Source organism: Tenebrio molitor, chromosome 5 (assembly GCF_963966145.1).
Source record: "Tenebrio molitor chromosome 5, icTenMoli1.1, whole genome shotgun sequence".
Lineage (NCBI taxonomy): Eukaryota > Metazoa > Arthropoda > Insecta > Coleoptera > Tenebrionidae > Tenebrio > Tenebrio molitor.
In genome coordinates this window covers 9,884,653-9,956,741 of record NC_091050.1, presented here as the reverse complement: position 1 = coordinate 9,956,741, position 72,089 = coordinate 9,884,653, and the positions used below count along the sequence as shown (strand labels likewise).

At 36.8% G+C, this 72,089-nt stretch overlaps 3 protein-coding genes and 1 long non-coding RNA gene across 14 annotated transcripts in view; 2 read left to right on the top strand and 2 right to left on the bottom strand.

Moving 5' to 3' along the window:
- The window catches only part of Ca-beta (Ca2+-channel-protein-beta-subunit), a 109,191-nt gene extending 106,380 nt beyond the window's left edge, over positions 1 to 2,811 (bottom strand). For 5 of the 6 annotated variants that reach the window (XM_069048045.1, XM_069048047.1, XM_069048046.1 and 2 more), the window contains exon 1: positions 2,592 to 2,811. In XM_069048045.1, the coding sequence (XP_068904146.1) occupies positions 2,592 to 2,660 (69 nt within the window). In that variant the 5' untranslated portion in view covers positions 2,661 to 2,811. The remainder of the gene's footprint in view (positions 1 to 2,591) is intronic. The other variant, XM_069048055.1, reaches the window with a different exon arrangement.
- Positions 1,492 to 3,145, top strand: LOC138131192 (uncharacterized). Its single transcript, XR_011159727.1, has 3 exons — positions 1,492 to 2,713; positions 2,778 to 2,959; positions 3,007 to 3,145. It is a non-coding gene; the product is annotated as an uncharacterized lncRNA (long non-coding RNA).
- A 12,862-nt stretch (positions 3,146 to 16,007) lies between these two features.
- LOC138131188 (protein abrupt-like) lies at positions 16,008 to 55,197 on the top strand. 6 transcript variants are annotated; one of them, XM_069048043.1, is made up of 9 exons: positions 20,577 to 21,011; positions 26,494 to 27,011; positions 29,146 to 29,296; positions 34,277 to 34,486; positions 35,262 to 35,478; positions 39,445 to 39,501; positions 47,258 to 47,534; positions 50,971 to 51,156; positions 51,226 to 55,197. In XM_069048043.1, the coding sequence occupies exons 2-9, from the start codon at positions 26,743 to 26,745 to the stop codon at positions 51,701 to 51,703; spliced, it is 1,845 nt and encodes a 614-aa protein (XP_068904144.1). In that variant the 5' UTR covers positions 20,577 to 21,011; positions 26,494 to 26,742; the 3' UTR covers positions 51,704 to 55,197. The 6 variants fall into 6 exon arrangements, with proteins under 6 accessions (XP_068904142.1, XP_068904144.1, XP_068904139.1 ...); XM_069048039.1 differs by having other exon boundaries at positions 20,580 to 20,737; positions 20,857 to 21,011; positions 50,971 to 55,197; XM_069048041.1 differs by lacking the exon at positions 20,577 to 21,011 and adding an exon at positions 16,008 to 16,026 and having other exon boundaries at positions 50,971 to 55,197.
- A 3,518-nt stretch (positions 55,198 to 58,715) lies between these two features.
- Positions 58,716 to 59,416, bottom strand: LOC138131191 (cuticle protein CP14.6-like). The gene is made up of 2 exons (XM_069048058.1): positions 59,260 to 59,416; positions 58,716 to 59,207 (listed from the first exon to the last, which is right to left on the bottom strand). The coding sequence occupies exons 1-2, from the start codon at positions 59,269 to 59,271 to the stop codon at positions 58,809 to 58,811; spliced, it is 411 nt and encodes a 136-aa protein (XP_068904159.1). The 5' UTR covers positions 59,272 to 59,416; the 3' UTR covers positions 58,716 to 58,808.
- Between the last annotated feature and the right edge of the window lie 12,673 nt (positions 59,417 to 72,089).

Sequence of the window (72,089 nt, the reverse complement as noted above, 5' to 3'; positions counted from 1 at the left end):
GGAAGAGGAAGCGTAGCACCAACGGATGCACTCTGTCCGTATAGAGGTCATCCAAAGACAGGATATTCGGAGCAGCTTGTTGTGTAGATGCTCGATTGCAAATTATTTTTATTATAATGGAATAAGGTTTTGCACATTTTCTTAATGTTCTTCTTTATTTAATTGTTAAATTTTGAAATGCACTGTATATTAAAATATGTATTACAAAAGTAATTTAATCGCTTCACACGATGACATGTAATATAAATGTCAAACATTACAAAAACAATAATTCTCCTCTGCAATATTTTTTAAACAAATGTTAAATACGAACAGGTGGCGGAGTAACAATAAAAACTAAATTGGTATGTTAGATAATATTACATAATGTAAAATAAAGGCTTGCCTATTTTATTTATATTTTTATCTCTACTCTGTATTTTTTGGTACGGTAGCGGGTGTTGCATATTACACCATCGTAAAACGTATTACTAATTCCTACCAGTGGAGTACTAATGCCATAAAAATTTGTTATTTTTCTACAGACTGGAATATTATCTACAACCTGAAATGTTTTGTTGATAAAATACATCTAACTGTGCCACCCACATTTGACATTTCTCAACGTTCTGTATAATATAAATATCAAAAGAATTATTTCAAAATTTCAATAATAATTCTCCCTTCGCGTATTTTGAAATATGTAATTGTTAAATTCAAACGCAAATGGAAGAACAATAATTAAAAAATGTTATGACATATTAATTAAGGTAAGATAAAAGCTTTTGTTTTTTATTTATTTCCTGTGAACATAGCTGATCGGTGCTTTGGACATGACAGGTCGTGTGGGATGAAGGATAAAATTTTAACAACAATAATTCCGCTTGACAACAAACGCCATTACAGTTTGTTATTGCAAAAAAACTCTTCATATGTACAGTCTGAATTGTTTTAATAACAAAATGTATCCATTGACAGCTGATACCTACATAACCTAAAAAGTATGTACATATCGGGTGTTTAAATTTCCCCTCAAAGTTGACACTGAGAGTCTATTGTGAACGCACCACGGATTACAGATCACGAATCAGCTATCCAAATCTAACCTCACTTTATGCATTGTTTGTGTTTTTACCCTGCAGACTGACGATACAATCTACTAAATAGTCTTGTGTAAGTTTAAAGAAGCTACTGGTAGAATAAAAAAAAAATTGAAAACATTATCGAATCATTGTTGTAAGTTAATCAAATTGTACATGTCACAAGGTCGATACAAATGTCAAGTCGAAATAATAATTTTCCTGTTTTACTTTTTAAACAATCTCAATATAAACACAGCTGGAAGAATAACAATAAATAAATATTAATTAAAATTCTGTTTATTGTTTTCATTTGTTGGCATCACCGTCAGTGTTTTTGACATGGAATATCACACTGTTCTTCGAAAACAATCAAATCATAGATATGTATTGGGTGTTGTTGATAAAAAGTGCCACTGTACAGAAACAAACCATTAAAAGTTGCTTCAAAAATTGAGAAAATAAAACATTTCTGCAGCCAATATTGATTTGAATTGCGGAAACCTGACGGTTGAATGGTTTTCATTGTACACAATTTAAATTGTTTTGTTAATAAAGTTTGTTTATCTAGGCCTGTTGATTGATAACGTCAAAAAATTGACACCTGATAAAGAAATGAAACCGTAAACGGTGGCTCGAATTTATTGAATTGCTTCGTTTAGTTACATTTCAAACAAATCTAGTACTACTAGAACAAAACACTTTCATCATCGGGTTATTGTCGCAACACGTGACAATACCGCGTGAGTTGGTAAAGTCAAATATTGCTTCGAGATAATGTTGGTTCATATTTAATATCGGGTGTTTATTTCAATTTATCCTCAAAGTTGGCGTGGAAAAATCGATTGTGAACGAACCACGGATCACGGATCAGCTGTTTAAATCTAACCTCACTTTTTGTGTTGTTTGTGTTTTTATTCTGCAGGCTGACAAGTGGTGCGTTCACAATCGACTCTTCAACGCCCAAAAAATCTCTTGTTATGGCATATTAATTAAGGCGAGATAAAAGCTTTTGTACTTTTTTTGTGTTTGTGTGTTGGCATCAGTGATCAGAGCTTTGATACGGGACGTTGCAAGAGGAGGTCCAGCTTGTCGAAAACAATTAAATTACGGATAATTTGTAGTGTGTGGTTGTGTAAAATAACAAGCGTTATTACAAATTGTTGTAGAAAGTGGTAATAAAAAATTGTGAAAACAAAGTGACGTCTGCATTAATATCAATTATGGAAGATTGGCTGGAGGCTCTTCATTATATTCAATTCGAATTGTTTTGTTAAACGTTGGGAGGCCATAATTACGTCGAAAATGGTAATCCCTGGTATGGTATTTTACTTAGCGATTATACCTACATGTTGTGATACCTGGAATAAATGGTTTATTTACAAAGCAATGAAGGAGTGGCAGTGAGCAATCAAGTGAAGTCGTTGCAATCGAATTAAGTTGGACATGTAGGCGAAGCCATAAACCATTTCACTCTCGGAGCTGTTAATCTATCTATCATTAAATGTTTAATCTCGATTGTGATTGACTCACCTGTGCAGCAAGGTGAGGGGTGATTGTCCCCTGGCTGTCTACAATGGTAGAAGGTTGGCGAGATGTCATGGCCCTCTTAGACCATGTTGTTCCTGGTTGGTGTCTACACGATCATCATAAAGGTTATGTTCACATCAATCGAATCGAAAACACAAACTATTTTAACGTCTTTATTGCTCACGACAGGTGAACGACATCGTTTTACTGCATATCGGGTCCTCACCAAGGACGTCCGTGAACTTTCCCAAATATTTTCATAGAAATCGCCAGGACTGACCTATATTCCTTCCGACCGGCCGGAACAGGACAAAACTGACAACCAATGGGCTACTCACTCAGGACTCGTCCCTCTGTCTATTTCGCATCAGGTGTGTAATTTACTAGTGTTATCAGGAAAAGATCAGATAATATCTAGGTGTATCGTGGCCCGGCCACGACCAAAAACGACGACTCCTCCGCGTACCCCCACAAGCACCAACCCGGACGAACTCTCCTCTCGTCGGTCCCCACGTTTTGCACAAATGTCGCCGTATTTTTTGTAAATATCGCAAATAACTTGCACAGCACCCCGCATGAAGAAATGTCAATCAGTACACCACCTGCGACATCGTGGAATTTCGCGAATTTCCGGAGGGCGCCGTGTCTTTGAACGACGCTTACGTCAGCAGCGTCTGTTTATCGATTGACGGGATTGTGCCAGGGTAGCCCCGTTCTCCCATACATGTGAAAAAAGGACCGCCAAATGGGGGCGAATCGAGCCGGAAAAAGACAACACCACGATGACCTTGTTTAAGGGTATGTTTTTTCGGCCTATATCTCGGAGATAAGTCAGTTTATTTTTGCGGGGAATGAGATATGGCCGTATTCAGGCGCCACATGAACTGGGGAATGGGGAAGGATTTTTTAAAGATGCTGCGACGCTCCGTACCCCGACTCTAATTTTTTGATGGCTTTATTGCCAGGATGAAGAGGCGGAATGACTTCCATAATTTTCGGGGGTTTACGATGATGGCGATTTAACCAAGGATTGACTTCGGATGTGGCAAAATCGCCGCTTTTATTGCACCAACACTTACACCTCACTTTATTGTTAACACATTCTTCAAAGAAATTGTTGAACTGGATGTTCGCATAAATCTTGTCATTTCGGGGTGGCGGTGGCAATTTCCGCCGCCGCAAATTAGGATATACACTGCGAATTAACACTTACTTTTCAAATAAAATCTAAGTAAAATCGCCAAATAGCATTGACATTTACCGGTATTAAAAACAACAAATTAACTGTTTAGCATTCTCTTAAAATTTTATTCATTTCAAGACCTATCCTAATTAGGAATAGCCAATAAAAAGTTATCCCTAATTTACATGAAACTAAGGTGACTTCTTAAGTCACTCCCGTGAAATTTTCAAAATTTTTACGACCGTTGCAAACACAAATTCTCAATTTTCGTCGATGCTCCGACTGCACTGTTGTAGTAAAATGTCAATGGTGAAGAAACTACAATCCCGTCGAGTGGGTCTTAATTAAAAAAATCAATGAACCGAATCGTTCGAGTGTCTAGTTTTTGCCTTTGCTTCATTTTGCTCAACAATAATTTGATTTGAGATATGTTTATTTACTATTCACTTCCATACCACCTGAGGACTTTTTATGAAAAAGGTAAGTAGGTATATTGTAAAGGTAATATTGAATAACAGCCGTGAGTTATTTAGAATGTCAATTTAAACTCTATGTGAAGAGATGTGAAGTGTTTATTCCTAACGTGAGAACCCACTGTAGAGATTTCCATGAATGGCATTACGTTACTGTGATTTTTTTTATTTCGTAGTTGTAAAAAATAGAAATAGCAACGATAAAAAACTGTGCAAATAGTGTATCATTAATCATTATCGATACATTGTAGTAGAAATTGAATAAATAAAACAAACATAAGATTAAAAATGCAAAAATTGCAGCATGGCATTGTTCTCGTGAAAATAATTTTTATTAGCCACAAAACTCTTTTTACATTTTGTTTTCTTACTGTTCTGGTTTTTAGACAACAATTCCAGTTTCTAACGTGAGATTTATCATGCAGTACATCTGGAATTTCAAATATTTTTCCATTTTTGTCCAGTGAGGAAAATATTTAGATTTTTTAACTGACAATTAATTCATATTTTTGGCCAAAAACAATTTGAAATATTTTTTGAATAAATAACTCTTTTACGGCGCACGTAAAATATATGAAGATATTTTTTATTTTATCTTCACCGATCTTTAGTATAATCTATTTAAACGTTAATCTTTTTATTACCTTTTTATTAAGTTTATTTATTTCAGATTATATCTGGAATTTTATTTTTAATTTTAACGTCCGCAACCAGTTTTGGAGGAAAAACCGAGTGATTATTTCTAAAAACAAGTTTGATATAAAGAAGATATCAATAATTTCGTGCTTCAAATAATTGAAATGTTTTTCAAGCAATAAAGGAGGCTGATTTATCAATTCCCTCACTTTCATTGTATGGTTATTTCTTTTACGTAAAAGGTAAAGCTTCGAAATTTTTCTTTCCCTCTGCCCATATAAAGAACATTTTTAATACACACGTTTTTCAAAAAAAATTAAAACACTTTAAAAATCTGAAAATATAGTAGAAATTGGTTCGTCTAATTGTTTTTCATTTAAAAATATCTCGTCTGCAAGAAACATCCTATAGAAAACTTGCATTTGGTATGATTGTCATGGCAGCAACAAAAATTTCTAGCAATTTTTACTATTTCAAAAAATTCATAATTGGTTTTTTTCCTGCAAGCCATTGGCCAAAACATTTTTCTAATGATCATGAATTAGTATTCGTTAATTTTTCCTCGTTTTCTCTGAGTTCGTCTGCGACTCGTGCTTGTTTTAACAACAGCTACAGTAGATAAATCTACTCAAAATTCAATAAAAATGAAATTGTTACACCATTATAAATCTTACTTTCATTTCGCCCAATGCGTTCTAGAACCATCAATAATCAGAATACAACAGTTTAAGAACCTTGAAGTTTAATGAACTAATGAAATAAAATTATGAAATATTTCTGGAATATTTTGGTGAATTTAGTTTCATACAAATAGCAAAGTTAACAAAATAAATAATTTCAGTGACCAAAGGATGTGACAAAAATGAGGTCTTTTTATCATATTGTTTGACTTTTTAATTTTTTTTTTCAAATTTTCTGATTCAAATTTTGGTCTGTCTAAATTTTATCAATTATAAAGAAAAAACTTACAGAAAGGTTGGAATAAAATTGCTTGAATTGAAAGTCGTGAAAGAAGTTTTCAAAAAACATATTCTTCATTAAAAAAAAAACGAAGAAAAGAACTGTTTTTTATTACTTTAACTTCGGTAGGCGGATGTGTTTGGGGAATAGGAGAGAGAAAGTGGGGAGGCGATTTCAGAAGGAGAATGATGATGTTCGAGACCATGATAGAGAGTGTATTGATGTAGGGGACAGAGATCTGGGGATGAAAGGAACAAGAATAGGTAGAGAAAGTGGAAGAAAAATATTTGAAAGGGGTGAACAGAGAAAAGCCAGATTACATAGTGAGGAAGAGTGCAAGAGGAATAGGCTGACAGTGAAAGCGGGAAAGAAAAGTTTGAGGACAAAATGGATAGAAGGGAAGAGTGCAAGATACTCAAGGAGTACTGGAGAGAAAAAAACAGAACAAGTAGAAGAAGAAGAGAGAGAAGTACTACCAGAGGAACAGGTATGCCAATGAAGAGGTGGAAAGATGGAGAGCAAAAGGAAGATGGATGAATGTAGAGCTGAGTGAAAGGGACAAAGATACAGATAAGCAAGAATGAAGGGAAAGAATCAAAGAATCCAGATACAGGAAGTAAAACAGGTATTGAGTGGAAGGAGAGGAAAGAGAGAGATAATTAAGCACATGTGGAATGGATGTAGTGGAATGAGAGAGACGGAGAGAAAGGAACGGGAAGAAATACAGAATGAAGACGGAAGGAAGATAAGATGGATGCAAGAGAAGGGAAAGGATAGAGAAGGACAGGAATGGGGGAAAGGAAAATATTTTTGGAATTGTTATTTTTATTTTGTAATCAGGAATCCTAAAGCTCGGAGGGCTTTGCAGAGATTGTAACAGGTCTTGAAAACAATCATTGTTACGATTTGATGCATTCCGTCTAAATGTATGCGACCCTTTTGTTGTTTACTTGTAGCGATGAAATAGTTTAAATAAATTTACCGCGTGTTGACCTGTAATATGCAGTTTATGTGTTTGTTGTCTGGTGTTGACTAAATATAACCAACCGTGCATAATCTCCAGTCTCTCTTCCAGTTATTTCAGGTTCAAAGTATCATCGACCACCATTGACTCAAAATTTGAATGTTATTGCGTAGAAAAATAAATATAGAAAATACGGAGTCGGAACGCGCCAAAATATACGTCTTATGTATTATTAATTTAAGTCGTTGAAGTTTGTCGAGCGAGTTTCTCCAAAGTTTATGTATCAGTCAAGTGCAAAAATGTTAAAACGGCCACATTCTCGCCCCCCCATATGAATTATAATCCCGATCAAAATAGAATTTTCGAAAGTTGGAGAGAGCATTATGTATGCTTTAAAGGGTTGAATGTTGCTTTTATGATAATAGAGATGTCGGGCTAAGCTCAGTAATGCCGAAGCAGTAAACAAAACGTGCCAAATTTGTAACAGTTTATCGCTCTCAAGTTGCCGGCACTAAACAGATATTTGCGATAGCAATTTGTAAATTTATCGCCCAAATTATTGTGTTTTCCATGTTTATCCAGTTTTCATGTGTGACAATAAATCTTGCCAACGAAAAAACGGGAGAGGAAGCCGAACAACACCGAAAATCTCCAACACTCACACTTAATTTGTTTAATTTACGACGAGTCCAGATTTTGTCAGGATTTTACTTATTTTTCCGTTTCCATTTAAATTAAATTTTAAATCGCGTTTAATGAGAATATGCGCACTAGAAAATTGTTCTGTTTATAAATTATGCAGTGTTATTTTATCCGAAATGTGGAATAATGTGGTCGGTGCAAAATGGCACGCAGCAAAATTTACACGAAACTCTACAGGACCGTCTTTTAACCCACGCAGCGTGGCCTCTGGCATTTTATGCAAAGGTTTCGCGTTGCTTGTTTCCCTGCTTCATGTGAAATCACGATAAAAACCATTTCAGAAACTTATTGCAAAAATAAGACATTTTTCGCAGAAAATTAAACGAATCAATTTCCGCAACATTTTAAATGACCGCTTTATGAAAGGAAATCGGATTTAGCAAAATTATTACCTCCACTTCGGATCTAATTTTTTCTGCTCAAACATTTCCATTTATGTAATATTTTAAAAGCGGAAAACACTTATTATTTGCACTATCTACAACAATTTGTGTTCTAACTGCCGCGAGGTTCAATAAAAATTTATTTTGCATAGAGAAGACATTTTTTATAACAAATTATCAGCCTTGGTAACAAAAGTTTAATGTTTGCTAGGAGCAATAAACATTTGCAAATAATCTGATTTGACTATTACATTATTAAAATAATCTGGTTGCCAATTTCATTGTATTCTTTCTTTACATTCTCGTTTCTTCATTTTTAATCGTAGAAAAATGTCTTTTGCAGCTCACACCTGGAGAAAGTAACCGGTTTTTTTCACTTTTCCTTTCTTATTACTACATAAAGTAATGGATTTGAAGGACAACTTAAAATAATAATGAAAAACGTGTCAGATCCTGTTGGTCCATTGCATTTATGATTATGTCATTCAGGTCAGGTTTGATCAGTTCCCACAAAAAATTTAATAAATGTATCGGCATATTATAACAATGACAATCGATAGTGGATCATTAGATAAGTTCACGTAAAAATTTAATTAGTATCATTAAATTATTATCGAAAGAAGAGGAAAATAAATAAAAATACAATCAATGTTGTCTTTATTGTCATATTCTGTTATGAAAAATGAGCAAAAGAATATCCTGTCTATGAATAGACGAAAACAAAATTTCCCAAATAAAATCACACAAAGTTTGTTACGAAAGGAAACACCATTTGGAAAAAAGGAATACTGAGAGGTTAAAGACAACGGAATTAGCAGAAGAATATGTTCTTCAAAAAATTGCAAAACTGCAAATTTTGCACGAACCAAGAAGAATAAATTGACATTTCTTTGGAAAGCTTATTTAGAGTGGAATCTAAAGTACTGCATCACATTTTTATCTCTGTAATTCTTTATCATTATGTTGTTTCCAAAATTACATTCTTTCTTTATTTCTTTTGTATTTCACGTTCCTTCCTCGTCAAATCATTATCTACGAGTCATGCATGCTGTTGGATATAGTACAGTAAGAGTGAGGAAGGCTAGGCTTTCGTTCACAATTCGCGTGAACGAAAGTGCCCTAACTCTCGAGTGCTGTATTTGGTTTTCTTCGATACCTCCTTCGAAATTCAGTCTGTAACGTTGTATTCAAAATTTTAAATAAAAATAAGTCACATTTTTGGACGGATCTGTTGGAAAAATGTTCCTGATGTCCTGGAAGAGCCAAGTGCCGCGAGGTACCAAGTGTTGCCTAAAAAATCAAAATTACGTTATCAGAAAGAACTGGAAAAATTTACGGGTGAACGAAAACCAGTGAGCGAAAGATAATAACTGAAAAACGATGAGCGAAAGTGAAGTGAACGAAATAGAAACCTTCCCCCATTGGTAGCAATGGATACAGATTCACTTTCTACTGTGAAAACTTAAACATTGAGTTTTGAAATTTAAAGTAATAAATAATAAATAAATCTACATCTGCTCCCTTACTTATTGCTGCAGGCGTGTCATTTTCTTTTAGAATGGTGCATAAGAATTGGTTTCCGTAAGTTTTTCCTCACTGTCCACTCATGCTTTCCTTTTTAATCATCCAAAGCACTTCACATCGATCGTAAAGAGTCACAAATATGACCATTTGTCGTCTTCATATCGTCACAAAAAACCTTGTTGTTATTTTTTTTCGTGTCGGTACTTTAATAAATCTATATTTTGTTTGAGGGGTTCGCCTTCCGCCCCCAACATCAATACGTCGATGTGCAATAGTGCTTGCAAATAAACCTAGCGAAGAAAAATGTGTGGCACTTCTCCCATTCCCGAACAACCCCCGGTCATATTTTAGTTATCGTCATTTTTCCGAGTTCGCAGCGAACATCTCTCTCCGAAACAAAGTCGTAACGCGTGGGTTTTTTTGTGGCAAGGACCAGATAACCTGCAACCCCTAAAAACGGTCCTGAGCGCGAGTTATAATAAATATCAACAATGCGGCTATTTACATTGCACTGGTTCATAAATACATTATGTAACATAAACACAATCCAGAGAAGGGCAACTTACGGGGCATAAATATTGAAGAGTTTCTTTGAAAATGTAAACAATTCATTGAAAGATCGCAACGGTGGTGCTTTCACGCATACGGTCGATGTATATTTAGGTGAGAGCTGGCGTAATATCGTAACCGTTGAACAAAACACCCACCTTAGCTTTTGTAGGTTTTCAGGGCTATAAGGATAAGCGAGGAGAGAATTTATTTGGCCTTTGCCCTGTAATAATCGGATAAGGGATTTCATTTATTAAGCAATCGATTACCTATAATCCATACAGAGTTATTGGGGCGTTAATTATTGACATTTGACCGTTCTGCGGGGCTCAACTACCAACTTACTTTGAGTAAATATTTGATGTATTATTATGAAAAGAAGCAACCCCACCGGCGGCCCAAATAGAAATACGAAACGCTAGATTAAACTGAATCATTCTGTTATCCGCAGAACTCCGTAAGCCTATTAAAGCTCAGGCTGCAACCTCCAATTATCTGAAAAACTCAAGAATAGATTAAGCCAATGCTGAAAAACCGTCGGATATAGGGCCGAAGAGGAATTTCAGCCGGATAATTGACATTGTCTGCATTCCGGATCAAGTGTCTGTGTGTTTGTGTTTTTCGCGATTACGACAAACATCCTAAAAACCAGGATCATGATCGAACTTTATTACTCGGGATTGATTCAAATTGTGCCGAATCAAATTAGGCAAAGATAAAAAAGAGACTTAGGTATCGATAAAACACGCCAATAAATTTCTTTGGCTCCCCGGGATTATTTTTTGCTTCATATAATATCAACATAAATCAAAGTAAATTTTGTTTTTCCAATTTTATTACCAATTCAAATCAAGTAACTAGATCATAATTCATGTAGTTTGCTCGGAATTCAAAGGGGCTTTCGCAGTGAGGCTCTTATCGATTATTTGGAGGAATTTTAAAGCAGTTTGGCGGTTTCACCGAGACTCGAGGGCACTCGTTAATTTATTTATAATCTGTTTCGGATTCGTCAGTTCAATTGAAACATAAATTCTAACGTGATTAAGACCACCTACGTAATGATAACAATAAGAAGATGAGGCCGGATTTCGCTTCCCTTAACCGAATCTATAAAACTGGCACCGAGCCGAAACTAATTAATTCAAAACACGGTTTCATATGCAGATATCTGCCATTCTGATTTCTGCCTCTTGCTACAACGAATCGTAAAATTAATTTCCACCGACTACGATTGCTCCAATCGCACCTCGCATGACCGATACCAATTTATTTGGCAAAATTCGCATCGCCTTATCAAATCGAATCCTTTCGCTCCCTCAACATTTGACTTGAGCCAGTCTGCGACTTTACCAGACGCTCTGATTAATAATTATATCATCCAAACAAATGGGTGTTATTATATTTCATAAACGCAAACAAAACGCGATTTATCTCGCTGTGAGTCACGTCGTGGGTGGATGAAGGTACCATCGTTTTAAGCCTCGGGACGAGTGTATCCATCTCCTCCGGCGTACTTAGAAATTCCTGCTGCTAACGCGGAGTTATTTGACGTTTGGTTAAAAATCGGGTTATCACGCGACAAATTCTCGTTTTGAGCCGTGGTAAACAAGCTCGATTTATCGTCAATCAATTCTAATTAAGAACGAGAGGTCACTTTAATAAAATAATATAATGTATGGTGCAAGAATTCAATCTGCGAACTAGTCGAAATCGAATTAGCCCTTTAATGGAACGAGGCGTCATCGCCAAACTGGTTCAGTGGTATTGTCTTAATCGGGGCTTTTTCGTGCATGTGTCAATTAGTTTGTGATATTTTGACATTTCAGTAGTTGACTGTATAATTAATTTTGTTATTCCGTTAGGAGTGATGGGAGGATTGTCATTTGCTTTTAAATTAGTTTGCCGTTATTGTCGGTCGCTTTCCTTTCATTCACGACTCGCGTTCCTTCCTTACGACTTTGTAAAAATTTGTGAGATGATACCGTGACAAAGATGTTTGTATCGATGCATCAAAAAACAGATTTTGTAAATACGTGTTTGCGTACGTTTTTCTTTTTTCTTCGATAGAGTGATTTTTATCGGTTTTGGCAAACTGAAACGCCCAATTTATGTGCATACTTGTAAACAGGTCACATAATTAGAAGCAAATGAGATAATACAATTTTAAACGTTTTAAATTTCAATAAAAAATATGTAATATAACTACTTTAAAGTTTTTCAAAAAAAACGAACCAAACAACATATACAGGGTGATTCATATATTATCATACAAACTTTAACCGGTGGTAGATTCCAACCCCTAGACGCTCTTACAAAAATGTCTAGGTTCTAAGGTTAAAATTGTTGAAGATAAAGCATGTTGAAGAGTGTACTACCACCTTTTAAGAACTGCAGATAAATGAAAATATTTTACTTCGAAACAAACTGTCAGGCATTGTTGTCAAAATGAAACTAAAGCGAACTTTATAATACCAATATTTTCTCTATGACATTCATGGCATTTGTTATATATTGGATGTAAAGTGGAATAATTTAACGAAGAATGGCATTTACTAATATGTAGTGAAAAAACCGATATGGTAATTTTTGCCAATTTTTTATGTATGACTCAAAATTTTATTGTCAAGAGCCTTTGAGACCGGAATCTGCCACTGGTTAAAATATTTATGAAACTATATGAATCACCCTGTATATACATAAAACATAAAGATATTTGGCTAAATTTTACTTGTTCGTTTTATAATAATTACAAGTTTATGGTTGCATAAAAAATGTTGTGTACACCTTGGCTGCGAAATCCTTTAACATCCTAGAAAACGGCCTGTCTCGGCCGCATGCGGCCTTGGCGATAGTTTTTCTCTCGGTGCGTTAAAGAATGATTTCGCGGCCTTAATATACAAATACCTATTGTAGCGAAATCATTAAATTGGGGTATATTTCGCTTTGATTATTCTTAACAATATACATATTTTATGGCATCCGAAGATTAATAATTTTTAGGTAAAATATTTTTTAACACTTTTAATTCCTCAAACAATTCTATACCGTCAATATCTTCTTCTAATTTTTGCAGTCTTTTAAAATCTGTTTCATTCAATTTTTTTTTTAATGTTTGTTATTACGGTGCCGATTATTTTCAATAAATAATTTATACGGAAAATAACTCCGTCATATTCAAAAAATTTGCTATTCTATCATTGACAAAAAATTTGAATTTCAGGTTCTCTATCTAATTCTTGTGCCCCTCTTTAGCTTTTTTACGGCATTAGACAATCCTGAATTTTTATATTTTTCAGAAAAAAGTATCTACAATTTCTTTTAAACCCCTACCGCTATTTATTTTTCCAGAAACTTGCAAGTATTTAACATGCAACTACATGATATTCTTGGAAAAATGACATCGGTCCTTTTGTTCACCGATGTCGGCGATTTCTCATAATTATGCTATATTAATATAATAAAAGAAAACCGACAATAGGCGCTCATAGTATTTCTTTCTTTTGTTTAATTCTCTTGGAATTATTAGTGCGGAGACCTCAAAGGCGCGGGGCCCTTATGTGCAACCACTGAATGTCATTAAAATTGATTCCAGGAAAATTTTAACTAAAGTACGACGAATTTATATTTTCGACAAAAAAATCGCTATTTTTTTAAGCATTTTTCCATCCTTGATTTTATTACATTTCATACTTCCTTCAAGATTTTCTTGTAAGAAATTTAATTATGCTGCTTTAGTCTTTTCAAGGACATATTTTTCTAAGGGTCGCAACCGGAATCCATTCTTCAAAAAACGTAAAACAACGTCACAACTAATGCGGGTAAAATAAACTGTTCACAAAACAAAACCTTGGTAACGGGAAATGTGCTTACTCTGGCTCTGATTTTGAGAAAACTTAACAGAAAGCTTAATGTAAATTTTAAGGCATTATTTAAAAAAAATAGAAAAGGGGTAGTAGAAAATTGATAGAATTATGTCTAATGATAAAGTAAAATCTAGCCTGGATGCCGTGCCTATTTTTATAATTATCCTTTGATTTCTACATTTTTAAACATTTTTTAGGTCCATTATCTTCAATTCTTCATACTTTCGACTCAACATGAATAAAAAATATCTCCTTGTTTTTTTTCCGATACTTCTTCGTCAATCCAAATGTTTTTTCCGTCACTTTTTACAAGAATTCTCTCAAAATTTTATCTTCTGTTTCTTCTTTATAACCCATCCGTGTTCTTTCCTTTAACTCCGTCTCCATCATTTTCATTACGATTACATATATTGATTTTTATTTTTATTTCCATTTCACCACAGAAAGAAATAAATATACAATAATCAATTAAATCCGTCAAATAAATTAGGCAAAAACAATACTTATTTGTTAGCTGTGTAGAATTGTATCGGATGTTGTATCAAAGTTGGCGTTGAAGAGTCGATTGTGAACGTACCACGGATTACAGATCATGGATCAGCTGTTTAAATCTAACCTCACTTTTTGCGTTGTTTGTGTTTTTACGGTTTTTACTATGCAGAGTGACGAGTGGTGCGTTCACAATCGACAACGCCAACTTTGACGATAAATTTAAATGAATACCCGATGTTTTTCTTTCACACATTTTTCTTTATCCTCATATTTTTTCTACTCTTTTAACGTTCACACTATCTCCGTTATTTTGTCTCTTTTCTTTTCGTCTACAAGTTACATTTTTTTAAAAACGCCACAAAATGTACCGCAAATAAAAAATGTCTTTTGCAACTTTTTTTTTTGGTCGTGTCTGAAACTCTTGACGCTAATTCACTTCTCCTACTTTCATTTTGCAACTTTATTGAAATTTATTTGTTCTTTTTGTGAGTATTTACCCTCGTCCCGAACAAACACTTCCCTCGTGACGCCAATTTATTATTCGACCCCGTTCCAAAAATTTCTTAATCCATCCCTGACCGAGCGGACCGCTTGCATTCCGCAGTGGCGCTCTCTGTCGTTGTCGTCGCACATCTGCAGCAATTGCATCGCAATTGAAGTTCGTGGAGAAGAGGGTGGCGACGACCCCTACCCTTTCGGCGGAAACGCGAACCGCCGGCGGAGTCAATTTTGAAGGCATAAATGAAATTAGGGCGGCGATAAATATGTGTCCGGAATGGGGTGAAGAAGAGAGTCTGCAGAGGAATGACCAGCCGGATTAGCCGGGATGAAATTGTGTCATTTTATTATGATTGAAGCGAAGACAAACGAACAATTTAGGAGAGGAACGGAGGGTGTAAATGTAAACATTTGATATTTTGTGTTAGAAGGGGATATGAGCGTTTTATTGGTTATAAAAATTGTTTTCCTGCACCTGGTAAGACCATTTTCAACACACGGCGAATTCGCTATTATAAAAAATAAAAGAGGGATTATTTACGTAAGCAGCAGTTCGAGCAAAAGAACCCTTAAACCCTACTGCGATAAAGGTAAAGCCTGCGCCGTAACGTAAGCCCTAATACACTTTTAACTCGACATTACAATAAAAAGTACCCGCGTATTGATTGCACCTAGATGAGATTTTTATACTTTATGGGGCCATAAAAAGTCATTTCAAAATGGCGTCCATCTTATTTTTATTACTCGCCAGTTTCCCTTTTCCTTCACCTTGGAAGCGGCAAGCAATATGTAAGGGACATACATCAGCAATTTCATTTCGGCGCTACGTTTGTTTACTCGGCTGGAGTCGGCTGGGGGGTTGCAACGAGGACGTAGGTCGGGGATGGAGCCAGAAGGCCGTATATACCCTAGCAACTACTGCAAGTATATATTAGGTACGCTCTCCCAAAATCGATATGGTTTGTTTTGCGCGGGGGCAGGAGGGGCAAGTAAGGGCGGAAGAGAAATACGCGCAAAGACGGGGTGCGGGGCGAATGCGTATGGTACGCCATGTTACGAATTGAACGGCACAAAAAACATTTTACTACACATGAACATTGCAGCAGTGTTTAGTCAATACGGCATGGGCGTCGTGGGGTGCTCCCGCCGCTGTCCGCAACCATGAAAACGTGCCGTCGTATACGAACAAGTGCCACTCGTCCACCCCACAAGTGAGTAATCAAGACAGCCACAATTAATTGCTTTTAAATTAAATTTTAAAATAACCGACGCCGGGCGAACGGATTAACCCCGCCGGCGCACGCACCCCCAAAACAACAACAACAACAAAAAACGCGCACGCGAAAAATTCGACAACAAAATGCAGACGTGGATGCTGAACTAATTACGAAATTTGGAGCTGACACACTTGGCAAATTCTCGCCAGGATTTGCGTACCCCGTTGTGACAAATGGGGAGGGATGTGGGGATGTCGTGGCGAGGGGAAGAGGAAGAGATGCACACGGAAATATGCGAACTACCATTCGCACATTTACACGCACCGGAAATAAATTTTTCAATTTGAATAAAGGTAGAGTCCGCATACGTTAAGGACGATTTTTGAATTTAGATATAACACACGCATGCATAAAGCAAGAAACACACGCGCATCGCAAATATCACCTTACGCAAAAGACGCGCCCGGAAAACCAAAATAATTATTAAAACGTACAAAAATATTTCGCTTCGGGACTCGAAAAAAGCTCGCGGCCGGAAAGCTTGACTCGCTCCTAAATGTCAAACGTTTTACTCACACCGATCAATTAATTATTATTAATCGCAATCGGTTGCTCAAAACTAGAGTGAAGTGATCGACTCTTTGATTAATTAATTTTTTTTGATGTGTGTTACGCCTCCAAGCAAATCCGAATCCTCCATTTCGCGAAATGAACTTTTTACGAAAGACAGTGACCTCCAATTAACTAATTATCGCATCGACTGGATTAAAAATTCCACGTCTCGTTGGGTCTCAAAAAGTACCAAATTTCCTCCAGGACTAAATTTTAATCTCTGTCTTAATCTTATCACCAGCATTGTAAATCCGTTGTCATGAAATTTATTCGCACGCGTTACTCACGTCCTCCTAGATGATGTGTCAAAATAGAGGAAGAGTATCTGAAAGAGAGAGATAATTAGAGAAAAGTGCAAATTACCTTGTGCATATTTAACTCGAGCGAATGGCGTTGTAAAGGGGCCGTACTCGGAAAGATTACGACTCATGTCCTCAAGTCGCACATTTAAATGCGGTGTCTAGACTAGAACGCCGAGATAAGTCGTGTTTCACTACTTAAGCGGTGTGCTGAGTACACCATTGTCACGGGTCTGCCCATTTTACTGGACCCAGCAGAGTCAAATACGGCGGGCAGGTATTAAAAAAATCATTTGTTCAACAGCTGGAAGTACAGTTGGAAGAAACATAAAAAATTTACATATGAATAGAGTTTATGAAGAAAGTAAATTTTGTACTTTACAACACGGCGCAACAAAAGAAACGTGGCGTTTTGTGCAAGTAGGATTGGTCAATTTTTTGTGGTGACCACCAATGTGGGGCGCATCTGGAAGAAGGACCCTCTCGAGGTGACCTAGAAAGAAATCTGCAAAGCATTTGAGCTATTGGCGAGTGTTCGAAATGTGGAAAATTAAAAAAGAGAAAATTAAAATATGATAATTTGGTACATCGGTTTTTATTGGGACTTAAATTTGAGAAATATTCACAAATAACTGGTGTGCTGTATGATATGTGTGTTATCCTACAGCTTTTCCACCTTTGCCACGCCGTTCGCACACATTTTATCTTCGTTAACGATCACCATATTAATAAAGAAATAAAATAATTTGCCAAAATGACAAGTAGGTCCTGGTCATTATGGTCCTGTTATCTCTTCAACATTTTTTATAGATCTGGAAGTATCATAATCGTGAAATTATTTCTGTTGTCTGGCTTTATTACTTCGCCTAATTTATTCTGAAAAATTCGAAATTTTAATACACTACAAAAATGTGGACAATAATTCGTCGGCGCGGTCATTACTATTATTTCTTGTGACATTGATTACGCAATTCGTTTTTGATTGGATATTTCTAATTCTGGGAAACAAGGTAATAAAGTCAAATTTTTATTCAAGGTACTGTTGCTGGAGCATCAACTATTAGAATACAGAATACGTGAACGGTTTATCGGAAAAAACACGAGCATTTTTCCACCTTTCTGCGATAATTGCTCAATGAATAATTTCAAATTACGGCAAGTGTTAATAATGTTCGGGTATTCTACAATTTCAAGGTTTTTTGGTCGGATTGCTAATTAGAAACACGTAATTGCAAATTTCTAATTTTAAAACCAACATCAAATGGGAAAACACAATCAATGAAATAATACAGCAGGTAACAAAATATTTGTTCCGAGCCAAACTTATTTGACATTTATAAATTATGTTTGAAAAGCAACAATCTGGAAAATAATTCATAATTTTATAATTCGTGTCTGTTATAACAAATAATAAATAATAATATCAATAAATGCAGTGTAGCGTAATATAAACTGCAATTTAGAAGAGGAATTAAGAAGACTAAACAATGTTCACGTTGTTCTGGCATAATGGGAGGCCATGTTTTTTTTAACGTTGGACACACTGTTTGATTTCCGTCACTAAAGTGTCTGGATCTGTCAAAAAGGAACATAACATGTTGCTGAATTTCCCGCGATGTCTTCGATTGCAAACTAGTAAAACTGACAACAATGCACTAGACATTGACGCTATTTATAACCTCAAACTTAGAAAAACATATCAGACAGCTTTACTACCAAATTAAATGCAACATTTCCATGGCCTCCCATTATGCCAAAACAACGTGAATGCATTTTATTTTACATTTTGTGATGCATGTATAAAATAAAAAATACTTATATGTATTTTCTTGTAAATTTTTAAGGTCAAATTAACCTTTAGACGAATTTTTTCATTTAATTTTTTTTTCCTGAATGAAATAAGAATTGTTTAAAAGATGATTGTATTTAATATTTAATTTAAAATGCTATCAAAAAAATCTTACGAGAGGAAGATGCCTCTGAGTAGGTGAAATGAAGAACTTTGATGCTAGAAAAATCATTTTACATGAAAAAATATTTTCTGGATACTTTAACAACGTCGCCTTTAAAAATAAGGATTAGGTACATTTTTGCATTGGTAAAAGTGGCAAAAACGTATTTTTTTCACCTTGTAAGACGGCCACCCACTTGGGGTGGTAACCATTCGATACCATCCCTAGCTACCTGCGTTAAATACCACATACTTATATAAAATTTCTAGTAAAAACCTTGTGTAAGGCAAATGAAGCAAAATTAAATTCAAAACCAATTGATTTTTTGATCCTTCGAACAAATTAAACCAACAGTATTATTTGGCACGATGAAAACAAAAATGTTGACAAGAATTTGATTTTTTTTTTTGTACATTGATGCAATAAAAAGACACTAAGAATCGAAATCACCTGTCATATCCAATTTGTTGTATTAGTAACTAATAAATAAAAACAACGTAAAATATTCAACAAGCGAATTAGCTACCTACCTAATGTTGTTTGTCGCTGATTTCGTTTTATATTTTTATATTACCAAGGAAAGACGAAATGCAAAAAGATTTTTCCGGGGCGGCAAAAAAATTCAAACCCGGTTCTGTTTGTGTTTATTTACTTTTATTATAACCACCGAAGAATATTTCAAAGTTTAAATTTCAGTAAACCGGTAATATGTACTGAGAATAAATTTAAAATTCGTAGAAAGCAACTGAACACCTTAATAAACAGAAGATATTTTTTAACAGATTTTTTTTTAGGAGAAGAAAAACAATTCTTTATATTTTTAATTCGGAAGCTCACTCAGATAACAATATAAAAATAAATGAGAGGAAATTTAACCTATCGATTTTATTTTATTAGTAAATTATTACGACAAATTCAAATTGTTTCTTAAGTATTCTCCTTTACTATATTTTTTATCCCACAGTTTTTCTACTTTTCTACTGTTCACTTTAACTGCTATTTTTATTTTAGCTTATTAAAATCAACACACAATTAAATTTTTACTTGGAAAAACAAATCTTGTTGTTTCATTTTAAGTATTTGGATTTTTTTTTTAATTTCTTCAATTTTATTTTCACGTTAAAGTTTTTTACTAAAACTTAAAAATAACATCGTTAAAACAAAATTCAACGTCTTTCTAATTATCTGATTTTTCGTCGTAATTATATCCTCGAGAGTTGCGCCTTAACAGTCTTATTATCAGTTAACTTATTTAAGTATTAAATTATGATAATAATTTTTTTAGGGCGACATTGAAAGAAAAAAGAGCGAAAAAAGAAGTAATAATCCAGGAGGTAGTAACGTCGTTTGAACAATAACAACAACTGTGTTATTTGTTATTTTATCAAAGCAAGAACATTTCCAAGTTTCCGATAAAAAAATACTTTAAGCGCGCGTACGAGCGCATTCCAAATGTAAATAATAAAAATTCGTCTTTGTCATAGTTGAGCAATTTGTAAAAAAAATCATCGGTCAATTCCCCACCGGAGTGTCGACTCCGTAAAATCCAGACGGCATCGCGAATCCGGGGGCGCTGCGCCCTAATTAACGTCGGTTAAACCGCAAAAATCGCACCGAAAACGGACCATCCGGAGGGAGGGCGGGCTAGGTGCGAATGCGAACAGAAGAGAAGAATGCAATGTTGCAGTGTAAGTCGGGCGGACGTACGGACATGGCCGGTTTTTCTGATCTGAGTGTAGCAGCCATGATGGCAGGCTAAGTGCCACCGAGAGCAAGTACTGCTCAAATCGTGGTAGGCGGTAAACGCGGCAGGTCGACGCGCAAGTGTTCTGCACGCACTAAGTAAGCAGGCGGCTGTGGACCGATCGCGATTGTTTCAACAATTGCAACCGCTGCCTAGATTGCACTACATTGTTGGCTGTTGTTGTGCATTGTTGTTGCAATTTTGAATTTTTTTCCAGTGCAGTGTGTCGCGATTTTTTTCCTCATCGTCATTTTTCTCCCCATCGAATTCGGAAATGTGGATCGTCCTACAGTAGTGCAGTGTTCTGATTTTTCGCCGATCGTTTTAGAAGAGCAGACAGTAGCCGCTAAAATTTGAAACGCCACCGAAACCGTGAGTCTTAAACCAATCAATTTAAATTTTCAAACCGCGCCAATTTGCACAAATTGTCGCAAGTGTGGAGGGATTTTTGGCGAATCGGGCCGAGCCGAGGGGTTCGTTTGTTTATTTATTTCGTTTTTAGTTTTTTTTATGGAAGTGTGTGTTGCGGACCCGGGGGTGGAATACATAGTTGGTTTTGATAGTGAGGGAGGCGGTGTGTGCGCCACTGTAGGGCTAAATTAGTGAGGGTGCCGGCGAAAACGCTAAAAAATCGTAAGTAGATGCATGTAAAGGAGATTGACAGGACAGGAGAGGGGTGGGGGTGGGAGCCCCCGTATCGTGGACGCTTTTAGAATTCCGTTTCGCTCCAAGAGTAATTCGTCAATGTTTGATCAATTAAATTGCATTAAACTGCGTATTGATTTTGCAATTATTGGGAACCAATCAGAAATGGACTTTTTTCTTGTACTTCTGTGTTGCGCACGAACGTAGTTTTTAACTCGCCGGTTTTTCTATTTTTGCGCATATCCCGAATTTTTTGCCATTGCGCCATTGTCCACTTACTAATTTTTAGTGCTGTATTGATTTTATTTATTTTAACGCTTCCGCTATGAGCGCCGAGCTTTCGCGCTTTCCTCTCGTCTTCTTCACCTTCCTGCCCCCACACGTCTATGCACGCACGCCGCACTATTTTCCTCTAATTGTTCCACTGAATAATTAGCGTTAATTGACCATTTCGAATTTTTTTCTAATTAGACGGACCTTGGCCGTTTAATTGCGTCAAGTCATAAACGACCGCCCGATCTTTCGGAAACTTACACGCTCTCCATATTAAACCTCCATTTCCATTCTCGCTTTTACAAAACGACTCGTTTATCGAAAACAATTAACATCCAACTAAATTCCCTCCCGGTGGGCGGCGAAATAATTGTCGTCGGTGCTCATCTCGCGCCGCTTTCTATTTTTAAACGTTATTTCACATCATAATTTATTATTGCAATTCGCACATGTACCTGAATTCGGATGTCTGAAACCCGCTCCCGTCGCCGCCGCCTAACCAGATTTGACAAATCACCGGCCCTAATCGGCCCAATTGTTGAAATACATCCGGCTCAAATTAATTAAACAATTAATCCGGCCCCCGACAATGTTGAAACAATTCATTAGCCGAAGATAATTTCGTGGCGCCATCTACATAACTTCTTGAGGAGTTCGTCCCAGTGCACCGCAGCTTTCTTCTTCCGGCTAAAAATAGGCTCGAGAGCGCCCATTTGCGGTGCCCAAACGACCTTGGCGAGCTTTCGCTCGCCCAAAAAGCCCTACTACACCTTTTGACCTTTTCTACTTCATTTATTAATTACGCTGAGCTTACGGCAAAAAAGCACCTAACCTCGAACTTTGCCTGACGATAAAATCAATGGCAAAAATGACCGGCAAAAAACGCAGCTGTCCCAAATTCGACTAGAAATATAAATTCGAAGAGCTGGAGCTACACCTGGCCAATAACGACGAATAATAACACAGCTCGCTCTTGGTGACCTGAAGAATCTTAGATTCTAACGCCGGTACAAAAATACTCGTGCGACGTTGTTTTTTCAGGCAATTATTACGCACGATTCATGTTGGTACCAGTTGTTGTGACATTATTACACGCATTAACTATGTGAAATATTTTTAAATATCTTGGCATGAGTGCCGCTCGAAACTGTATTATTAATACACGTGCATTTATTTGTAATCGAAAGTCGAGCTTTCGGCCAAGCTTTACGTAAACTACCGTCAATTAATCGCAAACATTTTTTTCGCTCGCTTATTTCTCAATTCGGCCTCTCGACATCTTTATCGCGATAGAAATGCAGATTTTCTCTGATCCAAAGTTTAATGACCACGTGTTATGAGAGCAGCAGCTCGATTTTCTACAAGTTTTCATTCCGCACATAAATTATTTTTTAGATTTTTCGGATTGCCAATAAATAAGTGGCCGAAACTTGTGACTTTTATTAAAGCTGCAAATCAAGTTTTTTCGTCGCAATTCGGTTGCCCTAATGATCGCCCGATATCCGACATTTTTATGCTGATTTTATCAAATTCTCCTGCCGGTTTTGTGCGAATATCATCATCTACATTTTAAGCGCTTGTAATGGTTTTATTGCACGAGCACCCAGATTTCGACTTAAAATATCGTAGGCCAAGCTATGTCAAAATCTCGGACCTGAAGAATCCCAAGCGCGTTGGATCTGTTTTGTCAAAAGCGGTAGCTGTAGAATTCGAATGGAATTTAAATGGATTTCAAAATCTGTTCTCATATTTTGGGCGAATTTTCACCGAAAACGCGAACCAACGTGTCGATGACAGGTGCCGAATCTATTAACTTCTGTTCTTCACCTCCATCAATAACCGTGTCAATCTGATGGACTAGAACTGTCAATAGCAACAATTTCAAAACGCCAAATCTCGTTACATAAATTTACAAGGAAATAATAATTTGGTGTAAAAAAAGAATGCCGCTCCACATTTTTCTATACTTATTACCACGATTACGGGATCATGATCAGAAACTGTTGAATCAGCGCCCCCTGATGCTGGAAGCGCTTACAAGAGACTTTAAGCAAATTGACGTGTCCCCGAAGAATCCCTAATGCGCACTTCGGTATCTCCAGAACATCGAATTCTTTCCGATTTTCGTCCAAAATGATAATTCTTAATTGCTGTTTCACAATCGCGTCGGGAAATAAAGAGTGCGTTGCCATTTCGGATCTAAAATTGGTACTGGTAGGAGTGATGCGGTCCCATCAGACCCAGCTCCATCCTGCACGATTTCTCACAATTTCAAAACTGATTACGGCGCCACAAAAATTTCAAGCCGCCTCGATTTGATATGTACTTCGATGCGAGTAAAACCGCATGTGCGTGCGGTTTTGCACTTGCGGACTTGTTTCCGTTGTAACAAAAGCCCTTGGCAGATTTGGGAAGAAAGCGAAAGTCCAGCCTTGCAGGGTGGGCTTTGTCCCTCAGTACGAGGGGATTAAAAGGAGAACAAATCTCCAAAGAAAGGATGTTCAAGTTTTGGAAAAAAAAATTCTTCAGTGTTTCTTCACATGAAATATGGAAATTGTTTGTGTTTTTTACGATCGCCGTGCACGTGATCTATCACCTGTGAAATATGAGTCCGATCAATGCCACCTTTCGTCAGAATCATAATTTGTTTGGCCTCCAGGTATTGTGAATTTTAACAATTTATAATTATAAAATGTGACTCGATCTTGCCACTGTCACGTGTATTTTTATTTTGAACCCATCTGTCAAAATAATTTGTTTTATTTTTCTCGTACAAATCTCAGATGTGATCTTGATGAAGAAAAATGGGGACCACTTTAAATCATAATTATCTCTAACAAACCATTCATACCAGAATTCGACCTATCACAGCTGGTCCGTGCAAAACATGGTATCATTACTGCGGTTTTTGTATTTTATTTTCGAATCAGCGGATATGGTTTCACAAAATCACAACATTTTCGTCGATATTACCGTATCGCGACTGTTTTAGTTTTAACGAGCGCATTATTAGTTTTACTTGTTCATTTTTTAATTAGCTTTTTGTGGGTAGCAACATTAAAATGCAGTCGTTTTCTGGAGGTGTATTGTTAGTTTTTACGAGTTATTATCCAGCAATTAAGTGCCTAAACTGTAATGAACACAATGGTAATTAAAATATTTGTTTTGTGGCGCGTAAAAGTAAATTAAAATATTACTTCGGTAATAATCATAATGATATTTCCACACGATAAATTCGTAATTATATTCAATGCGTAATTGTTTAAAATAATTTAATAAGCTCCGAAACGTGTCCTGTTGCCAAATTACGGAAAAATGTGCATTACTAAACAATGTAAAAATGTTGCCATTATCCCTAATTGCGGACCGTAATTAAGAATAATTAGAGTAATAATCAAAATATATTACATATAATTGCGCTGCCACTTCCATTCGAAATGTTTAATGCCTTTCGCTGGAAAATTGGCGAATTCTGAAAGAGCGAGTGGGTTGAGTTAGGTCATTGCGATTAAAAGAAAAAACCAGACGTCATTTTTTTGGCGATTTGTGAATAGGTGTGGCGTAAACTAAATGCTTCAATAATTAAATGTCAATGTCAAGAACATAAAGCAACGGAGCAGAACATCGACTCCAAAAATTCGTCTACTCGAATTAATCCCGAGTAATTATTAGTGGAGTTATCTCCGAATTTGCATAAAAGTGAGCAGACTTCCTTTACATGCACAAGGACCACGTTTCAGGTGTCGGTAACGAAAGGAAATTGTGCGATTTCAGGTACACACTTACCTAGATCTAAAAAATCGTTTGCGATCAATTAAACTAATTAAGAGACGTTGGCGCAACTCCTCACATTTTTGTTTTTTATTTTGTGAAACCAATTTGAAAGGATACCGTCATGGGTCCAATTAAATCGCAATAAAAATGTCTTGTCAATTGCGGCACTTTCCGTTCTATTTGATTATTCCTAGTGAAGAAGTGTCTATTAGGCTTCTAGTAAAAATGTCCTGAAGTCGCGATGTTTTCAGGTCGGACGTTTCTTCAGGCGTCTGCCCGTTTTCAGCTCAAACATTTACTTTGCAGAAAATATAAACAAATCCGAACTAAATTAAATTTGTCGTGGAGTATTTACATTTAGAGACGTATTTACTATTTAGGAGAAAACAGTTTTACGGGCGTTGCGTCACGATAAAAAGTGATCGATTTTAATTGAGGTCCTCGAGATTTTGTCTCATTAAAATTGCGATTTGTAAATTAAAATTCTTTATTTGTTGCTAATTAAAAAAGAATTTATTTAAATCATTCCATTTAATAGCAAATTGTTATGTAAATAGGTGTGTCTTTTACGTAGTTGCTTGGAATTATCGGCGAGTCCTCTCGGGCAAATAACATCAGTGGCGCTCTTCTCGCAACTCCTTCCGGGGAAGCGGAAAAATTAATTTTCGATGACAATGCCGCCAATTCTGGAAATCTCTTCGTTAATAAACAACAATGGGCGCGGGACGTATATGTTTACGGCAAAATAATTCGATGCAGTTCTGGTTTCTTGGAAAAAATGGTACTAAAACATAATGATTTTAGGAATGCTCCGAATCTTTAAAAGCGGCCCGACTTTGCTTTATTTCGATTCTAATGGCTCATATTTCTTTGTTTGCGCGGTTCGCTTTGTGATTTGTTGTTGTGCGTCGAACCCCGCCACTGGTGCCAGCGGAAAAAATCTTTCTTTACAAAAATCGGTACAACTTTCTTCTCCCAGCCGATTATGTAAATTTATTAATTAGTTTCGAATCGGAAGTGTCACTTTTGCGGTCCAAGGTGACGATTATCAGTTCCGACATAAAAAAAAATGTCGCCGGAATCTACCTGAAATAATAGTTGCTTAACAAACACACCGTCTCTCGTGCGACTCTTGCGTAATAATGTTTTTTTCGAATTTCAGTAAATAGAATTAAGAAAGCGAAACGATGAAGACGCGATAGATAAACCAATAAATCTCAGCGTATAACGTCTCAACGATCTCACTATTGTAAGAATAACTGGTGTGACGCCAAGCAACCTTCAATCTCAGTCAATGTTCCTGGAGAGATAGCAAGAAAGCTCAGGACCGTCGGTCAGCGCGGCGACTATCCAGTGGCGTAGTTAAAACGGCTTAATCATTGGCGTAGAGATTGCACCTTCCCTTTGCCCGATGGGGGGCGACACCTCCCCCGAGCAGCAGTACTCGCTGCGTTGGAATGACTTCCACTCGTCGATCCTGTCGTCGTTTCGACACTTGAGGGATGAGGAAGACTTCGTCGACGTGACGCTGGCCTGTGATGGATGTTCGTTCACGGCGCACAAAGTTGTGCTGTCGGCGTGTAGTCCCTACTTTAGGAGGTTGCTCAAAGCGAATCCCTGCCAGCATCCCATCGTCATCCTCAGGGACGTACAGCAGAAAGACATGGAAAGTCTGTTAAGGTAAGGACGGCGACCGGACCGGTGCTAGGGATCAAACTCGGGGAAACTTAATGGTTCTGTTATTGTCGTTTCTATTTTTAAATATTGGCATTTTCACGAAAACTTCTGAATCGCCGGCGATACGTTATATTTATAAGCTGGAGGGGCGGGGTATGTACGCACTCATAAGCTACAGGAATAAATATCATCATCTATACAGGGTGACTCATTTTTACCTATTTATCCCATCACGACTTCAATTATTGTTCATCGATTGAGCATTTTTGTTCATTGTTTTGTACGACGAACTATTTTGATGTTTAGTTTGAAAGGAACAAAAAAATCTTCTGTCAATGACCTACATAATGACTACGATAGATCTGCGAAGCAAAATATAGAAACAAAAAATATATCAGTGTATTTTAAAGCTCCAAGGATAGATCGGATTATTTAAGAAACGAGAAATTCACAAAAAGTAACGATCGTTCGAAAAAATTTGTAGTCAAGCGGTCGTGGTTTTCTCTCTTGTGAACACAGGTTGTCTTTTTACTTCGGATACTTTGACAGATTCCGTAAACTCACTTTACCACCCATGTTAGAACTATAATGTGGCACTGGAAAACTCTCGTTGGTTAATTCTAAAAAGAACTCTGTGCAAAAGGACTAATTCATATCACTGCTTGTCCACTGAATAAATGACGTTTGACATCTATGCTGTGATAGCTAATGAAGCTACGCCATAAGTTAATGGAAACTGTAGCAAAAACCAGGCCACTTGACCACAATTTTTTGAACGCTCTCTACTTACGTCTCCTGTGTCATTTAAAGAGAATGCAAGAAAAATCTTGATTTGCTAGCTGGGGCGATGACTTTCAAACCATTCCAATCTTGTTTTTAATGATTCTGGACACAATATTGAATCGTCAATATTTTTAACACTTTTAGAAATACATTTATTGTGATTTCTACTTTTGAAATCATGTGACAAATTTTGAAAAAAACATTATTAATAGATCAGAATATTCAACCAAGGACTTAAATTCATAACAAAGTTGATTACGAGAACTTGTTAATTAATATTAAAAAAATCACGTTTCAGAAAAAAAGTTCTATTTTTAGTAAAAACAAGTAAACGTTCGATATGTAATGTAATGGTTTGTCATGTGTGTTTTTTTTATCTTCAAAAGTAGGCGTTGAAGTGTGTATTCTGAACGCACCACGGGTCGCAGATCAGCTGTTTAATGTTAATGTTAATCTAACCTCACTTTTTGCGTTGTTTGGGTTTTTACTCTGCAGACTGACGCGTGGTGCGTTCACAATCGACTCTTCAAGGCCAGCTTTGACGATAGATTTAAATGAACACCCGATACTATGCCAGATATCAGATATGTAACGGTTTGTCATATTGATGAAAATTTTTATTTAGACACCCGATATGTGTACCTTGTTGATCGCTTTAAATCGTTCATTAATGAACCAAAAAAATGTAATTTCAGTAGGTCAAATATTATTTCCGTGTTTGTTTTGTACCAAAATGTAAATATGTACATAATTAAAAAGTCAGTTTTTTTTAACCAAAATGAAAAGCTGCATTCATAAAAAAATAATCACTGTTCAAAAAAGATGATATGTATGGCTGCTGTCACAGTGAACACCTGCACGGAAATGTTATTAATCTCTGTTTTTATACCCTATTCATATTATAAGATCTGTCGGTATGTTTTGTGATCATTTCAACCCCAAATAGTTGAAAAAATGACAGAAGGCAAAAATTCTTGTTTTTCTTAAATCGTTGCAATCTCGACTGAAACTTTAACACAATAAGCTAGGTTGATTATCAAAGTAATTGTACGGTTTACATTGATTGTTTCTTGCTGTACTAAAGACACGACTTCAGCGTTCCGGTGAAAAAGCTCTTGTAATGCCAATCAGGTCTTTGGGCGCATTCAGCCTCCGAAGAAGCCGGGCAAAATAGAGATTCGAATCTTTCCAGTGCAGGTGTCATTTGGGTGATATATTTCCAGCATCTCGTGACAGCTTTCATATTTCCAGATAACTTGTTTAGTGTTCAAAAACGAAACACGCCGAGCGTAAACGATACTTTAACTTGTTGGAAGCGATGCGATTAAAATTTCAACATTCTTTTCATTTCCAGGTTTATGTACAACGGGGAAGTTCACATAGGACAAGAACAACTAACGGATTTTTTAAAGACTGCACAAATGTTACAAGTGAGGGGATTAGCCGACGTACCAGCTGGTACTGCAGGACAAAGACTGACTGCTCCAGAGCAAAAGATCTCACCTGTGAGTAGACGACGCTATTATCACGCGCATCGAGGCGCGAATTAGATAAAGTCCCTCCAAAAAATAAATGCATTAATCGACGGCTGTCCGGGGGCAATTAGGAACTTACGACACAATACGACGTCTGTTGTGTTCAATGTCTTGCATATTATTTACCGAAACTTGATCATACAACCTTGGATTTTATATTATTTTATATGTTAATACGTCTAAATTGTTATTTGGCTAAGTTGTAATAAATTTTGGCACCAATTAAACCCGCTCAACATGCTATCGAAGCAGCTCGATTATTCTCCTAAGTAACCTTGTGTTTTGTTTTAGCTATTTTCTACTCCAATTAAACTAGTTAACCATTTTTAAACCAACTTCTCGCCCCCCAAAAAACGCGGCCGTTTTGGCTCATCTCGACGCACACCTATCCAAACTACCGACTAAAGTTTTAATTACCTACTAACTAATGTATGTACCCTAATAACTATGTTAGGGCGTCTTATCCCTCACGTAATTTAATTAAATTCGGTTAATACGTAAGTGACTTTAGGTAATTTGTCACGTGCGGGAAAAGCTCAAATTCACCTTTTTAATTGCAACGTTTCGAAAAACGAGCCCAATTATATCACCGCCCACTTACTTATTCGATTAAGTAATTTAATTAGAGAAACCTAACACTCATCCTAGTTTCTAATTTGACTAATTACCACCAACAAAATTGTTTTAATTTCGAATTAATCTAATCACGTTTCAAAATTCACTTGCTCATATTGGAAACAGCTGTCGATACCTGACATGACTCCTTCAGACACTCCGAAATCGCCACTCTTGACTCCTAAAAAATTTGTTGTCACATTTTGACTCCAATTAAGATTCCGGGGAAGTTTCCCCAAGTTTGGGGAAAAACGATCTCCGTAGGAGCCATAGTTGATGAATTGGCACCGCGGGACCGGCGAGGACGCCTATTTTATCTCGAAAACTGAAAATATGATGAATTTGCCGAAATGTGCGTCTGAAATTCGGTTTTGGAAATTTTCTCAGCCAGCTGACACAATAAGAAACCGAAATTAACGTCAATCATAAATTTTAAAATACCGCGTGTTTATTAGTCTGCAGGTAAAGAATAAAACCAATAATTAAGTCAGTTGCGTAATTGTTGACGTCTTGCATAATGTTACTTCAAGGATAATTACAAAAAATTTGTAATACTTCGACAATAGATCTGGGTTATGTCGGCGAACATCGACGCCGAAAAATTCCAACTTCAAAATTGATGTATTCTTGGTTGCGGAATAGCGAACCAATTGGTCATTTGCGGTTTTGGTTCGTTTCTAACCGACTAGTTTTACGCAGAAAAAATTTCAAACCTGTTTTATCGCAAATGATCTTTTTCGGTGTAATTTATTTAACGATGAAAAATAGTCTAAAAATACTGATATTTATAATTGACCACACCGATCCAGCGGGCCAGGCAGATCATTCACCAATCGATTCGCATTGATTCAACCAACATTCTTTGTAAACGAGAAACTGAAATTTCAGCGGAAATAATCCATTAAAGCCGTTCAAAAAACATGTACATATTACGAAATTACAAATATCTTTTTTTACACCAACACCATGCAAAGTCCGCTGTATGGTGTTTACGACAACGATATGTTAATTTAACGTGTTTTGCATTTTTTCACCGAAAATTAGTTATGTAAATTATTGTAATAACTTTTAACGACTTTTATTAAAAATGGGAAATATCAAGTCCATGCAACAATCAAACTTGGTACCTCATCGAGCCGCGAATCCTCATCTGTTAATTAACAAATCGAAAAGTTCAAATCCGTCTGTGGCGAAAAAAGTAGCAGCGCCGAGAAACGATCAGTCCCGGCGTCGGTGTAGCCCCGGCTTAGCAGTTTGTCGGTAATTATAACGATTTCGTGCACATGCTAATTACCACTTATTTCCTACCGATAAGCGACTTCCTTAAAAGTCAATCTGGCCGTCGATTAAATTTCTAATGCAATGATTTGCGATAAGCGGCGACGTAACCACGATTGGGAGATTTATAAACAATGATCGGCGATTCAATGACGCCCGGTAATAATAACAGTAAGTCAAGAGTGTCACAAATCTGGAGAAAAGGTCAAATCGCAGAAATGCTAAACGCGGATGATCAATTCCAGATAAATAAATTTGTCTCGGTAATGAAATCCAGCAAGACTTTTGCAAATCCTATCTTGGTGGCATTTATCTGGCGAGCAGAATCTCGAGGCAGGTGGATGTTGTGCCTCAGCTGCATAATGAGGTCTCTGGAACAAAGATTTAGCGAAAAGCGATCGACTCTTCGGTGCAGTTAGACCTGTTCGAGTGTGCAAACGGAATGCAGCTAGAACAGCGAATTCGGCGCGATAAATTAATGCAAGCCTTCGTCTTCGGGACGATTTTTTAATCTTGTCCTCAAACTCACCCAGACGCCGAGTTTATTGACTATGTGTTTACTGTGCCCGTTGCATGAAATATGTATTTGTTTACTAGGAAAATGAGAGACGTCTTGTACCGAATTGCACTCATTATTCATGGTAAAATACTATACACGCAAGACCTCATTTCCAACATCCACTCGGTGCGTTTGTACGCATTCATTATTCAAATTTCATTCATGAAAACGGCGCGATCGCGACTGTGACGTCAGTTTTTGAAAAAAGCGACAGGAGCGGACTCCAGTCCTGTGGAATTCGCGTCAGAAAAAACAGTAGTTGCTTCGAAATTGCTAAAACAACTTCTCTTACCTTAATTTATGCTAATTAGGTCCGAAATAAAAATCAATATTGCTCGAGTCATAAATCACTTGCGCTCGTTAATAAAAATCCCACTGAAGGTATAATTATTTTATTTATTACGGATTGCGGCCAGCATTGAGTCTAGTTCCTAGATTTCACGGACGGTATTAATGTTAATTCAAAAATTAATGAATTTTGGCCGGAGAGTTATGTGCTTTTAAAAAATTGTTCTTTTTGGGAAGGTATTTATGTGTTTGCTGCCGCATGAAATGTGGACTCCGGCAGCTTCTGAATTGGCTTGTTTGACCTTCCGATAGATCGAAAGGACACGATTACGATCTTAAAAAATGTAGCAGTGTATAAATAATTGTATGTGGACAATGAGATCGGGAGAAAAAAATCATACACAAAGAAAGAACTATGAAAAGAATGCAACAAACAGAAGGCACACTAAAAAAAGCGAGAAAGAAATGAAAAAGAATAAATCGAATTATGTAAGGAAAAGATATGTCGATATGCAGAATGTGTAATGTAATGTAATGTATTACTCATGAGAATGACGTGTGCGGAACGCGCCGCCGTAGGCCAATCAATAATCATCCGAGTGGGTAATAATAACCATTACACGCGAGTAGAATGAAGTAATTGCTCGACGTATTTTTTTTTTTTTTATAAAAACACTCGAATATTTAAAATCATTAAGACATAAGAATATTGCGCTCTATCTCAATTGACTATTTGCAAATGCAATACTCACAATTTGTCGAGTAATGCAACCTTATTCGCGGCCGGGGTAATGAGTAACGTTGCTTAACACTCAATGAATATAAGAATGCATTATTTAACAGGAGTAGAAGAAGAATATAGTCACAAAGATAAGCTAAAAAACAAGACGAGATGGAAAGAAAGTCACAAAGCAAAAAGAAGAATAAAAAAAAGGCAAAAAGAGGAATTTAAAAAAATAATCGTATACCTTTTGGCTAAGGCCAAATGCCAGAAGTTTCGCAAGCGCCTCTAACATGACCTAACGACCACTACTTAGTAAGTAGCCAGGACCGACAGCTTTACATCTCCTCCGAAAGATGGTAGTGATTTGAAAAAACCTGAAGAAGAACAAGACGAGATGGAAAGAAAGTTACAAGAATAAAAAATACTAAACTGAGCTTAGAGCTTTAGACCATTTGCGAAATCTCTCATCTTTGGTTTTATAGTGTGTCCAGAGATTCTTTTGCAAAAAGGACGTCCAAGTGCGTTTTCAAATAATAGATTAGTTTTAGAAGTAAATTCTTCTGAAAAAAGGACAAAATAAATTTGATGAGAAACAAAGTAAAAGGAAAAACAATCAGTAGTCATAAGAAGACAGGAAACTTTAAAATTATGTGAAGATCAAAAAGTAAGAAAGACAAAGACCAACTGCAAGACAGAATCAGATAGAAAGAGGAAAATATGTAGTAATTTGGTGTTATCACAAAATCAGTAGATTGGACAAAATATGTATAATTTGGCAACACTTTCTGTGGCAAGATTAATGCGATTACTGTCACTTTCGTTTCCTGGAGCCTTGATTTTCGATCGAATCAATTGATTTTATGATTTTTATCTCTGTGAATTATTGTCAAGTTTAAGAACAGTTGATTTGAATTTGCTCAACTAGTACAAATTTTTTTTGGGTCTCAATTTGCATAAACTAGGATCATTTTGAAGAATTGCTGAATATGATTGTTGCCACTACTAATACCTAATAAATATTTTCGGAGAAATTTTTGGAAAAACGAACACGAGGTCAGCCTCGGGTTCCGAATTTGCGGACTTCGTTATAATTTGTGTGCTGTAGTATTACATCCTGTCCGAATTACAAGTTGCTAACGGTATTGTGCCACGAACATCTTAAATGACTTTCAAATGATCACCCGTTGTGAAAATCAACTGCCTTGAGATATCTTCCACTGATTTATTGCAGTAGATCTCCATTATCACCATGCTGAGCTGTAAACGCCCCCGGTAAGCCGAAAATCGATTTGCATCGATATTGAATAACGAATTTTGCCCACTTTTTGCCCAGAGCAAGCGTGCTTGATTTTCGCTTAGCGGCGTTTTCCACTCGTCAAGACCAAGTGTGAATAGAAAAGGCGCATTTCACCGGTCACGCGGCCCCTTCCGAGGGTGAAACAACGGAAACGTCTCGTGAAATGATGAAATATTTTCTCCATTTTAGAATTCTTCATCTTTACCGTGGGCGACGGACCGATCGGACGCTCTCCGCGAGGGCGCTTTATCGCCGCCCCCGGCCAAAAGGTCCAGGAGTACGGAACGAGGGACGTTCACGCCCGACAGGGGGAGAAGTCCCTCCAGGGGCAACGGCGACATGCAGGAATCCCTCCTCGGCCAGGCCTTGGAAGGCGGACCCACGATACTCACTAAAGAGGTAAGCGCCGGTAATGAGCGGGGGCTTCAAAGCCTGAAAGTGTTTCGGTGCTTCGGTGGGCGCCCAATTCCGCATGAAATTAAAAAGTTTCACGACGGAAATACGACCATTCATGCAGGATTTTCTTCCGGACTAATTGCCACAGTATGTGAAAAGTTGACATGACATTTGCAAATTTTCTTTAATTAAACCGTTTTTCATGTGGAATTACGAGTTTCAAAAAATTATTTACAAACACATGTCTTGTGAAACGAGTGTAACATGCAATTTTTTCTATTTCGGCTTCATTAATTTAATAATTATCTAGTGACTTTTACTTTAATGGAATTGGGTTGGTATTGATGAAGCAATGTCATTTCATTGAAAATTAAATTTCAAATTGTCTCCCAAATGTTGTTACAATAATAATCGACCCCCTCAATAGTTTATTTTGATCCTACAACATGGCTTCAGATTCAAATGACACCATATTTAACACTGACATTTAGTACCAACCCCATATCAAAAATCACTAGAAACTATAAAATTGATCTTTGTTTTTAGTGTAGCAAAATGCTTATTGTGACACCGAAATAGAAAAACTAGATTTAATTAGAGGCTTTGTGCGTTCGCAATCCCTCCACGTGGTGGGGGAGGCGGCAGGTGAGGGTGGAATCATGGAAGTAATTTTTCCGCGCTGGATCCGAGCATTATCCAAGTGTAGACATTACTTAAACACTTTGTCAAAGAGTATTTGTTCCAGTCGCGTTAACTTGAAAGCGTTAATGTTTTGCAGAAGGGCAATTCGGATTCGTCGCTGCAAGCGCAATCGACTGGCGAAGATAGCAACAGCAGCGACACCGCGATGAGCGATCACGGAGACCCTGTAACCCCAAAGACTGAACCTTCCGACTACCCCATGTTAGACGATCACCATCCTTTTAATACCAACGGCGGGCTAATTGATCAGACGCGGACTCCGACATTTCCAGGCGCGCTGTTAGGTCTACAAGGTAAGATTACAACCCCTCTAAGTATAATTTATTTTATAATTGCCTGTGTGGATTCGAGGGATTACGACGAGACTAAATATAATTAGAAGTAAATATTTGAGCCCCGGGCTAATTATTCCGCCTAAGTTTCGACAATATTCCGAACACAAGCAATTACGCCGATTATGACCGATCATAATGACAACCGAAAAATGATTAGTAATGCTCCACAGCCCCGGGGAAATCAATCAAGCGGCGATAATCTCCGGACCGTTCCACACACTCCTCACGTCCCACCACCGGTACCACGGTACAATTCGAGAAATTAAAACATCCTGGCGCGATCCTGCACAGGACCAAGCCTCCAGATAACGTTGTCGTGCTCGCCGGCTCGAATTGTTCATTCTTTATGTCGTGACCCCGGATGACCCGTCAAAACTGAAAGATGTCGAATAGTCGGCGTAATAAATTTATCAAATTCCAACTGTTCATTACAAATGGTTTAAGCTCCGTAATTTATGTAAATGGGTAAATGATGGTATTAATGTCAGACTTTTTCATTGAAAATCTTCCGGCGGTGATTGATGTATCCGAACGGATTCGACCGGAGAAACAAAGCCAAACTTGATTTTTTCAAATCTCTCAGATCGCGGCGTACTGGACGTGTAGGCGGAATCGCATGCATCATCCTACAATTTTAACATTCCTAACAAAGTATCATTAACGGAAAAAAATGTTAACTTAAGAAGCGAAACTAATTTGGTTGTGGATGACCTCATGGGTGCAGATGCAAGACCCCAGCTTTCAAAATCAATTAGGTTGGTGTAATGGATTTCTTGGCCGAGATTAACCGATACTTTGTTCCGATGTATCGATTTTTTCCGGTTAGTTTTAATTGGGCTTGGAAATTACTCCGCAAGGAATCGCCATCGTATTATGTAGAAAAATTGAAACGTCTCTTTTGGTGAATTTACTATTAATTAAATTTAAAATGGTTTAATGGAGAATGTACAAAGATTTCCATTGTGACTTAATTGATGCTTGAAATTCGGTAATTTTTATAACCCCGTGCAGCAGGACTACTAAAAGCTCTTGGTGATAGACCTTTATTACGGAACTGGAAATTTTTAATTTTGGGGTATTTTGCTGTTAAAACTTTGTCAGTAGGGCAGGTTTTAGCATAGTAGCATTTTGTCGTGTGTTTTTTTAAATTTCACCTCAAAGTAGGCATTGAAGAGTCGATTGTGAACGCCCCATGGATTATAGATTACGGATCAACTGTTTAAATCTAACCTCACTTTTTGCGTTGTTTGTATTTTTACTCTGCAGATTTACGAGTGGTGCGTTCACAATCGACTCTTCAACGCCTACTTTGAGGTGAAATAAAAAAAAAACATTTAAAAAAGTAGAAAATATTGTCTAATTGTTTTAAATAACCTGCGATAATAATAAAATGGTGTATGGAACAAGAAAAATTTATACCAAGTGTGATAAAAAATATTGTAGATATTAATTTTTGATTGTGTAATTTTGAATTTTAAAATGTTTTTTTAAATGTTGTGCATGCAGCACTTACACAATATCCAAAAAATTTATTATTAAAATATGCTTTGTGTCTAATACACGTTTTTGTTTTATTTTTATGTTATTTTTCTAATCCAGTAATATTTGCCATCAATTTCATTTTGTTTTTAATTTGTAACAAATCAATATAGTCAAGTTATTTTATGGTCGTTAATGTAGACGTCAAGAAATTTAAAATGTCACGCCCAATTTAATATTTTTGATGCATTTGTAGTAAACTTGAAAAACATCCGGTTATCGATTCATAATCATTATCTGAGGCAAATCATCTACAGGAAATTAATTAAAAGGAATTTCCTACAGAGATATTTCATCTTAACAATTTTTTTAAATGTATTACCTAAAAGAAACAAAATATTACACCTGGAAAACATTTAAAAGGGTTGGAAATATTTTTTGTAAAAAAGTTAAAATTAACTGTCGAGTGTGATCACACCAGAGCTTTTTTATCAAATAAGTTTCTGTTTTCAATGAAAGCGTATTTGTCTAGAGAGACGACAAAGACTATCACGACACAATCGCGAGACCAAACAATGCTCGAGTTGTTAAAATAGAAAATTATCTAAAGAAAAACAGTTCTAGTGTAATTCGAGGAGATAATTTTATGAATTAAAGAACACAAAATGTTTGTTTTATTCATCACTCGTTAAAACAAATAGTGTTTCTTTTTCTAATAAATAGTCAACAGATCTATCATGCGTTCAAATGAAAACCTGGACTGAGTAAGCGTCGAAAAAAGTAAACCATTTGGAACAGTGTAAAGTTGAATTTCCCGCCGTTTGAACACGAATGAATTTGCTTATGTTTAATAGGCACATGATTGAACATGTTCGTTTTCAGCAAAGGGTGCCTTCGATATTTGCTTCGAAAATAGGAATCGTTGGTTATTCTATTTTTAATGTTAAAAAAAAGAAAAAAACAAAGATTTTTTGTTTATAAATTTTAGGTTAGCTGTCAACATGCTCTTGTTACAACTCTCTATTTACACTTTAAAAAACAAAACAATTTACGGTTTCCAACGCCTTCCTAGCCCAGGATTCAATTTGAACGCTCGATGTTTGTGAATGTCAAAGTAGTAAAAATCCACTTTTTTGAATATCGTAATGAAAGTAGCACTTTTTTAAACGAAAAATCGTAATGAAAGTGGCACTTTTTTAAATGAAATATCGTAATGAAAATAGTACATGTTTGCATCAATTTTAAATTAAATCCATCTCCTTGGAAGCCAAATTTCTCAATTTACAACGATATGCAAAAAATAGCGTCCCTTTTTTTCACTTATTTTGCTTGATTAACTCGAGCTACGTCCTCGTTATCAAACTGCAAATTCATGAAAAAAAGTATGACTTTCATAACTAGTTGTATAAATAACTAGTTCTTGTCTAATTATAAAATAATCATACAAAAAAAAAATCTTTTTCGCAAACAGAATCAAAATTCAACAATTTACGATCGTATTTTTGTTTCGTGAACATATTTAAAAATTGAAATAGAAACGGATTTCGAAATTGCTAAAATATTTTGTAAAATTTTATTTTTATTTTCAAGTTTCGGTTTCAGAACGGCAAAAAATCTAAAACCGTCCCTTATAGTTCCGTAAAGAACTCGATTTGTCTTAAAAGTGTTGCATTTTTTGTTATTCTATAGGTTTAATTTTTTTATTTAATTTTTTGTCTAATTTAATTAGAGTCTTTTGCTGTTCAAGGCTACAATTAACTTAGATCGCTGCGTTTAGCACTTCATAAGCAATTTTTAGCCCAATTATGTGAAATCGCGTTGATGATTTCCAATTTTTACGTTTTCCACATTCCGTAGTGCCAAACAAAAACGTTAAATGTCGTAATCGAATCCAGAACAAGATGAATTATTGGTCCGCGTTTAAGAATAATTCCAAACATATTTAATCTCTTGGCTTAATTACATTTCAGTCCCTTTGAAGTTTTTCATGATTTTAATTTCTTCGTAATGAAAGAGTAAGGATGTATTCGTGACTTATTAATGTCCTCGCTGCCGTACTTCCATCAGACAGACGATTTTTACAATTTAGACTGCAGCAGATAAGAGGGGAATTAATTCGAAGGGACGAACATTTTCATCCAAAAAGGAATTGTTTAATTTTTTTCGGCGACGAATCCCAGTCGGTCAGAGGGTCTATTTGTGCAGTATCACGTATGCGAGAAATTTTCCACCGAAAGAAATCCACCGACGAGACATGTGCGAAAATAATTTCGCGTGTCGAAACCCCAGTTTCGTTTAAAGCTTTTCCCCATACTAGATGTTTCTCGTAGGCGCAATATTGCAGAAAGCGACCATCAAAGGTATTTCTTGAGGCACGTCAAAACGCAATCATTTTAAGCTGGCACTTCTCCGCCTTTCATATTAATGATTATTTTTAACCTGCAGGATTAGGAGGACTAATGCCGGGACCCTCGGGGATCCACAACAGTACGGATAATTTCGGTAAGCCAGTTTCTTTCTTTGTATTGTTCGTTAGTGTGTAAGGAAGTTGCCTAACCATTCTAAAAGTCAAACATATTAAATAGCAAAGTAAAAATGTGTAGTATCGCGTGATACTTTTGTCTCCGAGGAGAGTTCTTCTGTTCAATATTTAAGTATGCGAGAGATGGCCGAATAGGGGGGAGAAATCAAGAAATGACATCTGCCAGCGGACGTCCACGACGGAACGGTAAAGTTCTTCATATTAAATATTTTATTCTTATCCCGCGCCGTCAGTGCAGTTTTGACAAGAGTCCTGCAATATGTCAGATGACCTGACAGTGACCGGCGAGGGTAAACCGGAGGAAAACTAATGAAAAATGAAAGTGACTGGAGGATTGTGATGCGGCAAAGAAAAAGAACCGAAGCGGAGATGAATTTTGGTCGATTAGTTGAGAGGCGAGCGATGGAGAGGAAAAATTAAATTTCCATGCGGTTATTGGTCGGGATTAGCGAAGGATTATTCAAGAACTAAACTAGGTTTAACTAATTTTGTCCCCGTCGAGAGGAATTGTTTTCTTTCGGAAGAGTGTATTAGACAGGAGACCCTTTTTAATTAGGTAAATTTACACTCAAAAAGACTTTTCCGATAAAATGGTTTAGGGATTAAAAGAAAATACGCTCCGATAAGCAGCTTAACGCACGGTCTCGCCGTTATCCATTTTCCGGGGACACACCGCGAAACCTCTCCTTCTACTTTAAAAGAGTTTCCTCGTATTGTTTGGCTCGTGTACCCGGCCATCGATTTCTTCGAGCGCAGTGCTAACCCCCAAGTCCACATAATAGGAAATGAAGCTAGTGAACTCCTCATAAACATTCGGCCAAATAGACAATTTTGACAGAGGGCCCCTGCAGTTGCCAGGGTTACTCATAAAATTACGCACGCCCATTCCCGGAAACTACCTATTATAATTGAATTTCTTGTAGCTTCCTCTGGTGTATTAAAATTGTTTCCTCCAACCCCAGTCTTTAATTGCGTTTCGGTGTAAAAAAGTTCCGGCGACACCCGAAAGCACTCCAATTAAATTTGTATGACGTCTAAGTGAAGGGTCTTTCTGTAGGTGTCGCCGAGGCACCTTCCTCCCGGAGTCCGGCCTGGACAAAAGAGGAGAGACATACGAACGGACCGTATAAATCAATAGACCAATGCCGGGAACGGGGGAATACATCCACAGCAATCTCGATGTTTGACTGTGTGCTTGCTATCTAACTCCCCTCGACCTTCTGCCCCTCTTCGGCAGTTCGATCAATTGCAGAAGCGGCTCGTTAAGATTGTTTACGCGCTACAGACATTCGACGAAAATTAAATTACTTGCATCGATGTACACCCGGAATAAAGAAAACTTATCGAACTCTGCCTCCACCGGAGCCCTCATTCGTTCCGATGTCGCTCCCAAATGGCGCATTTTTCACAAACATCACACAAAATTCCGAACACATTTAAACATACCGATTCTCATCAACTGTTTTTCACTTACAAAAATTCGAACACTCCTGCCCAAGAGTGCAAAACCTGTTTATTTTCTTCCGCTGATGGAAAGGTTTTTCGATTTTTACCCCATTTTTTTTTATTTCACAATTGGAAACGTGCACGATCGGAAAAAATTGGACAAAATCTGTCATCACCGGTTACTGTTGTATTGTGCTGCTGTTAATTGTGATGTAACGAGTGTTCAAGAATTAATTCGTTTGGAGTAGCTTGTGCATTTTTGAACTAGTAAGTTTAATTTCATCTTGTGTGAATTAAGTACCGACAAGCAAATTACACACCACAGGCAACTCTAAATGTGCTAGTTTTTGAACACACTTTATTTTTCTACGGAGCGTTCAAAAAGTGGGTGGTCAAACAAGTCATAGAGAGAAAGAAAACCTCTCTTTTACAAAGGAGGTCATCTTTTTAGTCTTTATGCTTCAAAATTTCCTGCAAATACCTAACCTCACTTTGATCACTTGTTTGAAGTTTTCGGCTCGTTTTCTATTATTCAACGGTTTCTAGAATACGTACGTCTTGAGGATAGTTAGTTCCATTCTTTTATCCTACATTTCCTTTTTCACAACACAGACATCTATGGTTTGACAGATGATAAAGCTACGATATACGTTAACGGAAACAAAAGCAAGCAATAGTCCACAGAGAAGGTAACACAGTAACACACGTTACTTCCATCGAATTCTTTTTTGTTCCGGTACTTCTTTTAAGAGGTATTCCAATATAGCAGGAGATTTATCCATTTTAGGGATTTTTTTTATTTCGCTCCACCACCCGGCGGCACGGCAATTTTGCCGGAGTATATACACTATTACGGATATTACTATCAAGTAATAGTGCAGTGCTAATCAACATAATTACCGCCGTCTCGCCTCTAACTATTAAACTTTTTACTGTCTTGTCTTTTTTTAAATTAAGTCTTAATGTTTTTTTTTAAACTAAATCTCTTGGCATAATTCACAAACTTTTTCAAACACATGAAATTACAATTGAGGGAACATCCCCAGGAAAAAAATTCGCAAATGCTCATCTGAAAAAAAGAAACGAAGAAATTTCTTAATGATTATAATATGCTTTATTTTGCCCTACAGGCTTTCGGATTCCTGATGACAATTTTCTTTAAACATAAACAAAAAGAAAAAAGAAAAAAAACCTTTTTATTCCTATCCCCCATCCCTTTCCTTCTCTGTTCTTTCCCTCCTCTTCCATATCGCTTTCATCCATCCTATCTCTCTTCCGTCTTCATTCAGTATTTCTCCCCGTTTCTTTCTCTCCCTCTCTCTCTCTCTCATTTCGCTACATCCATTCCACATGTGCTCGATTGTCTCTTTCTCTCCGCATAGCACATCCTTCACCTCCTTTCCTCTCCTTCCATCCAGTACCTGTTTTCTCTCTCCTCGTTCCCACATGAATCTCGCCATCATTTTGCTTTCTCTTGTACTCTCTCTCCCCAAGTACTCCGGAATTTCCTCTCTCATGCACCTCTCGTACTCCCTGTTGTACCTTCATTCTTTGATTCTCTCCCTCCTGTCTTGCTTGTCGGTGTCTTTGTCCCTTTTACTCAGTTTTACATTCATCAATTTTCCTTTTGCTCTCAACTTTCCACTTCTTCACTGGCATACCCGCTTTTTTTCTTTCTTTCCAGCATTCCGTTAGTATCCTGCACTCTTCCCTTCCATCCATTTTGTCCTCAATCTTTGCCGCTCTCTTTCCCGCTTTCACTTTTCTCTTACTATGTAACCTGGCGTTTCTCAGTCTACTCCCAGCACTCCTCTCAAATATTTTTCTTGCACTTTCTCTACCTTTTTCTGTTCCTTCCATCCCCAGATGTCTGCCCCGTACATCAATATACTCTCCATCATGCTCTCGAACATCATCACTCTCCTTCCATCTTCCTTTTGCTCTCCATCTTTACACTTCTTCGCTGGCATACCCGTTCCTCTGGTAGTATTTTCTCTCCTTTTCCATGTTATATTATTTCTTTTCTCTCCAGCATTCCGTCAGCAATTTTCTTAATCATTATAAATGTGTGTAAGACTTTGATAACGTGTTGTACACACTATTTTTTTGCATATCGAAAAAAGTTGAGAAGTTTTGGTCTAAAAAAAATAACAAAAAAAAAAGGTATGCTTTGACAATCGTCTCCCAGGAGATGGAATAAAATGATCCAAAAATTACTACTTTCACTACGATTTTGCGTGTAAATAAGTGCCACTTTCATTACGATATGCAAAAAATTTCATTTTCTATTGTTTCGAGAAAAATGCGTTTAATTTTTTTAAATTTGTATACTCAAAAATGAAATTCAGAAGCCAGTAGCTTAAAAATAGAAATCCATTTAATTTTTTTTCCCTGGCGTAAGAGAGCAGTGATTTTCTATAAATGTGCAAATATGAATATTAGGTCGGTCTGAACCTCTTCTCTTGTTCTAATAATAAATTTCACAATTTGAAAAACTTGAACAGAATCTGCTCTGGCAAGAACTGGTTGAACAAGTTTAACAATAAATGTTCTTTCTTACTTACTTTCGTACAAAGTCATCACCGGAATTTTTTTCACAAAAACCTCTGACTTGGTTTCAGTTGTCACTTACAATAAAATGCATTTTGTTTATTTTGTTTTTTTTTTTGCGATATCTGCACCCGTGAAACCTTTGGATCGGTCCGCGTCTCTTCTTTTTCTTCCAATAAAACGAATTTCCAAATTGGAAATTTTTGGAAGAGTTGGGAAATATCTGTCACGACAAGAACCAGTTTAATTGCTGTCGCAAGTTAAACTGTGATAAATAGCGACCGTTTAAAGATGGTCGTTAAATGGATATATTTTTCCACCGGTTTTATTAAAATTTTGGCGATAAAAATACAAATATTATTGTAATTTTCAAATCCGGTTATTATAATGATGTTATTTACTTTAATTTTTATGTTAGATTTAAAAAGGTTATTCTCAGTGTCAAGAGTTTTTTCACCCGGAGCCATTTCCAATTATTTTTTATGGCGAGGTACAACATTATTTTTTACATCGGAAACATAAACACAACAAGAGTTTTTTGTTTACTTCATTTTACTTTGAAAAAACGTTTTAATGGAATCAGCGGTTTGTTTTTGGTAGAAGACAAATGTAACAGAAAAAAATACGCCGTATTTCTGAACTCATTCCCTTTTCAACATTTCTGCATATTATTTAAAAAAAAACTGTTACTCTCGACGTGCTCGATGGTTTGGTGGTGTTTCCACTTCAGTTCGAGATTAAGGATAATTAAAAAGTCCAGAAGTGAAAGTCTCTGCGAGGACATCTCAGTTTTGAAGCTTTCAGTCTGAAAGATTTTACGCAGCGTTACTCTCCATGCATCGATCACACCCTGGGGCAGCTGTCCTGCCTGGTGGTGTTGTTGACGTTTGTAGCTTTCTACCAAATAAAAACTGAAAACTGCGGCGTGCTTTTTCGAACATACTAAAAATATCTGGCGTAAAATTCTCATTTCCGTTCGAAAGAAACTCCGTTAATTTGAAAGTGAAACGTTCTGTTTTCTTTACGAGGCAATCGTTATTACTAGTTAGGCCCAGATGTGATGCGAATAAGGACCGAAAATCGTGTGTTTTTTTTTCCGAGGAGTCGGTAAAAACGAGTCGCTCAATAGAAAATGTAGACCTTATTTTTATGTGGAACTAGGATTGAGATGCATTGCTGAATAACACATTTATGAAAACATTTCGATTTCTGGAATATAAAAGGAAATGAACACATTTCAACGGATATTTCTGTAGGTGTGAGAAAATCCCGAGAAAGCTCAGAAATACAGAAAAGCTGTTTATCACCGACTGTACTCGGGGAAGAGAACGGTCGGAGAGAAAGGACGGCGAGGACGAAAACCGCGTATAAAAAGGAGGTGTTTGTGTGACAGCGTTTCTCCTTGCATTACCGGACTGTATCAGTCGGCAATACAGGCCTCGTTATCGACTGTTCGTGCTTGGACGCTATAACGCACATTTATTACTTTATGTTCGATAAAGTCCCCATTGCTTTGGTATATTTTAAGAAATTACTCGTTGCCTACTCGTATTTTACTTTTACGTCGACAGATTACGTCTTTCTTGGGCATTAATTTTATTACGCTCAGGAAAAGGACCCAGTCATGGGCTTTTTTATTTCACAGAGTAATGCTCGCCATTGCATGTCAGGAAGGGGATAATGTAGTATAATGAAATGATATTACAACCAAGCCCGAATTTCACCATTTTCCTAGATGCCGTTTATAGGTCACTTATATTTTTAGTCGCGTTATCGCGCCGTACCAACTAATCTAAGCGCCAAATTACAAATTTTAATATCTGCTTCGATTCGCCACATAAATATCCACAACATTTTAATTAAAAAATTTAATAGCACCTCGCTAGACCACACGAGCAATTGAACCCGTTTTCGATGCGGAAGTAGAAACATAATTGGTTTGTATTCGGATGAAATTGAGCGTCGAGCACTCACTTTTTCACACGACTAAGTAGTCTCAAGAAAAAAGCTAAGTAGAGGAGGCGTCTTAGGTTGTACCGAGGCGATCCGAAAGAGTAATTACTTTAATGATTTCAATTCGAAGCAATTATGACCTCCATTATTTTAATAAGTTTAAATTAAAGGATGTACTTAGCAGGGTTGGGCGAGTCCGGGCGAATCAGAAATTCATTACGCATTGGGTTTTTATGTCGGGACAAATCAAAATAAGTTGCATCGACGTAATTGCGGTAATGCCCAAGACGGCGCAAGTAGGAAATAAAAATGGTCGTTAAACAGCTCGCAGCTCGTACTTTACATTTGCGCGGGAGCCCATAAAAAATACGAGGAAGCAGATAACCAGTTATTAAAAAGGATTTATGGCTAATAAACGGAAGAATAGGAAAAAAAGGAAACGGACTTGTGCAAGGATAATGGCCAATTTGGTAATTGGAAGTGCAATATAGAGTCGGGAAACACGAAACTCGTACAGATCCCGTTGTTTTTCTAACACAATTTACTAATGCCGCCTCTGTTGTTACAGGGGCGGCACAGGCGACTAATTGTTCCTGGCAGGAGAAGCCCAAATGTCAATACTGCGGCCGTCTTTACTCGAACCCCAGTAATCTAAGACAGCACATCATAAACGTGCACGTTCACACGTCCCAGGAAAACTGGAGAGTTTGCAAGTTTTGCGGCAAGAAGTGCAAGACCAAGCACTACCTGATCAACCACCAGCTGCAGGCGCACGGGATCAGACAGAGGCAGCACGCGCCCACATATTAAACCCATTGCTTAACCCTAGTCGTGTTTTGATTTCGTCTTGTTTGTTGATTTATTGTATTTGGTAATTTGTATTGATTACGCATAAATGCAACTAAAAGTGCAGCGAGATTTGGCATTCCAGATGCCAGCACCAGTGGGTCGGGAAGATTTCCTGCAGCCGAACAACCAGCTGGGGTACCCATCAAGTACGAGTGCCCTCTATGCGATCTCATTCTGCCCTCGATCAACGCGGCAAGATCACATATCGATGAACACTATCCTAGAGACAGTCCTTTGTGTCCTGTGACTGAATGCGGAAGGCGATTTTCACATCCTAATTCTGTACGAAATCATATGAGAAGCAAGCACTCCAAACAGTGGGACATTATGAAACAGATAAAATGGAGCTTGTAGAATGACGTCTGTTGAGACTTTGCAAACGTTGTGCGGACGATATTTCACGAGTGCTATTAAAACGCGGACCGACAAAAGAATCCTGATGAACACTGATTACTCTCAAAGTGAAATTTACATCATAAAAAGACATTTAACATGTTTGACTTTGAATTATTGTAGATACTAAATCTTGCATATTGTAAATTTCTTAGTTACCACCAGCTCTTAAATTGTAGTGATATTTTGATTGCCAGTAAATTTTTACAAAAATCAACTCGACTTTAACTGCGCTACCATTCATGCAACATTAAAGACCACTGGAAATGCGTCAAATCAAACGAAACAGCTTAAGTATCTTGTGCAAAATTTATCAGACAGGTAGGCGGCGAAGACATCTCAAACCATTAGCAGATCCGAGTCATTTCCTTACGAAGACGTTAAAATTGATATCAAACGGCGCTTAAATACTTGAGCAGGTTTTGTTTAATTGGGCGAGTCTGAAGGTCCAGCCAAATGGTAGATTTTGTGGTTAGTTTAAGTTGTGCCCATAAAAGAAAGTAATTGCATTTGTCTTGTTTTTAGTTTCGAGGCGTTCTCTGGACATGATGAGAGTGAGAGCGACAGATCCGAGACCCTGTCCAAAATGTGGAAAAATCTATCGGTCAGCTCATACGTTACGAACTCATTTAGAAGATAAACATACGATATGCCCCGGTTATAGATGTGTGTTGTGTGGAACGGTTGCGAAATCTCGAAATTCTCTTCACTCGCACATGTCGCGGCAACACAGAGGAATTAGTACAAAAGACCTGCCCGTTCTGCCCATGCCCGCCCCCTTCGATCCGGATCTAGCCAGCAGGTGAGGCCCCCAAATCAAACCTAATGTTTCGACTGAACGGCAAGTGAAAGAAATTGTTTCACGGCGCCGTTCAAATACGAAGATACGTGTTCACTAGCAAATGGCGGCGGTGGCTTTTGACTCCATCGAGCTTAAGAGGAATCTAAAATCTTGGCAGTTTCTTTGTGCCAGGAATGCTTGCGAACAATCAAGTTCGGTGCTCAAAATTCGATAAAGCAAAGTTTGCCGTGTAAAATTTTGGGATTTTTTTTGCATATTTCGAGTGTTGTGAATTCTCACTTTTGGGTATTTTCTAAACATGTACTTGCTACAAGTGCATATTTTTAAAATTAAGTGTACTCACTGTGATGGAAGTAAGTGATATATATACCTCATAGTCATAACATAATATCCTGTGGAAAAATGGATATTTAATCCGTCTTGTTTCTTTTTTGAAGAAAAAACCAGTAGCAATATTTCATAACAAATGCTGACGATAATCCATTTGAATTACGAAAACGACTAAAAATTTTTATTTGGTAATAAAAAAAAACAATTTGTTTTTCACAATGAAAACATTTTGGAAGCTGGAAACATTTTTTTTGACTTTCACTGCATTACCTTCATGATCTGCAAGAAAGTTTTCTAAAACGAATTTCTGTTGAATTGTTTTTGTTCACAGAGGCACAGATTGTTGAATTATTTAAGTAATGTTGAGGTCATTCAAATAATAAAGAAACAAACTCAAAAGACAACACCGATAACTAAAGTCCATTTTTTTAAACACTTGTCAATGTCAAAATTCACTTAAGACCATCCTAAATTCTTTCGTTTCGGTTTGAGGTTATGTCAGCAAATTTTATACCAAAAGACAAGAAATAAAGACAATAATAACACTGAAAAGTAAAAGTAATTGCGGCTTCAGTAGCGTAAGCGCCTTCACATCAAAATGTGCGACATACAATTCACATTTTACGTTGCCAACCCAATAACCATCAAATAACTACTGGCTCATATGTACCAACATGACAACACTTTGACAGTTGTTTTAAAAAAAAAAGAACTTTAAAATATGGAATACATTTTAGGGCTGTACTGTTTAACTGGTTTAAGCAACTCGGTTAATTAACTGTTGGTTCAGTCAACTCGAGATCCAAGTCGGCCAAAAAAATTTACCAATTGACTTATCTGGCCCGTCAAATTAATTTATTAATCAATTGAAAAATACTGATTTCATAGTTTATCAAATTATTCCTGTTGAATTAAACTAACCAATATGTGATCAAGTAAGTTAACCGTCCTAAAATAACTGACTAAGGGCCGGTTTCACCAACGTGAGTTAAATTTAACTACAGATTAAAATAGACGAAAACATTGTTACAACAATAGGTAACTAAAGTAACGAAGCATTTTAACCTACAGTTAACGTTAACAGGCGTTGGTGAAATCGGTCCTTAATCATCTGCTAATTAACCAGGTTAAACCAATTAAGGGTCGGTTGCACCAACGCCAGTTAAAGTTAACTGTAGGTTAAAATGCTTCGTTACTTTAGTTACCTATTGTTGTAACAATGTTTTCGTATATTTTAATCTGTAGTTAAATTTAACTCACGTTTGTGCAACCGGCCCTAAACCATGCAGCCCTACTTTTATCTGGCCAAATAGATTAACCGGTTATTTTTTTCGGCCGGTTTAATCATCAAAATAACCACTTTAACGAGTAATCACACCAACTGTGGTAAAGAAAACTTTGACTTCTTTGGGAAACCATAAACTTCAGAGGAAGAATGAAGAAATAGATGAATTAAGCATACTGGAATTGTTTTTAATTTGTAATTTCCAGAATTTCCTACTCAAATTTACACTGCGAATGCATTTTTTGAATCTACAAATTATTGTTCTTCAATTTGTCTGTGATCCTTAAGCTCTTCAATTTTTTTAAAATTAAATTCGTAATTCCCACCATCATTTAATCAGTCTTTTTTTAAATAAGTTACTGGATTGATTGTTTTGATAAATGTAGCCATCAGTGTATACAGGGTGTTTCTGAAATACGTGTGTTAATTTTAACACACGTGGAAGAACGCGCCAAATCGAAAAAGCAATACAAATTGATTTAAAATTTGGAATACCTAAATTAACCATCAAAGTGTATACCCGCCTATGGCAAAGGGCGAAAATTTTCTGTTGTGATAGAAACAGAGCTTAGTTAAAAAGTTCCATTGTTATAAAAAAAAATAAATAATCAAAATTTAGATTCTCATGGTTACAAAAAATAGAAACTAGTTAATCACACAAAACGACTGGTTTGGTAAAAATTGTGGGGCAAAAAATCTTGGAATACTTTTACGAATTTTACAAAATGTTATAGAGAAAAGTTTCATAAATTGGCGAGTTCTTTCACTGGTTAAAATTAAAACACGTATTTCAGAAACACCCTATATGTTAAGATATTTCCTCATTCCAAAATATTTCTATAGTCGGCGCGGCGACTCACTGGAGTAATAAATTCGCGTGATTTTCGGGGATGGTTTCCTATTGGGTAAAGGCGCGCCAAGTATGGTGCAGCTCAATGCACGCAGCCGGAATCTTCAAGCTTTCATGGCTTCGTTGCGCGTTGCTGTCTCGTTGTATTGCTCTCCTCGGCACAACACTAAAATTTGGCGAGGCAGTGTAAATCAGGCTTTTCATGACGTCACGAACTATCTCGTGTTTACTCCAGTGGTTCGCCGCGCCAACTATAGTTTCTAAATAAAAAGTGGTTGAAGATCAATGTTTGTCTTCAGAAAATTCTTGTTTGGTCAGTTTTGGACATTTTCCTAAATGACATTCTGACAACTTGGTTCAGTTGTAAATGGTTTTTTAAAAGTGGATTCATTGTTTGGGAGCAAAATAAAAATGTTTCGTCCAATTCCAAAATACTGTTCAAGCTCACTAGCATTTTCTCGGAACGTTGTTGCAGATTATTTGTTCTTCATCGTTTTGCGCAAACCGAAGACCTTAACCCAATCGATTAAATTTAGTCGGTATGTATTATCAACTTGTAGGGCATCCGTTTCCGTACAATGCAGTTGTTACATAAATGGGTTAGCGAGGATTATTTAGTATCGATGAAAATTGGTGTCTTTAACCGAACAAGTTGTTTACAAACATTACTCACGCCTACAAAAATCGTTTCCGTCAACAGAGCTATAATTTTGATTTTTTTTTATTGTACTCCACGTTCAAAAGTAACCAAGACAACACACAATCACGTGTTTACTAAACGGTTCATCGAGGAGCGTGGTGTGTGACAAAAGTCTTTGTGCGATGTTTTCGTGGTAACATCATTCACAATTGTAAATCTCGTTTGGTGTGAGCTTTCGGGCCAAGCAATCATTTGCGAGTGAACACGGAGCTTTAGAAAAAATCGCCCCCGCATAATTCGACACGTTTTGAGCGTCTTTGTCTGTTTGCAGATTGTTGGCTAAAGCCGGTGTAAAAATAAGTCCCGCGGAGCTGCGAGCGCGCGCCTCACCGACGGGCCCCAGGAGGTCCGACGTGAAACTAGACGCTAAGAGCGCTTACTCCGGGGCGGCCTCGGAGGCGGGCAGCTCGATATGCGGCGACAACGACCCCGAAGACCTGACAATCTCGCACCAAAGGTATGGTGGATTAGATTTAGCGCTATCACCTCCGCTCCACCACCAGAATTCTAACTTTAAACTGAACAGGTTTAATTCGACGGGCCAGGCGGTCGCCGCCAAAAGCGTAGACTCTCTAGCCCACAACCTGTCGAAAGAGCCCTATCCCGCTCCTTTACCCCCGCCCGTGTCCGGAGCGAACACGACGGGGTCGGCGATCCTCGACACTTACCTCCAGTTTATCACGGAGAACAGTCTGGGCATGGGGATGATGTCCTCGGAGCAGGCGGCGGCGGCAGTGCACGCCGCCAAAATCGCCCAGCTGAACGCGATGGGCTTGGACAAGGCCTCGCAGCAGCACTTCCTGGAGAAGATGCAGCAGATGCAGAGCGCCAACGAGATGATGATGAAACAGCGCAACGACGAGATCAGGCGGGGCGACGCCGAAATGGTCAATCACGACAGGGACAGGGACAAGGAAAACGACGACGCGGAGTCCTCCGCCGGTGAAGAGGAGGACTACAGCGAAGACGAGGCGGAGCCGGAAGCCGTCAAAGCGGGGGAATAGCTGTACATAGGATGGAAGAATGAAAATCGTTAGATTATAAGTTTGTTAAGAACAAATCAGTCGCCGCCACTCTTGCCAAGTATCATCCAATTTAATACTCATTTATTCCATCCAACTACCTCAGTTTTTATCTCATTATAGAATATTTATTAATTACTTACATTTCCTTTTATAGCGGGGGGCGGCGCCCGCGCCCCGCTATAATAATACTAAAAATTCCATCCGTCTACCTCAAAGATAGCATAGGTTACGAGTGCAAGATAATAAGGGTTTTCAAGTGTATACGGTAATTTAGAAAATAGTATAAAGTTTATATTGGACTACGTTGCAGTTAAAAGTAACTTAAAAATCGGTGTTTCAGTAGGCTGTTGTGTAGGTTTGTACTGCATTAGAACTATCTTGCCGGATTGTTATACTTGCGATTTAGACCTGGCAGGTTCCTGAATTATTTTCGCAACGGGTCCGTACATTTCAGTTTCACTACAGCACGCAAGCCCAGATTTAACAAAATGTTTTAATCCAATTACCTCAAACTCAGGTCGGATCGATATCACGATACAATTTTACCTGTTCCTATATACAAGTTATCTACGAATAGACCACACTTCCATGCGAACAATTTTGCCAAGTCTGCGCTGGCTGCCGTGCTCCACCATGGTCCACGCATAAACATGTTTAATAGTGTCTCTATTTGGATTGCGTACTTGATTATTAAATGTGTTTATCGCAACATGTATACATACATTCAATTCAGGTGAAAATGGTACAAAGCGTTTTTGCCTTTACATCAATATTTTTGTACGTACTTTAAAATATGAAGAAATACTGAAATGTTACAACTTTTTGAGATTTACTTTATTTTATAGAATGCTTCCACATATGTTCGTATGCTTCCCGTTATAAGCAATTCGTAGCTATATAACAATCAAATTGTACTATTAGAAGACATGTGTACATACAATACATGTGTTGATTCATGTTCATCACTCAGGATTCCCCCTATATCATTCTTACTGAAGTACAAATTTCCGTATCACTTTTTTGTTCTTCTTGCGCGGTTTTTATTTTTGACAAACAAACGATTCTCACAGCTTCAGGGATTTTCTCAGATTCTTGCCAACAACTATCAGTATCAAATTAATTTAACATTCTTAATTAGTCATAATCAGTGATAATTCGTCAGGTGAATAATAGCAAATAATCAGGTATCATCAAGTCATTTATTAGAAATATTCATAGTTCCATTGTATCATCAGTCACTAGGTTAAGTGGAGATAATAGTGCTTCTTTATTAGAATTTAGACACTTCCAATTCAACTTCCCCAGAACTCGTTGTCCACACGTACTTAACAGTAAGCTTACAAGACATGCGCATTACCGGCAACGCGGTCTCATCACTTGAGTAGTTCTTCCATTTATTTATATACTGTTGCAATAGTTGTGTACTCGTATTATTTATAAGTATTTTTTAAACAATGTTTTTTTTTTAATTCGTAATTTCGACTCAAAGTACTTATTTTTATACCTCGCATATTCATGCTTGTCGCTATGAGCCAAGTTCGATTGGTAGTTTGTTGTTTCCCGGTGGTAATCATTGTTAAATGTTCATAGAAAGTATTTGCTTACGTTCAAAGACAAAGCATAGGACTAGACTAAACCTAGGATAGCGATAGCACTCGAATAGAGGTCATTGTTAATTATTGAATAAGATTAACTAGCATAGAACATATTGTTAAATGCAAATACTTCGATGTATACCAATAGGAGGAAGCACCTTCTGGTCTCGTTCTCGAATCGCTCGCGCGCTGGACCAGTGACTAGAGAAAGAACCGACCGCCGCTTTAACTGCATCCTCGATGATGGCAGCGATTCCAGGACGAAACGGATATGTTTGAGCAAATATGAGCTTGAATACTGTTCCTTCCATGATTAGACTTTAAAATGACGAAGGAACAAAATATTTTTATGGTGCTTTTTGTTTCGAGAGATAACAATATTGATTTTGAGGTATGTTATTGTATATAGTCTCATATTTCTTGTTAACACGTTATACTCATGTGACGTTTCAATTTTAAAAACTAGCATTACTGTACATATTTTTTATTTTCATTTAATACCAATAAAATGCAAATAATTATTATTAAGGTCTATTCGATAGGAGAACCACCGAAATTCTGCAGCTTTGCTTTCTCTTACGTTTACACACACGGTGGTAACTGTTGAATTCTCAAGAAGCTGCAGGATGGAGGTGTCGAAATGTCTCATTATTTTAACGCCGTTGTGATGTAGTATTATTTTGATATTGTTGTTTTTTCACGTTACCTACCTCATTTTTACGATTAGTGAGACTCGACCTCACGCGACACGTATTAAAAAACTCAGAAATGACATTGCAGATCTCTCTCCAATAATACTGGTATTTTTTGTACTTAAAAAAAAAAAGAAACAAAATATCAAAAAAATATTTTTAATTTCTAAGCTTAGACGTGTACATACAGTTGTTTTATAGAATTTGCAAGAAATGATGTTAAGTATTTGTGAGAAATCCTTACGGGACTTATGGCGAGCTTATATAAGTGTGCAGTGCCATATATTAGAAGAAAAGTCTTTTTGCAACTTCTTGTCCGCAACAAATTGCAAAGAGCTTTGTGTTTTATATATATAGGACTCTACAGCAGTCGTTAAGAAATGCAAATAAACCGGAGTAATGGTTCCTAATTTAGTACGGTTCCTCAACAATATTTTTTTATCAACAATAGCCGACGAGCCTTCAGATAGTCCCGTATCTCCTACTCACTCGCAATTCTCCTTTGTTATTACGATGTTGTTGTTTTATTAACTACGTAGGGTCTGACACGTGTAAACTGTGTTTATTGTTGAGGGACTGGGTGCCTTCAGAAAATAATTTACCAGCTGATCGTTAGAGCATCTAGCGATGTGAAGCTGAACAGAGTTCCTAACATAACTCCCTTTACGAGAGGTGAAAAATACATTTAAAACAAATAACTTGTAACTTTTATATAGCGTAGTGAACCGTTGACACCGAAATATAGTTTTGCTAAACGGCAGAATCGTATATACACTATATTATTATATGAAATAGGTGTATGTGTAAGAGTATATAAACTGATAGGTATACCTAAAATACCCTGTGTCTTTTCATTATTTGCATTTCTTTTTTTTCCTCTCCCCACTTTTTTTACTATTATTATTTATGTTGTACTTAAACCGAAAATGTGAAGAATATTTTATTTTTGAGATTTTTATCGTTAAATGTGTAACGTTCTCTTTGTTTGTAATTAAAATGTTCCTAATATTTAAGTTAGGGTTATGTTAAGTTTTTATTGTCCTTGTTTAATTAGGTAGGTGCAATAAAATCAACACGATTAGTGACGTTATAAATAAATACCTATTTGCCATATTATTATTATTCTATTATTAATACGTTGTGTATTGCTTGGGTATCATTTATACATAATAAATTAATATTAAAACTCGACTGTTTCATTACCGCTGTTTTGCTAGATTTTTCACTCTAAACTTGCAAAGTAATTGATCATTAATGCAACCCCCTAAACTTTGATCCATAATTTAAGGAAACTTCAGTAATTAGTTGAGCAACTCGTGTTATTTATTACTCTGCTTATTTTGCCAGCACTTCGGCCACACTAAACGACCCAATGAATCTTGTCTGCAAGAATTATTATAAATCAGCAAAAATGAAAAGCCGTGTTGATTCATTCGAGTAATGTGTTCTTGTGTGAGCACAATTTATATTTTTTTCTTTAAACTGGATTCTGCAATTTATAGTTTGCTCGTATATGAGAAAAAACCTTAAATCTTTATTTTTTTGGGAAATAAACGTTAGGTAGGTATTCCAAATGGAAAACGAATCTGAAGGAAAATGTCAACGCAGTCGTCAGTAAAGCTGTGCAGATGTTAATTAAGCCCTGTAAAATGTTTGACACACAAAAAACACATAGAATGTTATTTTCTTACAATAGAAGAAAGGAAAAGAAAAACTATGAAGTGAAATTAATATTGTCAAGGATTTATCCATTGTGTATTCCTGGTTGCCTATACCACGGTGCAAGAATGGATTATTTGGGTCTTATGTTTGTGTATAATGTATTTTAAACACTGTTAATAGTTCCATTAAATATATTTAAAATAAAATAAACTAGGAGAATCAGACGTTATTTACGCTGTTTTAAACTATTTTGAGAGGAAATAGATTTGGTATTATGCAAACCATCCAGATGTGTTCGCTCTCTATTACAGATGTTTAACAAGCTTTAAATCGAACCAATTTGGATTCGTGATGTATTATAGCAATAATATGTTTGCAGAGTAGAATGTCATGTAGTTTTACAAACAACTGTTAAGCTGTTAACTCGAATCGAAGAGTGAAAATTGCATAAATGCATTAAAACTGAATTGTTAAATCATTAATTTATTAATAGGACAGATAGAAATCTTTTTTCTGCTCAGGTTTTAAAACGTTATTCAACCTTGCAAGAAATAAATTGAAAAATAGAGAGACAAAATTGTTGAAAAGAATCACCAACTTTTATAACGTTCTCAACGTAAGTATTTATATTTAGAGTATTTGTAACGTATTTAATGGATGCTAACTGTAAGTAATAAATAAAGCGGTTTTTGCAAAACATATCTATCGGCAAGGAAAAAAAGTCGAAAAAGAAATTTCACTGACCTCTATCGTTGCGTTCGGAAATCTTCAAAGCAATACTCCATTTTGCAAAAACTTACTGTAAACGAAAACATGTTTTAGAATAATGATGTTGTAAAAAATAATTTCCAACCCTTCGTGACACAGCTCTGTGCCATCCTCTGCAACTTCTTGTACATTGTCTGTTTTAATTTGTTTTTGAGCGACTTGTTCGAATGTAAAATCACTTTGCACCACTAGATAAAAAATTCAAATCAGATAATAATACTCTTTTATAACAAAACAAAGTTCAAACGGGCACACACACAAATAAAGAATTTTCTCTGAATGCCGTTTTGAAATGAGCACAGAATAACAGAGTTGTTGGTTGACAATAAGAAGACGGGAAGAAAGCATTTGTGTTACTATTTTATTCATTTCTTTTAGCAGGAAAATGGGAATTTGAAAATGAAACTGTTTAAATTATGAATGAAAAGAAATAACCAAATAATTGTAATTTGTGTGCATGTTCAAACTTACGTTTTTCATATCAAAGTTGATTGAATTAAAAATAAATTCCACAATGAGTCTTACAAACGTAAACACAGTTTTATCGACATTTTGTTATTAAAAAAAGCAATTTTTAACCTGTAAGATTATTATTTATTAATAGATAGGTACATAATTAGTAATTACATACATACCGGCTATATTAGAAATGGGTACTACAATAATTTTAAGCGGTAATAAAACTCGTCAAGCACAACCAATAAGTTTAGTAATTTTTTATGCAAAAATTGCCTGAAGCGTTATAAAAATCATCGTACATTTTCCAGAAATTGATTTACCCGTCCATGAAAGTATTATGTCTAATAAAAAGAATGAACCCACAAAAAAAATGAATGTAAAAGAAAGTGAAAACATGTTGAGTCATTTACACACTTTATTATAAAACCAAACAATATTGGTCATTTTGATGATAATAATGTTTTGACAATGCGTTTATTTTATAAAATCAATTAACAATAAATGTTAAAATGACATTTCTAGATTTAAACATCAGCTTTGCCATAGGAATACATGTTTCAAAAGTGTCACCGAACTATTAAAAATGGTCACGACCTTTTACAGTCATTATAGTTATATTGTTTTCTTATTTCGACCATAAAGAGGCCGGAATAATACTTAAAACAAAAATTACGTCTTTAACAGCCTCATTACCAAATTAAATGTTATTGAGGCATCTTAATGGTGCGCAACCAACATTACTACCGTGGCTAGAACAGACAAGATGAGCCAGGCGAACTGTTCCCATATTTTCCTTTCTCATATTTTTCTTTTTTGTAGCAGTTTAATTACATCTAAACAAAGCATTTTCACAAAATCCACATATATTTTGACAGGCGTCTAATTAGAACATAATTATTTGTTGTAAAAGAACCATTTCTTTTTAAAAGGAAAATTACCAACTTAATTGTTAATTGTTAATTGTTAAATTCAGTAGGAGACTAGGAGAACGTTAAATTATAAAGGACACGTTATAAAAATATTTAACTATGTGTTGATACTTCAGATGAATATTTATTAAAATGATTGCGACGTAATACCTTAATCCTATAATTAATTTCAGGATTAGTGATTGAATTAACATGTAAATGAATAGTTGTTGAACCAACATGTTGAGAATTTTATTGAGAAAGCACAGCACCTCTTATTCATGTAATAAGTTAATATAATGTTATTACTATTATTACGAACAATATTGCTTTGCATCGTAGTCAATGGCCGTTATACGAAACATATACTCATCTCTGCGGAGCAATCTTATTTATAAAATAACGAGCAACAGATGTTTAAACGTCTTGCTTGTAATTTAATACACATATTTTTCCGTTGTTATAATGGTGCATCAGATATGTTCATATTAAAACTATTGTGACTGCAGTTGTTTAGATTGTCTTGTTTACTTTAACGGGAATATAAACTTTTATTAGACTATAAAGGCCAAACAATCCGGGAGAGATTTTAAGGTATGGATTATACAGCATTTAATGGAGTAACAAACTGGGTTATGGCACGACTATTACTATTCGTAGATAGTTCCCTTTATACTTTTGAATTACTTTTATTTATATTCTTTAGGATTTAGCACCTGGGGGAATCTTAAAACCCACCTGACATTTAGAGAAATTTTTGAAATACAATTAACAAAAGTTTTTAAACTCGTTATTAGCTTATATTCTCTTGTATGATTGTTACCGCTTTTCAGATCTCTTCATATCTCAAACAATTACTTGAAACTGCTAGGACAGGGTTGTTGGTACAGGCTCATTTAAATGCAAATTATAAAATAAAACCTCTTTATTTCATAAATTGTCTCAAAGACATATGTACAATAGATCAGTGTAAAAAGTGGGCAGTCTCTTTCAATTGCTTTTATAGCTTCCTGCGAGGTTCTTCGGGTTCTGGATGAGCAGCGTTATACTCCAGCGACCTCTGAATGGCCTCTGGAATGGGTGGCGGTGTCGGACCTACAGGAAGGTGAGCACCTTGCGGCTGGAATCCATTTTCATTCGCAATATACTGTATGGTATAGACCACCCCATCGTCGCCAGTATACGTGAAGCTGCCCGACACCTCGTTGGCTTCAGTTTCAGGATTGCCGGCGTTCTTCAGAGCGCCTTGTTCCGACGCCGAAATCCCGTTGCCCGTCTCGTACGAAGAACGGTAACTCCCGTCGAAGTTCACTTCTTGCTCTTGCTTCACGATCGGGATCGGCTCGTTCGTCGACAGAGAAGCCGCAAAAGCTGATGCCAAAACGGCGCAAACTACAATCTGAAACAGAAGGTTTTGGATGTCGCCTAGTGGGTGCTGCTTCGGTACTTACGAGTAATTTCATGGCTGCGTTATCAGGAGGACTGTGATGAGCACACTCCTCTCTCGGTTTATTTATACTAATCACAGACTCCTCAAACTACTATGTTGTAACAGAAATTATATTGTGTGTACAAAATGTTACTCTCATCTTCTTGTCAAGGTTGGGTCTTCTTCAAATTTCAAGGCTAAGTGAATCTGATTAACTGCACCTGAAAAAAATTCAAGAAATGTTGCATCATCGCTGGTACATGTGACAAACATGAATTCTCGCTGAGAAACACTTAACTGGACGTGTGCCGAAGGTATGCAGCGGCGGCAAAAAATTTAACATTCTTGGGAGCACAAGGATGCTATTTGCGAATTCGTGACATTTAACGGTGCTTCCTATTTGCTCCACGTTTTCGAATTTTGCGATTCTGGTGGGTCTTAAGCAAAAAAGTGTCAAATTGATTTATTTTATTTGCGACAAGATCAAAATCAGACTTCAGCGACGACACCGTTTGACATTCTTCGTCGAGACATCCTTCAGGCGAGATTTAAACGTCCGTCCTTTAATTTAGTCACCAGAAGCTACAACTTTGTTCTGGTAGATTGTTATAGGCTTAGTAGATGACTCGATTAACATAATATTAGGTCATAAAATATTAATGACACGATGAGCCCATAGAGTTGAATAATTTGTATTAATAACACCGAAAGTAAAAGTGTAAATACTTCTGAAGGTAGTTAACTGGTATATCGAGTCGGAAAAAAATCGCCAGTGAAGTTTATTCATTTTTTTGTTTTGTTTATTGACATTAAACAAATTACTGTTCTTGTGATGTGTCGTGACAGCTGAAAAGAAAAAGATTCGTTTAACTGTGAAGTATTACTTTATCGCAGCGATCCCGGCGATATTTTATAAAAGTGTCTAAAATCAGTTGTATCACATTTCTGGACATTTTCTCATAAATTATTGGAAACCTTGCTACCTATAAATCTTACTGGTTAACGAAGAGGCGAGCTTTGTTGAGTCGATATCTTCATCAATAAATAATAATAATTTATGTGAGAGTTTTTTCCTAAATAATTTATAAAGTCCAAAGATCGTAAGTAAAGCCGAGTTACTACGAACTGCAATAAATCTTACAACTCACAGCTGCAGCCGTTGTTGTCTCTTGAGATTATTCTCAAACCTTTTGTCTTTTTAATTTAAAAGTCTCCAGAGGTACTGTCGCTTAAATTGTGCTTTAACGGCTGGATTCTGGAGTGAGTCTACCTGAAAAAAAAAAGAAAATGCAAGGTAGCCGGAACGAATTTCAATTAGGAAAAAAATGTACAGGCAAAGGGGGCAATTTCAGTAAAAACTATCAGGTGTTTATCCTCAATGTTGGCGTTGAAGAGTCAGTCTGTGCAGTAAAAACAGAAAGAACGCAATAAGTGAGGTTAGGTTTAAACAGCTCGTAAAAACTATAAATCATCATTGAGCGTTGTCTTTGAATTTTTGGGGGAATAAAGCAACACAAAAGGTCTCGAACAGAAAATTATTTGAAATCTGTTGTGACAGACAGATGGTTGTGTTCTTCTGGCGGTTATCAATCATTCAAATGATCCTTTCTCTGGTCGAACAATTTGGAAAATTGTTTCCTGCACTTCACAGACAAACAGGAAATGGTGAAATTTACACAGCCGTTGAGATTAGACACTTATCAATAAAAGCTCGCTAAATGAAACCGGTAAGGGGTTAAACCCTTAGAATTTAAATGTCGTATGGGGGTAATTGAGTCTATTGTTAGAGACCACAATAGGGGTCACACATTGCCTTTGGAGCGATGACAGATTTATTAAGCTCATATTAAATATATTATTTAATGAAATACGACTCCCAACTGGAAGACAATGTATTAAATCTGTGTCTTTGGAGCTCTTTCAGTGTGTTAGCTTTGGGCGAAACACGCCGCCGTTCGATGTCGCTCTTTAACAAACCAGTTAGAACCTTGTCATCGTGATTTATGTAGAATTTATCGTTTAATTATTGAAAATGCGTTTTTAATAACAAATTATCACGGGCCCGGCCTATAAAAGTGAAACATCCCGTCCTTGGGACCGAATCGTTCGGTGATTGATGATGTTTGCGGCGAGACCGTTAAAAGACAATAAATTCTCGTAAGACACAATTCGAAAAATGTAAATGAGCCCAATAAAAAGTCGCTTCGTGTCTGAAAGCCACTATAATTATCACTTTGTATACCTCCACCCCCGGGGGGCCGCTTCGGGGGTCTGCTCCAACATGGCCGAAAATTGATACTAAAAATTTGACGAGATAAAATCGTGAACCCCACTGATTTGCCGCGATTTATGGTGATTTTATTTTGAGGGGGTTGTGTCGGGTTGGCTTCAGAGCGACTTGTACGCTCGACACGTTCTTGTATACGATACCACATGAAAATTTAGTCGTTACGTTTGTGGTTTTATCATATTTATAAGGAAAATAACGGCGGAGATGGGATGGGCTCTTCAAAGATTCTACACGAATCTTGGCGTGAAATATTGAAACATTCCGATGCTAATCCCGAATCCGTGTAAATCAAGTCTTGTTTACACGACGGAAAAATTTTCAACCAACGACTGAGTTTCAGAATTTCATCGATTTACACTGCGTTATTCGAGGTTTATTGGGCAGGTTTGTGATTTATCACTGTACTAACATTAAAATGAAAATAGTGTTCTTGAGGAGTAAGTTGTTCTATACCTTGCTGAAAAATCTGGAAAGGTTAAGAGTCGAGTTGAAGAATAATTCAACAAGTGTTGGTCTCACGTCAGTACCATGAGGAATGGTTCAAATAACAGTTGCTACCGTTGCTAATATTGGTTGTCTATCATGGTTGTTCATTTAAATTGAAGAGTCGATTGTGATCACGGATCAGCTGTTTAAATCTAACCTCACTTTTTGCGTTGATTGTGTTTCTGTTCTGCAAGCTGTCGCAAAATTAAAATGAATATGTTGCAAGAAATTACATTTCAAGGTATTTCTCAACAGCTTGCCGAATAAGTATTTTTCAATTTGAAAGCACCCACCCTTTCCAAACAAGAAGCCGACTCCCATGAATAGGGCGAATCTCGAGAGAAATCTCCTTGTTTAATTTGTATCATGTATACTGCAGAAGTCTCTTAGGTATAATGCGGATGGATGGACGAAGAAATTTCCATCGCAGGGAAAAAACGAGGGAGCCGAAACCAAATCAAAAGCTCCAAGAAGACATAAATCATCTCGTTCGGTATATCTTATTTCAATTCCACATCCGCGATAAGGCATCCCCTAATGAAATTTTCCCTAACCTCATCGCGGAAAGTGCAGGATAATGCATGCAAAGTGTAACTCCAGATAACGCAATTACGGAAAACTAGCAAGATGGAGCCCCAAATTGCACGTCTAATTTACGCCACTCCGGATTATTAAAAAATGAGCTTTGGCACGAAATTAAAACCGAAACGAGTCTCAGGAATGTCTACGACGGGGACGTATAATTTTCCAGTTAGAAAAATTCGACTCGCTCCTTGAATATTCCGGAGCGTCCTTAACGGAAATCTGATTTAATTTGGATTTAATTGAGATTTATTGGATCGAGAGCGGGCTCGTCGGAATACTTTTTATCATCGCGTCGAGCCTGTTGTAATAAATATTTCGCTGGCAAAGGTGTCGGCCTCGATGAGTATTGAGAATGATCCAGTGAAACGTTTAATCGGGCTTCATCATGACACAGATGCAGTATCAGACCACCTAGGGATTGATGAACGAGACTCAAGTCAGGAATTCTGTAATGTAATAGCGCCATGATAATGCTTTATTCCCCACAAGACCGTCCAACTCGACCAGATGTCTTCATTAACCTGGGAGAATTATGTGAAATTTTGAAATGACCGTCTTTTCCACTCTAGATAAATATTTACGTTCTGTCAGGATCGAGGGGCGAAGACGCTATTTGTACTGTTATTATTGTCCAAGATTTTTCTCAACGTTGTAGTTTACTATTTGTTTTTGTTTTTAATGACGCATCTCGAGATATTGGAGGCTTTCAATTATTTTTATCTTGTCAGTTATCTTCAAGCGCATGTTTATTTTACATTTTGTTCGTTTTCTTCAGGACCCATCTCCAACAGACCCATTCATCGATACTGCTTTGTCATTGTCACTGATTGCGGAGGAGGTGCAAATTATATCACAGATATTCCACTAGACCGCTCTAATCTTAGAAAGGACCATTTGTCAGGATCATGCCGGACGCAGTGGCGGATTCCGGGACTTCTCACCAGGATTATTCAAAAATTCCGGTTCCAGTCTTCGGCCCGAGATAAATTATTTCAACAGAGCGGTTGTTACCCGACCGGAATAGTCTTACAAAGCCGGAAATAAAACACGTGACGCCACTGGATCTAAATAAAAACAGAATAAAGGGGACGCTTGAGGAATTTTAATCGGCGGACGAGTTTGGTGGATTCACCCTCCTCGGACAAATTGCTGTCTTTGTGTGCGGTGTAAACTGGCCTTCGATGGTGATCAGAAGCTATTATCTGGTTTCAGGTTACAAAGGCCCGTTTGATTGACCGGAAAAGTGCTCACCCCTGCCGCTCCGGTATAACTAGATGATGACTAGAAATACCGACAAAGCCTGTTTATGCATCCATCAGACCAAATACAGAGCACGATTTGAGCCCATTTCATACTGTCAGTTCCGTATATTAGCATCACACTTTGTGTTCGCCTAATCCCAGGGTTGAACAAAGATTGACGGCAGATAATCCCACAAGCACCAATGAATGACTCGCGAAGTCATAAAAGCTCAAAGCTCTTTATAATCCGGCAATTACAGTCGATTCCTTAGTAATTTTCTCACAGCTAGCTGAAAAGTACATGTTTTCATTTAGTAGTTGTAAAAAAGATATCAATCAATCAATCATCAATCAAGCGTTAAAAATGTGTTTGGTAAATACGAGTATTTCCTTATCTAGTGTTCTTGTGATTCGACGAGTTCGCAGGACGAGTTGAATGTGCTGCTCCGGTTTCACATCCAGTACGCATTGGATTTTCTCATGGGCTATGAGTCATATCTGAGCAAACGACGAATATCAGTCTCAAGTAGGCGCTACACATTTCCATGTAAAGTAGTCGACGTTTTCAGTTACAGATTTTTCACTGTTTCATCGCTCCGCGTTCGTGCAGATATTTCCAAGGTCACAGCTCATGAGAGAATCCAACACCTCTAATAGTGACTATACTATTTACACTATTGCGATATGCCGACAAATTTTTTTGTCCGTCTGCCTCATCGAGTTGAGCAAAAAGACAAACATGTCTAAATATGTAATCTAGACGGGGATGACTAAGAATTGTAAATCTTGCACAGGTCATGACCGTACAGACTCTCGAATTGAGGTCGTCTGGTAACGAATAGATCTTTTATTGCAAAATTAACACAGTCAAAACTAATAATAATGAAATAAAGAAAGTTGAAATTACATCGAGTAGTGTGAGGTCACTGTTTTTTTTGCGTTAAAACAAATGATCATTTCTTGTCCAGAATTTGATTCGGTCCGAGCAATAAAATTTAAGGAACAAATAAAAAGTAAAAATTTAGATGATGCTTTGACGACAGATTTTTATATTTTTAGTATTTAGGGAGATAAGAAAAGTGTATTTCATTACGTGCTAAGTGTATTGTCGTATTCTATCTTCCACTCTTACCGGGATAACAGATAATAAAAGAAATACACTGAACTATAGTGGAATTATATTACTTTATTGCACGGCATAAAAGCGAATTATTACGCAGTAGTGCAGTAAAAAGTCTTCCATTTTCGTTTGTTATCTTCTCCGTTTTCTTTAAATGCTTTTGGTATATTATTTTATAATTGTATTAGATTTTTGTGGTTGTTCAGCAGAACAAAGAGAACTCGTTCCTAGACGAATGTCAGACATCTTGAAGAGTGTAAACATGTGCGTTCATTTGTTTCAAGATCGAAGGTAGTTCAGACACATTTGACAAGAACAAACAAAGTGGTAATCATGTAACTTAAGACACATCAAACAAGCTGGCGGAAAGTTTCGTACTTGAGAAAAAAGAACACCAACTTTACACATTACAGTCGATGAGACAACACGTCAATAAAGCTCACTTCCAGTAGATATCCAAAGATAAGTTTACTCAAGTGGAAAGTATTGATGTCGATTTAAACTTGATGCATCTCCCTAAGTACTTGATAATTCTTAAAAAAATCACTTAGTCCATTCACTTTGATTTCCAAACACCTGCTCATTAGGTACATTTCAAAAAGTTATTTCTTTGATGTATGGACTGAGATTGGAAAGTATTGTTTAAAAGTTCACAGAAAAACCCAAAATCCCTATATAATGAAAGCAGAAAGTTTCAGATAAATCAATACTTCTTAACAAAGAGGGAAATGTGGAAGCGCTTTCCCATATATGTAATTTAAAAAAGATAATAAAATGTAAGATATAAGGAAATAGTTTGCAGAGACACCACATGAAAAGACGCATATTGTCGCACGCGCGAGTTTAAAGCACGACGTGCATAGCGAGGAGTACTTTAAGGTAACAAGTGCGACAAAACGTCTCATTAAACGAGTGTACCTAATACAGTATTTTTTTTACTTTGCTCTGTTATTTAAAGAATTTCATTTTACATGGGGAATTTTTTGTCTGTGATGTTTGGATTGGTACTTCTGTTCTGATTGTTATTGTTTGACAACTGACGTTTGATTTTGTTGGATATAACATGCGCGATACTGCCAATATAACAAAAATAAAAGTTTCCAGAAACAGTATCTTAAAAGAGCCTTCATTAAAACACTGCTTTTGGTGTTTTAATATATAGTCACTAAAGACGCAAGTACAAAAAGATTTTTGTCATCAATTTGGCAAACATTTTATTCGGAATATAATTTTTTTTTTGCAAAAATACATGGTTTTTGAGTCAAAATAATAGTTATTTACACAATTAGTGGGATAAAAGCAATATTACAGGACTCGAGTGTGAAGATTGCAGATGACGAGGGCGTTAGCCCGAGTTCATCTGTAATCACACGAGTTTCCTGTAATATGCTTTAGCCCACGTGTTATGTACAAAATTTTATCTAAGACCGCCCCGAATTTAAAAAAAAAAGGTAAATCGTATTTATTTCCGCCAGTTTCATTACAACACTCAGTGGAATAATGACTTACTTATCCCACTGAGTGGGGTAATGAAGCTCACTTATCCCACTGAGTGGAGTAATGAAATGCGTCCGGTAATCAAGTTCTTTATTCCACTCAAATGAGTGGGGTAAGTGTCATTTATCCCACGGGATTAGATAATAGTATATTGTTATATAAGTGAGGAAAGGGATGCATTGCTAAACGAGAATGACAATTGGATCACGAGCGATAGCGAGTTGATCTAATCATTCAAGTTTAGCAATGGACCTTTCCTCACGTATATAACATACTATTTTTTCCAACGTCAAGAGCTTTCGGTTTATCTTGCATAGGTATTATCAATTTATTATTTTATACAAATCAACATAGAAGTAAAATTTGAAAATCACGTTTCCATGCTCACAGTAAACAATAAAATTTAATTAATGAATGTCAAGTCGTGTTTTTACCAAAACTTGAAAATTACTCAGAATTTACTAAACAAATAGTGATGGAAGTAGAAGATAGTGTTGTAAATTTACCCAATACAGAAATTAAAGAAGCAGCGAAGTAGGTATCTTTGGAATTATTACCTATAAAATCTCGAGCACGCTACGGAAAGGAATACAATGCGTTACTGAGATGGAGACAAGTAGTAAGAAGCGCTAGTTTGGCGTCAACGTCAAGCTCTGTACCGACACGTTATTTAGAAAAAAAAATCAGGAACATTTGGAGTTTTAATTCGTGTAAAAAATTGTACATTTAATTTCTATAATACTGATAAAAAAGTTAAGTATCTTTGTAAGTGCTAATTGTTAATAAAGAATTCTGACAAATGTATATATATGTATATTTGAACGTTATTTTAAAGAAAGTATGTACATACCTAAATGGGGATCAATTTTTTTTTTACTTTCCCCACTAGTGAGGGAAGTGATTTACTTTCCTCACATGTGATGCAAACGCCTACTTTCATCTCTAAATTGAGTGATGGAAATGTCATTTTCAGACTTGACGTTGGAAAAATATGTTTATTGCCATCTTTATGTCTGTAATATTACGACAACAATTACATATTTAGTAAAGAGAATACAGCAAACGACAACTTTCTAACATGACTAATCTCCTAGAAAAAAAATTAATTAATACGAGCTTGAAAGGCCAAAATTCTTTGATATAAAAACGTTGTTTTTTGTTTCTGATACTGGCATTTGCTTAAGTTTATAACAGAGTTTTCGGGATCACACTGTATCTAAAATAAATAAAAATATAAAAATTCATTACCGTCTAAAAATAATACACAAGGCAATAAACTAGCAGCAATAAAGTTCCGTTAACTCAAAGATCAAAGATTCAAATTAGTCATAAATGTCAAATAGATACAATCGATAGTTCTGAATTGAGCAATAAAATTAAAAGAATTCTAAATAAAAAATCGCGTAATACAAGAGAAGATTTACAAATGAAGATTTAATTGCTTTAAAAATTGTAATGTTGCAGCGTTTAGAATGTTAGGCAACTAGCCTTACAGCCAGTGAATAATTAGTTGTCGACGTTAGACATCTTTACTGTAAAAGCCATCGAGAGCCAATAATTTGTGGGGTAAATCGAGCATATCGGAAAGATTTTAGTTCGCCGCTGATGGAAAATTTGTCCGAACAAAGAGGACGAAGAGCACCTTATGAAAACTATAAAGACCTCTAGAACATCAATAAAAATTTTATTGCTCATCACGGTGCTGCGCCGGTAAAAGCATTTCCACACGTTTGCGACCAAAATGACGAGGCCATTTGGCTCCTCACCGTCCTCCATTGGCCAAAATATCGCTTTTTATGTCTCTGTCAATACGCATTGTCCGACATAAACCCAACAATTTATTGTTGTTTACGAGGTGAGGTCATAACACGTAAAATGTACAGTACGCGGCGTTAAACAAAATAAATTGTTTAAGCTTTCACTTAGGCACGGCGGTGCGATTTATTAAGTTGCGAGGGAGCCACCGGCAGATGTCTCCAAGAGGCTCGGCCGCGGCACACACCCAAATTTCTTATTGGATTCGCTTTTTCTGTTTTACTTGAGAAGACAGATGCGATTAGATAAGTCGAAAGTGGCTTTCAGGAACTGAAAATCCGTCCGACTTTATCGTATTTGCCTATACTAAATAAGGTCGTGATATATGGCCCCCTTCTTAATCAAACTTCTGATCGATCCAACCAGAACACTCTTCACTTACGAAACGTGAATTTATGTACAAATATTCGTTTTATCTAGGAATCTCGAGTCGCAGCTGCGAGCTGAGCACACAACAATAAATACTTCTTGAACAGTTAGATATCGCACGAGAGCCGAACCAACACTTCTTCGGACTTATTTTGCGAGCTCAAAACATTAGCGCTAATGTGCAAAGTTGCGTAATTAGTAAACCCAGATCTAGGATTATTACTTAAGTTAAATGACCCGTTCGAGATCAAACGGTCAACACCCATTCTGGAAGCTGTGGATAATCCTGCTGGCAAATTTAATTTTAGCCCTGATCGTCGATACCATTGGAGTTATTGGCGACGACTTGCGTCAATAAAAGTGAACGAGGGCGCTTTAAGTCTTAAGTGCGGCCAATAATAAATCTATCAAGTGGCAGGAATTAGCCGTCAGCAGGAGCACGCCGGCAGGAACGGATAGCGCGAACGGTGCTTATTAACTCTTCGAGAGGTCACTGCCATCGATACTTCAAAGCTCCAACAGCTTTGCGAAATGTATTATGTGTTTTGGAGCGGCGACTTCCTGTTGGAGGTTTCGAATAATCATTAGTCAGAGAAAGAAGCGCCGAGGACGACGGCAAACATCAGGGATTCGAGCTTTTAAACCATTATTCTTCTCTGCAAACACCGAGCTCAAACAAAATTAATCTCAGATTGCTCGGCAAAAGGCAAATGGGGCGGCGGCCGCTCCTTCGGCCTGTTCTACAACCTCCACCAATAATATTTTTATTTTACGTCTCACTTGAGCTTTCGGGGAGCACTTAAATAATTTATTTGCCGCCAGTGCTGAGCCAGCATTTGGCCCATCCGTCTTAATTATTGATCGGAATGTCTTTGATACGGCAAAGCTTCACTCGTTTATCATTTTGTTTTCAGAGTTTTATGCAAACCGAGGTGTCACCGAGGTGCTCATCCCACCGAGGTGCTCATCCCGCCGCGGTTTCGAGTATTACCTCGACTTCAGCTCTGTAAAAGAAACGATGCGATTTATTTACGATGATGTCTTCATGATAAGCGTGCTTTACATATTGGCCGTCAACTGCACAGCACCGCGTAAAAACGAGTCGGCTATCGCACTATCGCCATCTAAATTAACAAAGAGCGCTGCTGCATGTGTTTACCACTTCAAAGAACCACGTTCCAGATTAAGCCCGAAGATACGCTTTTATTGGTTTTGATACGACGAAAACGCGGTTATTATGGAAATGTGCAATCGTCTTCCACCTTTTCGGTGATCTTCTTCATGAAAATATTACGCGCTCGTAGTTTTATACCTGGAAGCTGGCGCAATATTTTTTACTCCTTTTGATAAGTTGTTGAATGACGCTCACGATTTCGTGGGTTGGAGGCTAAGAGCTGAGGGGCATTCGCCTCTTTATCAAGCCTGGCCACGTTTCAAATTTGGATTTTTCTTGCCAACACGACGAGTCTCTAGTGCCTTTCATCTACTTTCCAATTGCATTAAGTGTAACAAAGTTGCATTAATTGGTTGCATCTTGCAAAGTGAACGTCATCAATCATTACATTCATCACAGCTGGATCAGATACGAGATTGCGACCTTTATAGAATTACTACGGATATTATAGGCGTACGAAGTTTGCAACATACTACTACAAGCATTGTAGTGATACAAAATTAGATTTTATGGCGTAGTAAAACGTAACTGCTTATTCTTCGCTTCTAAATTAAATGCGATTTACAAGACAGGATCCGAGGTTGCGCCAGATAGGAATTATTGGGAAAGTAAAAATATGCTCGAGAGGTTTATTTCTTGTGACGTCTTCATCAATAGGGTCAAACAACATAAAACAATCTTTCGCCGTCATCGTAAATGCCTCAGTCTTTGTTGCAACCGGTGAAGGGTTGACTCTCCCAAGATATTAATGAGGCACAGTTTGTTAATGCCTCAGGTGAAGTGCGTTGATTCAATTACGAAGAACTTTGATCTAATAAATCACAAATGAATGATGTCTTCATTTAATTTAGCAATTACGTCAACCAACAAACGACATTCTAATTCACAATTTCAACAATTCTAGAGTTGAGAGTTGAAAGACTTGCTCTTTCAGATCATTAAAATGTATTACATATTTATAATGGTACTTCCAGAAATCTTAATCAAAAATCAATCGGCAGATCTAGCTACAGTAGTCGTCCCAAAAATTCAAAGAGATTTAAAACAAACTTGGATTCTCTCATGGGCTGTGACCTTGGAAATATGTATGTATGTGCGCGAAGGCAAAAAACCAGTGAATATGGATAAACCATGAGAAAATCCAACACCTTTCCCTACATAATTCAGGAAGACTGGATCTCTTCATTTACATTTTTTTGGAAATTTTTCAAAATTTTAAACGGTCCTTACTAAGCCATCTAGAACGATAATTTGGTACTAAGGTAGCTTCCAAGGAATACGACAATTTTTGAAATTCCGGGAGATTCCGGGCCAAGGAATATACGACAATTTTTGAAATTCCGGGAGATTCCGGGGATCTCTTCTTGAGAAACTTGACTTCTTGAGTATTCCATTCCATACGATGGAAATAAAGTAGATTTTGAACAAACAATTTATTTGTTTTATTTGCTTCAATAAGCCCGCAAAGCTGCGTTCTATTACAGCAAATAGGAAATACGTGTCCTATCTATTCCATTTGCTGGTTAAACAAAAAACTGCAGATTCCAGGATATGTGTATTGTTATACATATAAAACTACGCTTATCTAGGTATCTTAGTTCTTTTATTCTTTGCTAACATCAAATCATGTACCATCTTGGATAATTGTTAACAATTAAAAATATTACGACACTTTTGTTTGTTGTGACTTTCTCACACTTGTCGATTTTGTAATTTTCTTTCATCACCAACAACACTCACAATCAAAATAATTCATTATATTACGTGTAATGTTAGATATTTACAAGAAGCATTCTCTCTCATCAATCATCCTCATGGACTGATACTCCCGGTTGTCGAAACGCGACAACCCATTTCATTAATCATCGTCTTATCATTTTTATCTCGATGTTTAGCTTAGACTAATTTTATGATTTTTCTTACGTGGAGCACCTACGGCTGTTCCCATTCGAAATCATTACTTTTGGATCTTTATTTACAACCAGGACAACGCTCCCAATCATTGGAACGATTTACGAAGGCTAACACAAATTACCCATAAAACAAGGGTCAGAGCGAAATAAAATCAGCAAGTGGATGGCACGATTACGACCCAGTAAGACATGGAGTTAAATCTTAAAGTTTTTTTTTCGACCAACAAGGGAGTCGTACAGGAATAATCAAAGTAAATAGGACTTTATGGATCTGCGAACGGTCTTCCTTATAAATAGCCCAGAGGTCCGTTCCGTAATTGTCCGTTCTTCCATGACCGATCCTTCCAGAACACATGTCAAGT

Bases quoted from the DNA above. Each gene is read 5' to 3' on its own strand.
- LOC138131188 (XM_069048041.1), top strand. From the start codon at position 26,743: ATGGGGGGCGACACCTCCCCCGAGCAGCAGTACTCGCTGCGTTGGAAT. The intron at 34,487-35,261 runs GTAAGCGCCGGT...AATGTTTTGCAG, and splicing joins CCACGATACTCACTAAAGAG to AAGGGCAATTCGGATTCGTC. The intron at 47,535-50,970 runs GTGAGGCCCCCA...GTCTGTTTGCAG, and splicing joins GATCCGGATCTAGCCAGCAG to ATTGTTGGCTAAAGCCGGTG.